The 72,089-nt window shown below is 37.7% G+C and overlaps 2 protein-coding genes and 2 pseudogenes across 8 annotated transcripts; all 4 read right to left on the bottom strand.

The window, feature by feature from the left end:
- Nucleotides 1–8,698: 8,698 nt before the first annotated feature.
- LOC132278896 (protein MOR1-like) lies at nt 8,699–11,249 on the bottom strand. Of its 5 annotated transcripts, none has more exons than XR_009471161.1 (7): nt 11,147–11,214; nt 10,936–11,040; nt 10,362–10,511; nt 9,467–10,249; nt 9,161–9,235; nt 8,935–9,073; nt 8,699–8,747 (listed from the first exon to the last, which is right to left on the bottom strand). XR_009471161.1 is itself a non-coding variant. In XM_059780799.1 (6 exons), the coding sequence occupies exons 1-4, from the start codon at nt 11,204–11,206 to the stop codon at nt 9,909–9,911; spliced, it is 333 nt and encodes a 110-aa protein (XP_059636782.1). In that variant the 5' UTR covers nt 11,207–11,249; the 3' UTR covers nt 8,935–9,073; nt 9,161–9,235; nt 9,467–9,908. The 5 variants fall into 5 exon arrangements, 2 of the variants coding, with proteins under 2 accessions (XP_059636782.1, XP_059636781.1); XR_009471162.1 differs by lacking the exon at nt 8,699–8,747 and adding an exon at nt 8,785–8,894 and having other exon boundaries at nt 8,982–9,073; XR_009471163.1 differs by lacking the exon at nt 8,699–8,747 and having other exon boundaries at nt 9,467–9,546; nt 9,624–10,249.
- Nucleotides 11,250–14,240: 2,991 nt separating this feature from the next.
- On the bottom strand, nt 14,241–24,482 carry LOC132278893 (ABC transporter B family member 11-like; annotated as a pseudogene).
- LOC132278897 (dynamin-related protein 5A-like) lies at nt 24,346–24,922 on the bottom strand (annotated as a pseudogene).
- A 1,231-nt stretch (nt 24,923–26,153) lies between these two features.
- LOC132278895 (dynamin-related protein 5A-like) lies at nt 26,154–30,578 on the bottom strand. Of its 3 annotated transcripts, none has more exons than XM_059780797.1 (5): nt 29,725–30,574; nt 27,889–28,240; nt 27,381–27,507; nt 26,968–27,163; nt 26,154–26,331 (listed from the first exon to the last, which is right to left on the bottom strand). In XM_059780797.1, exons 3-5 carry the CDS (start codon nt 27,486–27,488, stop codon nt 26,276–26,278), a joined length of 360 nt encoding a protein of 119 aa, XP_059636780.1. In that variant the 5' UTR covers nt 27,489–27,507; nt 27,889–28,240; nt 29,725–30,574; the 3' UTR covers nt 26,154–26,275. The 3 variants fall into 3 exon arrangements, 2 of the variants coding, with proteins under 2 accessions (XP_059636780.1, XP_059636779.1); XM_059780796.1 differs by having other exon boundaries at nt 27,381–27,512; nt 29,725–30,573; XR_009471160.1 differs by having other exon boundaries at nt 26,968–27,512; nt 29,725–30,578.
- Between the last annotated feature and the right edge of the window lie 41,511 nt (nt 30,579–72,089).

Here is a 72,089-nt window from a genome sequence, read left to right as displayed (position 1 = left end):
CTTGTGGTATATGTAGATGAGATTGTGATCACAGGTGATGATTCAGAAGGTATTGTTAAATTGAAGTTGTTTCTACAAAATCAGTTCCACACTAAAGACTTGGGTCAACTCAGATATTTCTTGGGTATTGAAGTTGCTAGACCCACGGAAGGTATAAGTTTATCTCAAAGAAAATATGTGTTGGATTTATTAGAAGAAACAAGTATGTTGGGTGGTCGTCCTATTGATGCTCCTATGGATCCAAATACAAAACTCTTGTCAGATGAGGGTGATCTATTTGATGATTCTGACATATATCGATGGCTTGTTGGGAAATTAATTTATCTATCACTCGAACGAATATCTCATATGCAGTTAGTGTTGTAAGTCAGTTCATGGGATCTCCTAGGATTCCACATTGGAATGCAGTTCTTCGGATTATCCGATACCTCAAGCAAGCTCTAGGTTTTGGATTGCTATATAAACCAAATGGACATCTTAGGGTAGAAGGTTTCACAAATACTGACTGAGCTGGTTCTCCCTCAGATAGGAGATCTACTACAAGCTACTACACATTGTTGGTGGAAATCTTGTTACATGGAAAAGTAAAAAAGCAAACAGTGGTAGCACGGTCTAGCGCTGAAGCAGAGTAAAGGGCGATGGCCCATACCTCTAGTGAGTTAACGTGGAAACAACACTTTCTTGAGGAACTTGGGTTAATAGTCAAGACTCCTATTCCATTGTTCTGTTACAACCAAGCAACTGTTCACATTGCATCCAATCCGGTATTTCATGAAAGAACCAAGCATATTGAAGTTGATTGTCACTTCAATCGAGATAAAATATTGAACGGGAACATTTCTACTCCATTTGTGAAGTCTGAAGATCAATTAGCTGATATGTTTACTAAGGCTCTTGGTCATAATCGGTTAAAAGCGATTTGTTCCAAGCTGGGATTATATGATATATATTCTCCAGCTTGAGGGGGAATGTTAGAATATTTATATGTAAATATATATTTATGTTGAGGTCAGATTGTATTTAGATATACGGTTTGTGGCCATTATGCAAATAGGCCTTTCTTGTATTGTATTTTTACCCTTTTATGTTTAGGGTTGAATGTATAAAGAAAATATACAGAGGTTGCGCCTCTTTCCATCTGCTCTCTCTCTTATTACTATGTAAACTTCACAATACTAAAATCCCTCCTAAGAAAAATCTGGGTTAACTCACAAAAGAAAATGGAACCGGATGCATTCTTGAAGTACTTCACCTTTTATGCTATGTTTGGTTGGAGGGATGGATGAGAGGAGGGATGGATTGAGGAGGGATGGATGAGAGGAGGGAAGGGAAGAGAGGGAGGAAGCAAGGAGGGATGCTTCATCCCTCCTTTCTTCATATTTTTCTATCCGCCCAATTTTGGGGGGAAGGGAGGAGAATGAATAACTACAAACAATATGCAATTTCCAATTTTAACCTTTTCAAAAAAATTCAAATGGATATCTACTTTTTATTATTTTATACAGTGAGGATATATTGGTAAAAAATTATAAAAAATCTCTTTCCCTTCCTTCCAACCAAAAAAAAAAAAGTATCACCCCATCCATCCTTTCTACTATCCATTCTATTCAACCAAACAAAAAATGGAGGAGACACCTTCCGTTCCCTAGGGATTCCTCATCCATCCATCCCTCTATCTCTTCCATCCATTTTTCCATCCCTCCAACCAAACGAAGCATTAAGGAAAGAAAACATCAGTTTGGCATCTTCTAGGGAGGTTAGGCTAAAAACTGCCAGCTACCATACTTCAAGTTGGTTAGCAGCTTCGGGTCAAATATGACATACAACAATGCACAGCATTAGAAATTGAAGCAGTTCAGGGATACAAAGAAGAACCTTCTCAATAAAGCAGTGGAAAAAAATGACAGCTTACGATTCAGTAATGGTGTATCACTCATTCCTCAGCGTATCAAAAAGTTCATGAAGAAATTCCAGCACCTGGTTTTAGAGGGGAAAAAGAAACAAATTTTAATCACGATCAACAAATTTTCTTAACTGCCACCTCAAATAAGCAAAATTGAATATATCAATAAGAAAATAGTTCACCTTCAATAGGCATGATGTGTTAGATTTGTAGAATTGCAAACCAAGCCATCTTAGAAGAAACACCTAGAACTTCAATTAGTTCCTTTCTAAAGAATGGAAGTGCCGGGGAAGCCAACATAAACTACAGTTATATAACCAATCACAAATTCTGTGCATTTTGAAACCAACACAATGTTTCTGGTCCGCAAACGCTTAAAATTTCACCAAGGCAAGTTTTTGCACCCTTGCAAACTTCCGCTGATTTATCCAATAGTGGAACCAACAAACCATAAAATTTCCAAAAAATAAAAAAATGAATATTGCTTTCAATTTATTTTGCAAACAAATTCTAGTATTGCTCTAGTATATACATCATAGCAGGGGCAACTGGTTTTAGCAAATGTGAAGCATCAGAAAAATCACTTGATCCAGTAAGTGGCCTCAATACCCAATGAAAAAGATCCTTATGATCTTTCACAGCAAGTATTGCATCTGTTATAGCAGCAGCAACACGAGTAACCTAAAATGGACAAAGAATTGCAATAATATTAGACAAGCATGAATATATTGCACAACAATACAATCACAATTACTGCAATCCCTTTTAAGAAAAAGGTCGGTCAACTAACATAAGAAAATGGAACTAGATGCATTCTTAAAGAAAATACTTGTCTTTTAAAGAAAGAACTGATCGGTTTGACATCTTCTAGGAAGGTTAGGATAACAACTGCCAGCTACCACACTTCAAATTGGTTAGTAGGTTCGGGTCAAACATGACCAACCACAATGCAGCATTAGAAACTGCACAGGTTATGGGACTAACTGAAGCAGTTCAGGGCTACAAAAAGAACCTTCTCAATCAAGCAGCATTAGAAACTGCACAGCTGATGGGACTAATTGAAAAAATTCAGGTCTAAAAAAAAAAAAAAAAACACCTTATCAATGTGGAAAAAATTGACAGCCTCCGATTCAGTAATGGTGTATCCCACATTCCTCAACATATCAAAAAGATCAGGAAGGAATTCCAGCACCTGTTTTTGAAGGGGAAAAAATACTAAATTTAATCCCAACCAACAAATTTTCTTATAAGCCACCTGATATAAGCAAAACTGAAATATATAGATAAGAAAATACTTCACCTTCACAAGGCATGATGAGTTAGATGCGCAGAATCGCACACCAAACCATCTTAGAAGAACATCTATTACTTCAATTAGTTCCTTTCCAATGGATAAAAGTGCCTGGAAAGCCAACGGAAAGTAAAATTATACAACCAATCACATATTCTGAAAAACAAAAGCCCCGTTAAAAATCAGGTCACAAGTTCAGACTTGAAATGTAACCTTCATATTTGCTCTAAATGTGATCGAGATACTAAATAATTAGCGAACCCAAATCTAAGATACGTTTTTCAAACATCTTTCCTTGATGAATCACGGCAATCATATAGGCATTCCTCATTGTGCTCAATCGATGGGCTACAATAACTGTTGTCCTGTTGACCATAACCCTATCCGTTGCTTCTTGCACAATCCTCTCAGATTCAGCATCAAGAGCACTCGTTGATTCATTTAGAAGTAGAATTTGGGGGTCCTTCAGAATTGCTCTGGTTAGGGCAACTCGTTGCTTCCATCCACCAAACAGCTGAATTCCATGCTCACCCACCATGGTGCGGTGTACCTAAATTAAAATTTTAAAATTCAAAGGCAAATTAAAATTCATATTTTCAAGAAAGTGAAGAAAGAGGAATGCTGAAAGAGTGACTAAATGGACAAGCAAGAACCTGAGGTAGTTTATCATAGAATTTGGCAGAATTTACTAGCTCAGATGCAGCTCTAATATCCTCAATTGTTGTCACTCTTGTGGGCTGCGAGTATGCTCCATCAGGATCCTAGAGTAGTTCCAAATATTATGCTTTCCTTCTGACCACAACTCACTTCTTCTGAGGAGTAACCCAAAATATAATAAATTGACATTAGCTAAATTTTAAAGCACATCCAATTGGAATGAAAGTTATAGAAGAAATGAGAAACCACAAAGCAAATGCAGTTATATTATCACACCATTAATAATTGCAGATACGGTTCCTGCTATCAGAACCGGAACCTCTGGTTTGTAGAGATAGGCAAGGAGGCGCAGTGGAACTTCTAGACTCTGTTCTAGCAGTTTTGATAGGCGGTCACAGGGTTTTCTTAATGCAATTTTAGGAACACTCGGTCCGCTGATGCTCGTAGACCACATGAGACAGAGACGAGTTGCAAACTCACTGGAACTGAGTGACACTTTCATCGATTGATTTGATTTCAAGGGTTGATCGATGGAGCCTTGCTATGGCTTCTAGCGACGTACCTACAAATGCCCCAAATTGCTTTTTTTTTGCAATTTTATGTCCTCATACACCCTACATGATCTCTCATATGATCAAATAAATAAATAAAGACACAAATAAACAAAATTATAACGAAATATATTTTTGTCATTTTTCAATATTGTGATGATATGCAAAGACACATATATAAATCTAAACATGCCAAGGTTTTCGAAGTGTTAATAAATCATCAATCAAATTAAACATTATATGGACCCACAAATTTTTATTCTATTATCTTTATAAACATAAAAATTCTCATAATTAGGTTCAAAGATCTCTAGTCCATTTATAAATCAATAGTAGTTAACTTAGTCCATTATATGTGCATTAGAAATAAACTCAACACATATATAATCAGTTTCAAATTTGTGTTCAAAAACAAAAATAAATTTCACACAAAAGATTCAAAGATTTCAAAAGCATGTGAATTTTCGCTCTTTTCTTTTTCTTTTTGAAACCACTCTTGTTTTTTTCTTTTGTGTTTTTATGACGGCTTTCACTCTAATGAGTAGCCAGCTATTTTCCCTTATTCCCATTTTTTTCGAGTCAAGGAAGCTGTCGGTCTGATCTCACTAGGTAGCCTTTTTCATAAGAAACTTTTTGCAGCCATCTCATTGGAGATTTTTCATTTCTTTTTAACTGCAAAACACGCAATTTTTTTTTTTTTCTTTTTGCTTTGCACCTCACATTTTTTTTTCAAAAGTCATCATCTTATATTACCTTAAGATGTTACTCATTATTTGAGTTTAAGTTCACAACTTTGAAGAAAGATCATATAAATGTGAGTTAGTGTGTGTGAATAATTTCACAAGTTTCTTACTATAAAGAAATAAATAAACCAAAACTTTTACTATAAATTATTCAATATTCTATGTTTAATCAGAATCAATTTCAAAATTGTGTTTCGAAACTTTAATCTCTTTAATTGACTCTTGATTGAACAATTCAAAGTTTATGGCATGTATTTCTAGACACGAATACATAAATAAATTAAACAAATATACATGATAAGTATGCATAAATTATCATACTAGGGAACTGCCAAAAAACCAACCCACCAACCTACTGATACTAAAAGAAAAAGAAAAGAAGAACTGCCAAAAACCAACCCACCAGCCTACTGACACTGTTAGAAAAAGAAAAAAGAAGAGTAGGAAGAAGAAGAATGCCTCTAGCCAAATTTCTCAGTATGAGAGCCAATCCAAGTAATATACAACCAGAAATACTACAATCCCTCCTAAGACAAAGCTGGGTTAACTCACAAAATAAAATGGAACCGGATGCATTCTTGAAATACTTCACCTTTTAAGGAAAGAAAAGATCAGTTTGGCATCTTATAGGGAGGTTAGGCTAAAAACTGTCAGCTACCATACTTCAAGTTGGTTAGCAGCTTGGGTCAACTATGACATACAACAATGCACAGCATTAGAAATTGAAGCAGTTCAGGGATATAAAGAAGAACCTTCTCAATAAAGCAGTGGGAAAAAATGGCAGCCTCCAATTCAGTAATGGTGCATCCTCATTCCTCAGCGTATCAAAAAGGTCATGAAGAAATTCCAGCCCCTGGTTTTAGAGGGGAAAAAGAAACAAATTTTAATCACAATCAACAAATTTTCTTAACAGCCACCTGAAATAAGCAAAATTGAAATATATCAATAAGAAAATACTTCACCTTCAATAGGCATGATGTGTTAGATTTGTAGAATCGCAAACCAAGCCATCTTAGAACTTCAATTAGTTCCTTTCCAAAGAATGGAAGTGCCGGGAAAGCCAACATAAACTACAATTATATGGCCAATCACATATTCTGAGCATTTTGAAGCCAACACACTGTTTCTGGTCCGCAAACTCCTAAAATTTCACCAATGCAAGCTTTTGCACCCTTGCAAACTTCTGTTGATTTATCCTATAGGGGAACCAATAAACCATAAAATTTCCATAAAATCAAAAAATGAATATTGCTTTCAATTTATTTTGCAAAAATATTGTAGTATTGCTATAGCATATACCGTCATGGCAGAGGCAGCTGGTTTTAGCAAATGTGAAGCATCGGAAAAATCACTTAATCTAAAATGGACAACATTAACCTAAAATGGACATAGAATTGTCATAATATTAGACAAGCATGACTATAATGCACAATAAGAAAGATCCTTAAGCTCTTCCACAGCGCATCTGTTAAAGCAGCAGCAGCAACAACATTAACCTAAAATGGACATAGAATTGTCATAATATTAGACAAGCATGACTATAATGCACAAAATACAACCACATTTACCACAATTCCTTTTAAGAAAAAGGTCAGACAACTAACATAAGAAAATGGAACTAGATGCATTCTTAAAGAAACTACTTCACCTTTTAAAGAAAGAACTGATCGGTTTGACATCTTCTAGGAAGGTTAGGATAACAACTGCCAGCTACCATACTTCAAATTGGTTAGCAGGTTTGGGTCAAACATGACCAACCACAATGCAGCATTAGAAACGGCACAGGTGACAGGACTAATTGAAGCAGTTCAGGACTAATTGAAACTGCACAGGTGACAGGACTAATTGAAGCAGTTCAGGGCTACAAAAAAGAACCTTCTCAATCAAGCACGGGAAAAAAATGGCAGCCTCCGATTCACTAATGGTGTACCCCTCATTCCACAGCGTATCAAAAAGTTCAGGAAGGAATTTCAGCACCTGTATTTGAAGGGAGGGAGGGAGAGGGGGGGGGGGGGGGGGGGGGGGGGGGGGGGGGGGGTAACTAAATTTAATCACAACCAACAAATTTTCCTACCAGCCACCTGAAATAAGCAAAACTGAAATATATCAATAAGAAAATACTTCACCTTCAATGGGCACGGTGACTTAGATTCGCTGAATCGCAAACCAAACAATCTTAGAAGAACATCTAGAACTTCAATTAGTTCCTTTCCAATGGATAAAAGTGACTGGAGAGCCAACACAAACTAAAATTATATAACCAATCACATATTCTGAGCAAGTCCAAGTAACCACAAATGTGACAGCGAAAGCACCTTCTGCAGCATCTCAATACCATCAACTTGCTTCTTGAAGTCTGTGCTAAGAAGCCTCCTGTGCAGATCTTCTCTGAAATACTTCAAAAGACCATTCTGTAGCATAAACAATTGTTCTGTCAAATTCAAAAGGAAATGATAGAAAAGCAAAAAATATTCATGAACACAAACCTCGAGTTCTTGAATTTGCTCTGACCGTGGCTCTTAGAATTTAGACCTTCGGATAACCATTCTGTCTGTAATATCCGGCACATCAGTCGTAGTGACGGTTGCAGCCGTTTAAGAGCAGTAGCCAAGGCAGGTCCACGTATATCTTTCAAATTTTTGGTCACCTAGAAAAATGATAATTATAATAAAAAATCTCAAGAGTTCTGTCAGTTTTAAGAAACCAAAAGGATCATCAAAGAATTTTGAAGCCAACGCACTGTTTCTAGTCCGCAAACCCTTAAAATTTCACCAATGCATGCTTTTGCTGCCATGCAAACTTCTGCTAATTTATCCTACATGGGAACCAACAAACCATAAAATTTCCATAAAATCAAAAAATGAATATTGCTTTAAATTTATTTTGCTAAAAAATTCTAGCATTGCTCTAGTATATACCGTCATAGCAGAGGCAGCTTGTTAATCCAGTAAGTTGCCTCGATACCCAATAAAACAGATCCTTACGTTCTTTCACAGCAAGTATTGCATCTGTCAAAGCAGCAGCAACATAAGACACCTAAAATGGACATTGAATTGTCATTATATTAGACAAGCATGACTATAATGCACAAAAATACAACCACAATTACTACAATCCCTTTTAAGAAAAAGGTCGGTCAACTAAAATAAGAAAATGGAACTAGATGCAACTACTTCGCTTTATAAAGAAAGAACTGATAAGTTTGGCATCTTCTAGGAAATTTAGTCTTAAAACTGCGGGCTACCATACTTCAAGTTGGTTAGCAGGTTTTGGTAAAACATGACCAACCACAATGCAGCATTAGAAAACTGCAAAGGTGACAGGACTAATAGAAGCAGTTCAGGGCCACAAAAAAAACTTCTCAATCAAGCAGCATTAGAAACTACAAAGGTAATGGGACTCATTGAGGCAGTTCAGGGCTACAAAACAAACCTTCGCAATCAAGCACAGGAAATAAATGGCAGTCTCCGATTCAATAATGGTGTATCCCTCATTCCTCAACGTAGGTTGATGTGTGTGTGTGTGTGTGTGTGGGGGGGGGGGGGGGGGGGGGGGGGGGGGGGGTGGTTTAATCACAACCAACAAATTTTCCTACCAGCCACCTGAAACAAGCAAAACTAAAATATATCAATAAGAAAATACTTCACCTTCAATAGGCACAATGAGTTAGATTCGCAGAATCGCAAACCATACAATCTTAGAAGAACATCTAGAGCTTCAATTATTTCCTTTTCAATGGATAAAAGCGCCTGGTAAGCCAACAGAAATTAAAATTATACAACCAATCACCTATTCTGAGCAAGTCCAAGTAACCAAAAATGTGACAGCGAAAGCACCTTCTGCAGCATCTCAATACCATTAACTATTTGAAGTTTTTGCCAAGAAGCCTCCTGTGCAGATCTTCTCTGAAATACTTCATAAGACCATTCTGTAGCATAGAGAATCATTCTGTCAAATTCAATAAGAAATGATAAAAGAGTAAAAAATCATTCATGAACCATAAATAAACACAAACCTCAAGAACTTGAATTTCCTCTGACCATGGCTCTTAGAATTTAGACCTTTGGATAACCATTCTGTCTGTATCATCCTGCACATAGGACGATTCAAGTGACAGTGCACTAAAAAAAACACAATTGGAACTTGATGTTATATTACTATCCAATATACCCTGTTTGAACCTTAACATTTAACAAAGGCAGAGACTGGATTGTCATATATTGAAAAGATATAATTGACTCAGGCATGAACCATTGCTTCCGTAACTCCCTACCCAAACAATTAAAGAATCAGAATCATTGTTAAACTATAAGCGGCAAACCTTTCAAGCAGGTAAAAGCATACTGAAGACCTCGTCTTCAGTTGATCTGAAATGGCACCGCTTTGACACCGGTTTCGTGCCTGCCAAAAACCCTCCGATGGTAAAGTCAGTCACCAGGAAAATAAACAGAAGCATAAGGCAATTATTTTTATCGTACCTGATTGGTTGCTATGGACCTACTTTATAGCTACCGTGGAAAATTAGTTTGTTGCAAATTTAAGGAGACTTCCCAGGAAATTGAATTTCAATTTCACTTTATCGTGTAACTCTTTTGAATTATAACTGTTTGATTGCTTCCGATTGGCCCTCGGCTTTTCCTTTGTTGCTGACTGTTGTACCTTTTCCCCTATCACATGCCATGGTACACGATCTCCAAGATCGTTGATACTAGACTTCCTAACCTTTGAGCCAATTTTAGATGTTGGTATTGTTTTTTGATGATTCAAACGTTTTCCTGGAAGCAAACAAGTTAGATTAGCTAAGTAACACAGCCAACAAAACCAATATAACATCTAAGCAAATTTTATGAAGAATCGCCTTGAAAAGCCCTATATGGCTTCAGCCGTTCGAGAACAATAGCCAAGGCAGGTCCATGTATATCTTTCAAATTTTTTGTCACCAAGAAAAATGATAATTATAATAATCTCAAGAGTTCTATAAATTTCAACAAACCAAAGGTAACACCAAAGAATTTTGAAGCCAACGCAGTGTTTCTGGTCCGCAAACTCTTAAAATTTCACCAATGCATGCTTTTGCTACCTTGCAAACTTCCGCTGATTTATCCTATATGGGGACCAACAAACCATAAAATTTACATAAAATAAAAAATAAAAAAAAATGAATATTTCTTTCAATTTATTTTGCAAACAAATTCTAGTATTGCTCTAGTATATACCGTCATAGCAGAGGCAACTGGTTTTAGCAAATGTGAAGCATCAGAAAAATCACTTGATCCAGTAAGTGGCCTTGATAACCAATGAAAAAGATCCTTATGATCTTTCACAGCAAGTATTGCATCTGTTAAACCAGCAGCAACACAAGAAACCTAAAATGGACATAGAATTGTCAAAATATTAGACAAGCTTGAATATAATACACAACAATACAACCACAATTACTGCAATCCCTTTTAAGAAAAAGGTCGGTCAACTAACATAAGAAAATGGAACTAGATGCATTCTTAAAGAAAATACTTAGGCTTTTAAAGAAAGAACTGATCAGTTTGACATCTTCTAGGAAGGTTAGGCTAAAAACTGCCAGCTACATAACTTCAAGTTGGTTAGCAGGTTTGGGTCAAACATGAACAACAACAATGCAGCATTAGAAACTGCACAGGTGATGGGACTAATTGAAGCAGTTCAGGGCTACAAAAAGAACCTTCTCAATCAAGCAGCATTAGAAACTGCACAGATGATGGGAGTACTTGAAAAAATTAAGAGCTAAAAAAAAAAAAAAAAAAAAAAAAACACCTTATCAATCAAGCATGGGGAAAAAATTGACAGCCTCTGATTCAGTAATGGTGTATCCCTCATTCCTCAATGTATCAAAAAGTTCATGAAGGAATTCCAGCACCTCTTTTTGAAGGGGAAAAAATACTAAATTTAATCACAACCAACAAATTTTCTTACCAGCCACCTGATATAAGCAAAACTGAAATATATAGATAAGAAAATACTTCACCTTCACTAGGCATGATGAGTTGATCGCAGAATCGCACACCAAACCATCTTCGAAGAACATCTAGAACTTCAATTAGTTACTTTCCAACGGATAAAAGTGCCTTGAAAGCCAACGGAAAGTAAAATTATACAACCAATCACATATTCTGAAAAACTAAAAGCCCACTAAAAATCAGGTCACAAGTTCAGACTTGAAATGTAACCTTTATATTTGCTCTATATGTGATCAAGTTACAAAATAATTAGCGCACCCAAATCTAAGATACCTTTTTCAAACATCTTTCCTTGTTGAATCACGGCAATCATACAGGCATTCCTCATTGTGCTCGATTGATGGGCTACAATAACTGTTGTCCCGTTGACCATAACCCCATCCATTGCTTCTTGCACAATCCTCTCTGATTCAGCATCAAGAGCACTCGTTGCTTCATTTAGACGTAGAATTTGGGGATCCTTCAGAATTGCTCTGGCTAGGGTAACTCGTTGCTTCCATCCACCAAACAGCTGTATTCCATGCTCAACCACCATGGTGCGGTGTAACTAAATTAAAATTTCAAAATTCAAAGGCAAATTAAAATTCATATTTTCATGAAAAGTGAAGAAAGAGGAATGCTGAAAGAGTGACTAAATGAACAAGCAAGAACCTGATGTAGTTTATCAATGAATTTAGCAGAATTTACTAGCTCAGCTGCAGCTCTAATATCCTCAATTGTTGTCCCATCCTTCCAATACACAATATTATCCTCAATGCTGGATGCAAACAACATGGGTTCTTGGCTGACGAGACCAATTATCTCCCTAATCCATTAAGCTGGAACACATATAGATTAATTTGATCAATAAGTACTTCACCAGTTTGTGGATGATAAAATCTCCAAATCAGACTTTGCACTGTTGACTTACCTCTTCCACTCTGTCCAACCAAAGCTACAGTTGTGCAACTAGGGATGGAAAGAGAGAATGCACTGAATATTCGATCATCGGCTCAGACTGAATAACAAAAACGGACATCACTTAAATCTATATCTCCAGGCACTCTGCTCCATATTTCTCCTTTGGATTGTCTCAGGTCGAAGGTTCTTCTTCATTTCCAGGAGTCTTGCCTTATCTGTCTTCCTCAAATGTTCCGGTTGCAGCATAAGTAGAAGCAGGGAGTTCGGTTGCCTGTTTAGATATTTGTGAAGTTCTCTGTCTGGATCTGGTTGATAACATAATCAACCTCTCAAAAACTCCGCTCAGAGTGGACTAATGTCATCCAATACTTTTCCCTTCATGTCATATGCATCTATCTCTACCGTCTTATTTATAGTCTCAAACATCTGTAATGGAGCAACTTGACCTGCAGCAAATGCACTCATGCAAGGAAAATCGGAGATGCCAGCCGTAAACACCTGAAATATCCACATTGCAGCTAAAAGTTTTAAATATATGATTTGCTACAAGACTGACAAGCTCAAGCAGAAGGTACTGAAAAAACTATAACTTCTTTAGAAGCTACACAACAAAATTGGGAAAAAACCAGAACTTCATTTTAGCTCATCTTATTCTTTTACATCCCATCCCGATTCTTAACTTTGCACATCTTACAACTCTACTAACTTTTTGTCCTTTCCATTTCAGCTCTTCGGAGTAACATGAAACATAGATAAATTGAAAAAGATAAACATTCAAGCAAATAACAGCAGTAAGAGCAACCGAAACCTCAATGTTTCATTTGATTTACCTTCCTAAACAAAACTTCTATAACATATAAAAGCACCCAGCCAAGCCAAACTCTCCCTTGTGAGACACAGTGGGAGGTGATTGTTGTTTCCTCCTCCAGATGATTCCCAACTTGTGGAATGCAGGAATGAAATTTGTTGACTTGATTATCTACCAGATTCCATAGTAATTTATGACTTGTCTTGGTCACTTCTAGAAATCATATGAGCTGAGAGTACGCTCCATCAGGATCCTTGAGTAGTTCCAAATATTATGCTTCCCTTCTGAGCACAACTCACTTCTTCTTCTGAGTAACCCAAAACATACATAAATTGGCATTAGCTAAATTTTAAAGCACATACAATTGGACTGAAAGTTGTAAAAGAAATGAGAAACCACAAAGCTAATGCAGTTATGTTATCCCACCATTAATAATTGCAGATACGGCTCCTGCTATCAGTACCGGAACCTCTGGCTTGTAGACATAGGCAAGGAGGCGCAGTGGAACTTCTAGACCCTGTTCTGACAGTTTTGATAGGTAGCCATGGGGTTCTTAATGCAGTTTCAGGAACACTCGGTCCAGCTGATGCTGGTAGACCAAATGAGACAGAAACGAGTTGCAAACTCAATGGAACTGAGAGACACTTGCATCGATTGATTTGATTTCAAGGGTCGATCGATGGAGCCTTGCTATGGCTTCGAGCGACGTACCTAAAAATGCCCTAAATTGCTTCTTTTGCAATTTTAAGTCCTCGTACACCCTACATGATCTCTCATATGATCAAATAAATAAATAAAGACACAAATAAACAAAATTATAAAGAAATATATTTTTGTCATTTTTCAATTTTGTGATGATATGCAACGACACATATATAAATATATAAGTCTAAACATGCCAAGGTTTTCGAAGTGTCAATAAATCATCAATCAAATTGAACATTATTTGGACCCACAAATTTTTATTCTATTATCTTTATAAACATAAAAATTCTCATAATTAGGTTCAAAGATTTCTAGTCCATTTATAAACCAATAGTAATCAACTTAGTCCATTTAATATGTGCATTAGAAATAAACTCAACACAAATATAATCAGTTTCAAATTTGTGTTCAAAAACAAAAATAAATTTCACACAAAAGATTCAAAGATTTCAAAAGCATGTGAATTTTCGCTCTTTTCTTTTTCTCTTTGAAACCTCTCTAGTTTTTTTCTTTTGTGTTTCTATGACGGCTTTCACTCTAATGAGTAGCCAGCTATTTTCCCTTATTCCCATTTTTTCGAGACAAGGAAGCTTTCGGTCTGATCTCACTAGGTAGCCTTTTTCATAAGAAACTTTTTGCAGCCATCTCATTGGAGATTTTTCGTTTCTTTTCAACTGCAAAACCTCTCATTTGTTTCTTTGTGTTTCTATGACGGCTTTCACTCTAATGAGTAGCCAGCTATTTTCCCTTATTCCCATTTTTTTAGAGTCAAGGAAGCTTTCGGTCTGATCTCACTAGGTAGCCTTTTTCATAAGAAACTTTTTGCAGCCATCTCGTTGGAGATTTTTCGATTCTTTTCAACTGCAAAAACACGCTTTTTTTTTTTCTTTTTGCTTTGCACCTCACTTTTTTTTTTCAAATGCCATCATCTTATATTACCTTAAGATGTTACTCATTATTTGAGTCTAAGTTCGCAACTTTGAAGAAAGATCATATAAATGTGAGTTAGTGTGTGTGTGAATAATTTCACAAGTTTCTTACTATAAAGAAACAAATAAACCGAAACTTTTACTAGAAATTATTCAAACTTCTATGTTTAATCAGAATCAATTTCAAAATTGTGTTTCCAAACTTTTATCTTTTCAATTGACTCTTGATTGAACAATTCAACGTTTATGGCATTGATTTCTAGACACATATACATAAATAAATTAAACAAATATACATGATAAGTATGCATAAATTATCAGACTAGGGAACAAGTATTTTCACTCCCCTTGAGGCTTCTCCTCCTCCTCCTTTCCCATGAAATCAAACAACCCACGATCCACGACCACATCACCCCTAATGGTACAGTATTCATTCTCAAGCCCCATCTCTTATATTTGCACTCTCATATCACAAAACCCAAAAACAAAAATTGTTCCCAATCAACAAAATGCTAAGCTACCTTTAATTCATTTTCACAATCTTTCCTGCCATGTTCAAGCGAACCACAGCACTGTCAGAACTAAAATTGATTAGAACGAAGAAAATACTACCTATATTCGCTAAGCAAAAAAATATGAGCAAGTATAGAAAGGAAAACCACTTGAATTAATATTATCTACCACCCAAAAAGAAAGTTCCATATCACATTGAAGCACCCAACCATGTTCTGCTTTCCTAAAACTCGAAGCAACAACCTAAGAGGAATACAAAACAAAAGAAATTACACACCAATTTTAGCTGAGGGCAGAAAAACTGAAATTAAGAAAGAAAGAGAATCAGAGATAGAGGGTACACCCTCACACATTTTAAGCCTTTAAGTTTTTGAGTGTAAGAGAGACAGAAAGAGAAAGAAATTACCTGATAGGATTATGACGAGATTGTCGCACAGTGGGTAGAGTTTCACCACAGCACAACGCATAATATTATATGCCTTCAGTGCCTCATTTTTTACTCTTTTTTTTCACATCTAACCCAATCTCCCTCTTTTTTTTTCCCTTTTCAATCCTTTTTTTTTTTTTTCACATGTAACTCACTCTCCCTCTTTTATCACAACTTCTCCCTCTCTTTTTTTTTTTTCCTTTTCATACAGTCTATTTTCTTTCTTCTCACATTTTTTTTCCCTACTTCTATCTTTTTTTCTCATACAAATCTGACATCCTCTTTTCTTTTCTTTTTTCTTTCTTTTTTTTTTTTTTTTTTTTTTTTTGTACATCTCATCTCACTTCTTTTTCAAGCATCTCTCACTCTCCATCTAAAAGATAGCCTGAAACACAAAGGAAATTCAATTAAACAATTATACAAGCACATAAAATTACTACGAATATTACCACCCTTTAGTTTAACCAAAAATAAATACATGCCAAAAAATAATTCCAACCTAAAATGGACATAGAATTGTCATAATATCGGACAAGCATTAATATAATGCACAAAAAGTACAATGAAATAGAATAAATGAACAGATAGTAACCGTTTTGTCAAGATGTACAGCAGCAAGCCAAGACTCTAAAGTAGTCAAAGAAGATTCTGTCAAATTCTTTTTTATTGTCACCCAGGCATTTCAAAACGTCTGATAGAATGCCCTGCAGCAAACCACTTAACATATTAATGTCAGATATATAAGAAAAACAGAGTAAAAAGAGGTAAATGCAGGTTGAAAGCCAACAAACCTTGCTTGACTTATCAATTGATCACCATTGCAGATGCGGCAGCACCTACAGCAGCCATACTTGCCATAACTAATTTTTTATTGATGTTGAATAGGCGTCTTCTAAGAGATCTGAATAAATCCACTGCCAATCAACAGAAAAACAACAGATAGACAACATTACAAACAAAATAAGAAGTACAATAAGGATGATGCTTGTTTGGTCATAGTTAAAACTTAAAATGTATAGCTAGTTCTAATCATGCAAAATAATTGTATACCAGTTCCGGTTGGCTGAATGCGCTTACTGGCCTCTTCCAAGATTTTGTTAACAGCTTCAATAGATTCCAAATGAATCTGATATACAAGGAAAGAAGAAGTTCAAGGTGGTCAGTTAACAAGAATTAAAACTGTACCCACACAAACACACAATACTATATTTCAAGCGAAGCTCATGTATGCTAATGGCCAGACCTTCCAATCATGACTTCTATGCCTTTTAAAAGGGCAGGTGTGATCTTCCCACTGATATCCTCATGTGGCAGGATATCAAGGCACCACTAAATGAAGAGGATGTGAAATCCGATGTCTTAACAGTTTTCTTGGGAGCTGCAGATAAACCATACAAAATACAAACACCACACAAAAAACAGACAACTTATAAGAAACAATCAGAAATGGAATGGTAAATGCAAATGCAATTCTACCTCAAATGGATTTTTTTATATATTCTGCATCACGAGGAGGTTTGACATCTGATAGAAACCCTTTGATGTCTGCAAAAGGAGTATATCTTACTACCCATAAATCACAGCTCAAAAGCATCCAAAACTTTGATGCAGAAATTACTGGACCAACAAGCTTAATAAAAATATATATATATAATATAATAGTGGAACTTAAAAGGTTTTTCTTTTTTTTTTTTTTTTTTTTTTGATCAGTAACTTAAAAGGTATTTATTTAATGAACTGATGATAAACCACAAATCTGAGACATAAGAAACCAAATGACTTGAATAGAATATAAGGCCTACCTCAAATAACATGTTGAAGAGTAACTTATCCAAATCTTCCACGCCAGGGGCTTCTAAGCAAAGATCACAAACTAGAGGGATTAGGAGTGAGAGTGGCAGAATGGGACTTGGCAATATTGAAGACATAACAAAATTTATAAAGCCGTGAGCATGTGGAAAATAATAACAAATTAGGGCCTCACCTTACGGAAGAATAATGACCCACCTCAATAGGACCCCATATGTCAATTCCATCATCTATGGGCTTATCAAATCTAACACTGATTTTCAATGAGGATTTCCTTCAAAAGATAATAAGACCTTCCCTCCAATCTCAAAAGTTGGTCCCCTAAAAATTGACATAGATATGCAGACAGAAACTGAGACACTTACCATAGCAAAATTTAAATTGTCACAAGAGAGAGAGGTACAATAGATACACATACAACATTCCACACAAGTAATGCTTGCCACATACATGTAGACAAAAAAAAAAAAATTACATAGCCAATCGTTATGAAAACGCCAATACAAAGAATAGAAAAAAATAGACATGTTTTACAGGCCACAGGCTCATACCAAGTAAAAAAAAAAAATTCCTAAATGTGTTGGTTTCATTAAAATTCAAATAATAAGTACAAGAGAAAAAGGAGGTACAACCTCCTTCAAACAAAAGAAAGGAAGATAGAAAATGCGCTGACAAAGAATGCAACACATCCCAAAAAATATCCAGCACAACAGAACATACCAAGTAAACATTTCCCACGGTAGAAGATTATTCCATATATATGATTTCACCTTAATGAAATTACATTGACATTTAGAAGTGTTAACCTTAGTCAGTGACTGATGAATGAACACAGAGATTAGCCAATGAATCTATGAATCAAATTTGAAAGCTCCAAGAGCAAAGGCAACAGAAAGTTTCGAAACTAATACAGACCACGTGATTTAACTTATTAGATGAAAAACAAAGGAAAGAAACTTAAAGCATACCCTAAAAGGAAATGCAAAAACAATACCACTAAATAAATAACCAGCATATAGGGATGAAGCGCTGAGAGATTAAAATACAAGTCATCCCCAAATTAAAAGAAATGATAACATAAAAGGTAGTCTTGACAGCACAATACTATAAAATTATACTTTGAAGTAGACAATGTTGAATATAAGCTGCCAGAAGCAGAAGCAGTGAATCTCACTTTGTCACCCACCAATTACAAAGTTTATCTTTTTCGAGAAAGGAGTTCCATAGTTTATTTAGAAAGAAAAACATAATTTTGAGCTCATGTAGAAGAAAGAAAAAAAAAAAAACAATTTAACGTTGAAGGGCACCAGAAATTGAACCATGAAAACCATGCTCACATGTAACCAGAAAGGGCATACCTGATTTGAAGGAACTCTTAAACATGTCCAAGGCAGACATAATAGTCTAGGCCAAAAGAAGAAGGAACATTTGAAGAGCTAAGTGTATCTGCTTCAGAAACTGTAGGAGAAGTGGTCTTAGTTAAGTCGGTGGCCCCAAAACCTTGCTTGGTTTTATTGCAGGGTTTTTCTGTATTAAATCCCCCGTTCGGTAGTTCTGCTTCATTTTGTGCTCCAGCATTGATGTATTCGAGTCCTTCACCAAAAAGAACATGGGGCCCAATTCATCCAACCACTAGGGCTCTACAAATGTTCCACAATGCTTGTATTCCTTTATCGTCAAGATCAACCCATGACCAACCACATAATCTGGGGTGTCACCAAAACCATACAGAGCACTGCTTGGGTGCAAGTGGCAAGGCATCCCATTCCGCAAATTAACAAACACCCCCAACACCTTTAAGCCTTGCTGAATTGTGAAATTATTCAGAACAGATAAACTTCCTCACAATATCCCAAACAAGTCCACAGGATTTGAGTGGGATTTCAGTGTTTTCAGAATATTGAGTAACTAGGATCTCACCCTTCTTGTTTTCCGAAACCCTTTTACATGTAAAAAGTGATTATTGCACCAATCACCCCGGTATTGATTAGGTTCCATTGCTGGTAAACATTTAGTACTGTGAGGTGGTCAGATTCTGAAACAAAGAATTTTTCCCATGCAACATCACTATCGTCCGCCATGTCCATAGGTCTAAAGAACATTGATGCACTGAAAGCATTGATACAATTGTCAGAAACTCATCTATGCATCATAGTTGTTCTCCTGTCAAGAGCACCTAAGTAAGTGGCGGATCCATCCCTACAAATATCAGGTAGGCTTCCCATACATAATATTATCCTCACCCCTGGAAGCGAACAACACGGGTTCCTGACTGACGAGACCAATTCTCTCCCAAATCCATTTAAGCTGGAACACTTTTAGATTAATTCCATCAGTAAGTACACCAGATTGTGGATCATAAAATCTATAGATCAGACAGATCACTGTTGACTTCACGCTTCCACTATGTCCAATCAAAGCTGCAGTTGTGCCACTAGGGATGGAAAGAGAGAGTGCACTGAATATTTGCTCATCTGGTATGGCTAGATAACTAAAATGGACATATCTTCGCTCTGCCTCCAGACTTATGTCATCCAATATTTTTCCCTTCATGTCATATGCATCTATCTCTGGCTTCCTATATATAGTCTCAACCATCTGGAATGTAGCAGCTTGACCAGCACCAAATAAACTCATGAAGTGAGATCCTGCCCTGAAGACCTGAAATATCACATTGCAGGAAAAGGTTGTAATTTGTAAATATATGAATTGCTTCCAATCTGACAAACTCAAGCATAAGGTGAAAACATTCTCCTTCATGTGGTACTAAAACACTATAAATTCATTAGAAGCTACAAAAAAAGGTAAAAAAACAAAAACTATAACTTCATTTTAGCTCTTTTTTTTCTTTTACATCTCATAGGAATTTTAATTTTCACATCATACAATTCGCTCATAACCTAAGTCACATAGAGCGGCTGTGGGAGCGTGAGAGCGTCACCCATTTAGAAGAATTATGTGACTTAGCTCATAAAATTTTTTTCCCTCCCTTTTCGAGCTATTCAGAGTAACGTGAAACATCGACAAATTCAAAAAGATAAATATTCAAGCATATACAAGTAGTAAGAAAAACTGAACTGGATACAAAAATATGCATCCCAATGTGGCTAATCATAAAATATTAAAAAAAAAATAAGCAAAAGAAAATAGTTTCATTATTTCATATGATTTACATTCGAAAACAGAACTTCCATAACATATAGAAGCGCCCAGCCAACCCAGTCTCTGCCTTGTGAGAAAAGGAACAGACAATCTAAAGAAAAATACAAAGCAGATACAACCAAAATAGAAATAAAAAGTAAAACCAACTATACATTCATTTGAGATAAGGGCATTAAAATTCCAATTGGAATGGAAGTTGTAAAAGAAATGAGAAACCAAACCAGCTAATCCAGTAACGTAATCACACCATTAATTATTGCAGATAGGGCTACTGCTATCAGAACCAGAACCTCTGGTTTGTTGAGATAGGCAAGGCGGCAGGGGACCTTCTTGACACTTTCCTGACAGTTTTTATAGGTGTTTCAGGAACACTTGTTCCTGCTGGTGCTAGTGGACCAAATGGGACAGAGAACGAACAGTTGTTGTTTGCTGATCCAGATGATCCCCAAACTTGTGGAACACAGAAAAGACATTCGCTGACTTGACTGTCAACCAGATTCCGTATTAATTTCTGACTTTGTCTTGCAATTTCACCTTGTAGTTGTGAATCTTTGTTCACTTCTAGCAATCGTATTAGCTGAGAGTGATCCTTGATTAGTTCCAAATGTGAGCCTGTTCAATTAACAAATATGACACTAATTGACATACATGTCCCCCTGATCTATGAGAACTATGTTGAAAAACAATAAAAAAAGAAGTTGAGATTTAGGAACAAAATGAAGAAATTTTTTAAAAATTGTAATTACCAGGAAAATTTCATTAGAACGTATTTACAATTTTTTTTTTCTTTAAAAGAAATTACCTTTAGGAAAGCAATGTATACTATAGTAGAAAGAAGCACATTTTCCATTGTAACTAATAGGAACTTGGATTTAATTGGGAATTTTCTCAAAACATGGAAATATCTATGAAGAAGAAAACTACAAGCCAATTAAAAATCATATCACCAGTTAAGGAATGAGAAATAACCTTTAGATTTTCTGTATATTGATATAATTACATGTCAATTAGCAAAGCACAATCTAAGAAACCTTTTTCAACCACCTTGATGAATCACGGCAATCATATCAGCATTCCTCACTGTGCTCAAACAATGGGCAACAATAACTGTTGTTTTGTTGACCATAATCCTATACAATGTTTCTTGCACAACCCTCTCGGATTCACCATCAAGTACACTTGGTGCTTCATCTAGAAGTAGAATTCGCGGGCTTTCATAATTGTTGGCAATGACAACTCGTTGCTCCTGTCAAACAGACAGTTGAATTCTGTGCTCACCCACCATTGTGAATAGTCCCTGAATTAAAATTTAAAATTCAAAGGCAAATTAAATAATCGCATTTTCATGGAAGTGAAGAGGAATACAGAAAGCGTAACAAAATGGAGGTAGCTTATCAACGAATTTGGCAGCATTTGCAAGCTCAGCTGCAGCTCTAACCCCCTCAATTATTGCCCCGTCCTTCCATACACAATATTATCCTCAATCCTGGATGCGAACAATGCTAGTTCTTGGCTGAGAAACCAATTTTCTCCAAACTCCATTTAAGCTGGAACACTTTTAGATTAATTCAATCAATAAGTACTTCACCAGTTTGTGGATCATAAAATCTATAAATAAGACGGATCACTGTTGACTTCACGCTTCCACGACGTCCAACCAAAGCTGCAGTTGTGCCACTAGGGATGGAAAGAAAGAATGAACTGAATATTTGCTCATCTGGTATGGCTGGATAACTAAAATGGACATATCTTCACTCTGCGTCCACACTAATGTCATCCAATATTTTTCCCTTCATGTCATATGCATCTATCTCTGGCTTACTATATATAGTCTCAAACATTTGGAATGCAACAGCTTGACCGGCACCAAATGTACTCATGAAGTGAGATGCCAGCCCTGAAGACCTGAAATTTCCACATTGCAACAAAAGGTTGTAAATATCTGATTTGCTTCCAATATGATAAACACAAGCATAAGGTGAAAGTGTTCTCCTTCACGTGGCACTAAAACACTAAAACTTCATTCGAAGCTACACAAAACCTAAAAAAACAAAAACTATAACTTCATTTTAGCTCTTCTTTTTTTTCTTTTACATTTCATCCGAATTTTAATTTTTCAAATCTTACAATTCTCTCATATCTTTTTTCTCCTACCCTTTTCGAGCTCTTCCGAGTAACATGAAACATAGACAAATTGAAAAATATAAATATTCAAGCATACAACAGTAGTAAGAAAAACTGAACTGAATTCACAAATATGCATCCCAATGTGGCTAATCATAAAGATTTTAAAAAAAAAAGAAAAAAAAAAAAAAGTTTCATATGATTTACCTTCAAAAACAAAACTTCTATAACATATAGAAGCGCCCAGCCAACCCAATCTCTGCCTTGTGAGAAATGGAAGCGACAATCTAAAGAAAAATACAAAGCAGATGCAACCAAATAGAAATAAAAAGTAAAGCCAATTAGACATTCATTTGAGATAAGGGCATTAAAAATCCTGTAAAAGAAATGAGAAATAATACCAGCTAATCCAGTAACATTATCACACCATTAATAATTGCAGAAACGGCTCATGCTATCAGAACCAGAACCTCTGGTTTGTTGAGAAAGGCAAGGCGGCAGGAACTTGTCGACACTTTTTTGACAGTTTTTATAGGTGCCACTGGATTCTGTTAATCCAGTGTCAGGAACACGCGCTCCTGGTGGTGGTAGTGGACCAAATGGGACAGAGAGTGAGCGGTGGTTGTTGTTTACTGATCCAGATGATCCCCAAACTTGTGGAACGCAGGAAAGACTTTCGTTGACTTGACTGTCAACCAGATTCCGTATTAATTTGTGACTTTTTCTTGCTCAACTGCACCTTGTAGTTGTGAATCTTTGTTCACTTCTAGCAATCGTATGAGCTGAGAGTGATTCTTACACAGTTCCAAATGTGAGCCTGTTCAATTAACAAATATGACACCAACTGACATACATTTCTCTCTGATCTATGAGAACTAAGTTGAAAAACAGTAAAACAAGAAGTTGCGATTTAGGAACAAAATGAGGAAATTTTAAAAAATTTGTAATTACCTAGAAAATTCATTGGAATGTATTTACAATTTTTTTAATAAAATTACTTGTGGGAAAGCAATGTATATTATAGTAGAAAGAAGCACACCTTCCATTGTAACTAAAAAGAACTGGGATTTTATTGGGAATTTTCTCAAAACATAGAAATATCACACAGTATGAATAAGAAAACTACAAGCCAGTTAAAAATCATATCACTAGTTATGACATGAGTAGTAACTTTTAGATTTTCTGCATATGTTACATAATAATTAGCAAAGCACAATCTAAGATATCTTTTTCTACCAATTTTCCTTGATGAATCATGGCAATCATACGGGAATTCCTCACCGTGCTCAAACGATGGGCAACAATAACTGTTGTTCTGTTGACCATAATCCTATTAATGAGCAAGCATAAATTCATATTTAATTGGTCTGTTGATGTGTTATTAAAATGATAGAGGTCAAACATTTTAAAACAAAAAAGAAGGTTGCCTGTAGCATTTTAATAAATGTACAGTAATATAGATTGGTCAGACAAACCAAACCAAAACCATCAAGCTCTAAAAAGCCCAAAACGGTAGGGGAATGATGAGTAAAATTTATGAGAAAATTGGAATAGCATGCCATCTGCACCTTATATTCTGGAAAGAGACAGAAGTGAACAGAACATGTTCTTCCTTGGGAAAATGCCATTAGTAATCAACGATGCTGTACAAAAGCCACTAAGGTGGATTCTACAATAATTATTACTATCTTACAATGTATTCTGCATTCAGGTTTTAATTGAGGATATGCATACTCGTAAAAGGGATTACTATTGCCCCAAGCAATCCGCCCTAGATATGCATATTCATGTGAAGGCAAATAAGTTTGAGAGAAAAAAAATCTTAAAAGCTTACCAAGGGGTTAAGGAGCCGAGCTCAAGGTTCAAGACAAAATTTGCTAAACAAGAATTTCACATATCCCAGCAAAATGTTGTGCGGCTGATGAACAAATCTCTGATTATGCCGTGCCTGATCTTGAACCATTTCCTCCACTTGCAAATAGAAAACCAACACCATTTTGGTCTCTCAAAAGATCTGGATTTCTGCTATTGCCTAACATTCTTGTGTGCTGTTTTCTTGCTCCAATCTCAAGGCAGTCTCCAAGTTCCTTCTTAACCACATCACATGGCTGATAAGGTGATGGGGTCTAAGCACAATCATATGGCTTTCACGCAGAGCATCTCTGGCTTTGGCACCTTTTCCTGGAGTGGCCTGCTGTGCATTCTTTTCTGGAGGTATATTCCCTTGGTCTCTCTTAGTTTCATCACGCAAAGCTGGCCCCCTATCAGATAGCTCGAGATATGAAGCAGCAGCGGATTCCTGGTTAAATCTGTAAAAAGAGTTTGCACCTGAGCTGAATGTCACGGGCCTAGAGATTTGGCGCAGCGGCACGGCCCGTGCGGCACCAAGGCGTTGCTTCAGCTCGCGCAAGCGCCCTGGTCAGCCACCACGACCTGCCCTCCCAAGGATACATGCTGACTGGTTTCGGCCTGCCATGGCCTCGTCAGGGGAACGGCTCCAGCTCCCGACCAGTTTGTGCAGGGATGGCCAACTCCCTTCTTCATAGTCAAGTCCAAGACTAGCGACAAGCACCTCGAACTGAACCGAGTCGACCTGCCTGAACTCTGAAGAGGTACCATCCTGTGGTCCTGCACGCCCCTTCCCTGGAACCATTCCCAGTCAATGAATGTTCTTAGCCAACCAGCATGCGTATCTTCTATGCTCATGGCGTCGTTAGGAATCGGATCGTGACATTCTCCCCCACCCAAATCCTGCGACGCCCTCGTCGCAGTGCGGCGCTGACTCCGCTGCGTCCAACATTCCAAAGTCTCTCTCCTCCAGGTGGTATGCTCGCCTACCCACCATCGCTTCCTTGTACAACCCCTGGCTGCACTTGCCCAATGATAGGGTTTCGGGCTAAAGGGACGCCCACTTCTTCGGGACGCAACCCCACGTTATGCCGCCTCCGCGACACCCCGAGCAAACAAGCGCCCTCCGGCTGACTTGATACCCGCCCTTCACAACGGTTTGCACGCCTCTTGAACTTGCAAGAACTTTGGTGCGCGCGGCCCTCCGGCCATCCGATGCGCGCGGCCCTCCGGCTTAAAGGACGCATCTTCATGGGGAGATGGAGGCTCTCCTCCAACAGCATTGATTGCCCACCGACGCTCTAGTGCACCGTCTTCATTCTCAAGACCCTCGGATCGACAAGGGGGCACACCTTTGTGCTTTTCCCCAAGTCCTGCTCTGATACCATTTGTCACGGGCCTAGAGATTTGGCGCAGCGGCACGGCCCGTGCGGCACCAAGGCGTTGCTTCAGCTCGCGCAAGCGCCCTGGTCAGCCACCACGACCTGCACTCCCAAGGATACATGCTGACTGGTTTCGGCCTGCCATGGCCTCGTCAGAGGAACGGCTCCAGCTCCCGACCAGTTTGTGCAGGGATGGCCAACTCCCTTCTTCATAGTCAAGTCCAAGACTAGCGACAAGCACCTCGAACTGAACCGAGTCGACCTGCCTGAACTCTGAAGAGGTACCATCCTGTGGTCCTGCACGCCCCTTCCCTGGAACCATTCCCAGTCAATGAATGTTCTTAGCCAACCAGCATGCGTATCTTCTATGCTCATGGCGTCGTTAGGAATCGGATCGTGACATGAAGCTCCCCTTTTAAGTCAATATCATAGCACTCCAGAGACTATAGGCTTGTAACTGAATCAAGATGGTGCCAAACTAGCTGCTTGCAGTGTTTCGCAATTTCCTCTATATAGAACAGTTAAGAGTGTCATAAAGCAGCATGGAAACCCACATACCCATCAATATCTCCATTATTTCTTCCATCTGCAGGAAAAATATATATATTTAATATTTATTGAAAGCAAATATTTTAACTAGTTTTGAGTAAAAAGGTGCAATTTGCTGAATACAACCAAAAAACAAAAGAAAGAAAACATTAAAAAAGATAAATTTTATAGGGGATGTTTTTTCTTCTTTGTATTGCTTTGCTCATGTCTCGATTCTCCATAACAAATATATATTATTACTATAAATCTATCTTAGGATCTTGAGACATGGAGACCATAAGAAAGAAAAGCACCAGTTAAAGTTTTTGCTTCACTACAACATGCAACACCGTGACAATATAAGACTTACTACAACTCAAAAAGCTTTTATAGAAAATATTGTTAAACTGGCAGTAACTGATACTCATGAAGGAGCAATTGTCATTAAAAATATAAGTGACTAAGAATTACTTAATTTAGTTGAAAATTGATGAACGTTATTCTGTTAGCAAAAAAATTTATGACAAGGGAACTAACAGTAAAAAACATTTTCTGTTAGTAATATTATTTCTATATCCAGCGAATACCATGATAAAGGAAAATCTTATGTAGTCTAATGTTATTATTTAAGACTTTCTAATCCAAGGGGAAGCATACTGTCAATTAAGAGTAAAAGCATACAAGGAATACTTACAGTCTGAGCCGCAGTGGTGATTTCTCTCAACAGCTAGATCAAAGAGGTTCCCCGACATAAAATCTAGCCGATCACATAAAGTGTCAAGAAGGGGAGCAAGCCATGGCCGTGCAACAGCATCTGCAATCTCTGCAGCTGCTTCAGAAACTCCTCTCCCTCCACCTCGACCAGCATGGGCAAGTAACATATTTGCCATCTGTCACAATTTATCAAAATAAAAAAATGCCCTGATCTCCAGTTTCTTGCATTCAAATCGGATTCCACTTGATTGTATTCAATTGGCAGAACCAAATCAAAATAAGGCGGATAAACGGAACTTCATGATTGCTTTTACAAAAAATCTTTATACTAGAGGACATCCCATAGAGTATGTGGCGCAGCGAAAATAAAAGCATCACACTTTCAAAAAGCACCTTCCTCATAGAGTCGAAGGTGGCATTGGGAGGTTTGATATTTGTTGTAACACCAGGCCAGCTTCCAATCCCACTCTCCGACTGCTCCTCTTCTGTTGTCTTCCCCATTGTTCAGGGGAAGGATCTGCTGCTCTGTCAATCAATGTTCCCTTCAGTAATCAGAAAAAGTAATAGCCCAAAAAAAAAAAAAAAAAAATTATCCAGTGCACCCTAATAATGTACGATGCTGTGAAGGATAGACTGGTCTCACCTCTTCATTAATCAGAAAAAGCAAAGACAAAACATTTGGCATTATTTGCAAAGTGGCTATCGCTAGACTCGAATATGTGTTCTTAGACTTGCTTTCTAGAGCAACCATGTGTTTTATTGATTTACACTCTCAAAATGACATGTTTTACAAGAGAGTTTGGAATTCAACAACTCAATATTACCTATCCCCTTAAACAGCAAAGTTAGGTATATTTATGAGGCTCATAATTAAATTAGTAAATTGTCTACTATTACCCACCACATGGTTGCAGATGGAAGCAGCATGCAGCATTGCAGATCTTCAAAGATATGCAACATCAGAATTGGCCACTATTTTAAAGTCCATTCTGGCTAGTTCAACAGTGACTTTGTTGCAATGTTGTTCAAGCAAACCAGAGTTGCTGTTGCAGCTTCTTTATATCGCTTCTGAAGCTCAAACTCCAAATAATCTCTGAGACAGCCAAAACCAAGGTGAGACCTGAACATTTCTTCATCAAATCCCACCTTCACACCCTTACGTAGGTGACGTAATATTTCAGTGTCCACTTGAGATATTGGCCTGCAGAATTCATCATTTGAAATTGTGCTCCTGTCCTTTGGTCACTAAACTCCTGCACCATACAGAAATATTCAAATTCAATATGTTCACTAGGACCAATTTCATTGTGCCAGACGATGGAAACAAAAATTCTTTCATTATGCCATTAACTACAAAAATTTATTCCAGTTGTTCAGAAAACATACCAAAGCAACCCAGAACAATTTATTTCCGTATTGTTGGAGTAGCAACGACATCTTTATTAGTATATATGTGATATCCTAAGATTTTATTAGGCCTTTTAATTGTGTTTAGTGACTCTTAATCGTGCTTAGTGATTCTTAATCGAACTTAGTAACTCTTAATCAAGCTTATTGACTCTTAATCGTGTTTAGGTAGTTAATTGATTTTATTGGGGCATTAGTGTGATTAACTTTTTAGTGATGGACAGTTTTGGCATCCAAGTGGCAGCTTCCTAGGACCTCATCACACCTGTTTATACAACCCATAGGACACATTTTGTTCCCAGAGGTTACACCTGTTGCTGCCTTCTCTTCTATTACATGCACACTTGAACCAAGACAAAGAAAAGAAAACAGTAGAGAGGGAGCAAGAGAGCTCCAGCAGTGAGGGTTTAGTAAGAGAAAGAAGAAGGAAAGGAAGGAGAGGAATAGGGGCTGAATTGTAGAATTCATCACCATCTCATCTCCATCTTCATGTTGACATTCATGGGTAGAGTTCTCTATAGCTTGAGTTGCGTGGAGTGGTTTTATTCCTAAATTCCTTGGTTAAGCCATGACACAATCTGTTTTTAATTGTTACATATGTTTTGGCCAAACTGATATTGATCTATATTGAAATCATCTTGATCCTCCGCTTTGTTCTTGAGCTTTTTGTCTGAGTGTTTTTCAACATCTATCTTCTATATTTATATATGCTTTTACATATTCTCTGTAAAGCTTATTCTCATGTATGTTAAACCTCTAGGAAACTCTTGATATGGTTTTTCCTACTGGGCTGATAGCTCACCCTAACATTTTTAGGTACCAAGGAGCAAGTGGAGGGATTCGGGAATTGAAAATTAATTGTCAAGTCAGTTTGGAACAAGTGCAGGCTTTCCTCTGATGGTGTTGTGTGGCATAAGAACGTGTGAAGGTATTGCAGGCCTAGAGCCTCTATGACTACTGTTCTTGTTCTTCAGTCTGCAATTCCTAATTATGGGAATCTGCAGAAAAGTGGGCTATGTCTCACATCTATTTGACACCTTTGTTATGGGAATTTGGATGCAGTGCTATGGGAGTGTATTCAGCTACTGGGGGTTCAATTGCAGGATTTGATTCCATCTTCCCATGAATTGTGTCTACAGTTATTTATGTTCTTCTTTGTGATGTTCTTGCCTAGCCTTTTATTTGATTTGGTGCTGTATTGGAAATGGGTATAGGCATTTATTTTTCATTGAAAACTTGGTAAAGAAATCAGATGCAGAAGCAGATGCAGTATATAGCCTACACATAAGTGATATCTAATTACAGCCTAAAGAGGGGAAGAAACCCTTACATTTCTAGGGCCGCCTGTTCTTCATCCGGTGCTCACCACCTACCGCCGGCCACAAACCCAGAGCTCCGTTTGATTGATCGATCTGCCTGACTTCTCCATCATCTGCGGCAGCGGTGGTATTGGGTCTCACCGTGTTAGAGAGAGAATGAGAAAAAGAAAGAGAGGAGAGAGAATAGATGAGAGAGAAAGAGACGGAAGTGGTTTGTGGATACAGGTCTTGGTTGGTCTGGTGATGAAGGGAAAGAATTGGTAGAAATAAAGAAGAGAAGAAGAGAGAACTTGAAATTTGAAATTTCTGCCGTTAGCAGCAGAACTTGGAATTTGAAATTTCTGCCGTTAGCAGCAAAACCCATACATACAAGTTAGCAGTTGCAGAGAGAGAGAGAGAGATGGGCAAGCTTGAGAGTTGAGAGACAGCGGCTGAAGCATGCGAACGGCGAACCCGAACTGGAACAGCGGGCGAGGGAAACTGAAAGATATGGGTTTTGATTTTTTGAACAATCTGAAATGATATGCCGATATGGGATTTGATATAGGTAATTGGTTTTGAACTTTTGATTCTTGCAGACAGATAGATAAACTGAAATATATGGGTTTTGAACTTCTGATTCTTGTAGATTTTGTAGTTTGCAGTTGCAGAGAGAGAGAGAGAGGGCAAGTTCAGAGTTTAGAACGAGAACAGAGATAGATGGAGCCGATTGGGGAGGGCTGAAATTATTTGCCCTAGATTTTTTTTTTTTTTTTTTCTGGTGGCCCATCATCCATGGGCCTATAAATTTTGAGGCCCCATAAATAATTGTTTCTGCATTCTTCTATTTTGTGAGAAGTTTATATATAATTTATCACTGAAATAATTATTTCTGCATTCTATTTGTGAGAAGTATAATTGTTCTTACATTCTATTTGTGAGAAGTTTATATAATTTATCACTGAAATATTTGTTTCATATTTTTTATGCATTTGTCATATAAATATTATGCAGTTCTCTAGTCCATCATTTTTGTTCATCTTTTATCAGTAACTTTTAATTTAACTCATTTGTATTAAAATAGTAACATTTCTTTTGCCTATCTAGCATACAATTTTTTTTACCTATCTAGCATATAAGTTATAGGTATAACATGAATTCAAAAGAACACTAATATTTTTATCAAATTATTATTTATTTTTATATTACATTGTTAAATCTAAAAATTTATCTTTTAAAAGATAAAAGATAAAAGGGTATAATAGTAAATTTATTTAAATAGTTTCATTTTTTTCAGAACATAATTATTATCAAAATAGAGTTTTAAGTTTAAAAAACTTGTTATGTGTGAGCTGTGAGTGCTGTAACTGATATACATCTGTTTAATTGTTATGTTCATATGAGCAATCATATATTACATGACTCAGAGAATCATGAACAAGGTTGTGTTGCTATGAAATTACCCTTAAGTCCATATAACAAAGCCTGCTGCAGAAAACTGAAGTATAAGCTGTTTTTGAACTATAAAAAACATCTTGCTACATACTATGAAGTGACACATTGAGCAAGTGTTATCTGATGAATTGAAGCTGGGAGAACAAGATTCAATAAGGACCAGTCACGAATTTACTGAAGTACCTCTCAAACCAGAATGTTACAGCGGCAAAAATAAAACTGCTGTGAGCAATTGTTTTGATGTTGTTTGAGCTGCTTAGTTGAGGCCTTACGTGTGTGTATCTTGTCCCTGCTTTAGACCAAGTGTAATTCATTATATTCTAGCTATGAAAGCCTTCTGTTGCTAAGAATTCCAATTACTATAAGGCTGTGTTTGACATAGGCTGAGAACCAATGTTAAAACCCTGAAGTTGTTATTGTGAACCTCTTTTGTTGTTATCTTGCTGATTTATTATGTACAATCATCAAAGTAGGTGTATTTGGCATAATGGAGACTGGAGGAGTATTGTTTGGGTGATACTAGAGGCTGAATTACCAACTTACCCTTGAGAGGTTTAGTTTTGGGGTTTTGTAGAAATCAAGGCTGCAGTGTTATTTCTTTGTTATAACTTGCTTATCCAACTATGTTTATCTCTCAAGCAAGTGTATCTTATCTATAAAAGTATGTGGAAGTGAAGGATGAGCCCAGTTGAAGCTACATTACAGATATACCATTTAAAGCTGCAAAGCTAAGGTTTATTGGGTTTTTGTGTCTAACTGAGATTATAATTATATTCCTTGCTGTTTGATTTGATCTTATCCACTGAGCAAGTGTAGTTTATCTATTGAAAAATGAGGATGCAGAGTTTGGGGTGTTCTTGAGGCCACATTACGGTTTTACCCTTAAGAGGCTAAAACTAGGGTTTTGAAGACTACAAGGCCATTGTGTATTATTATCTCTATAACTTGTTGGTTTCACTGAGTTTATCTCTTAAGCAAGTGTATTTTAGCTATTAAGAGCAGTGGAAGACAATTGCAGGTCATTATTGAGACTGATTGTGAATTGACACTTTTGCCCTTGAAGTTTAGGGTTTTAGCCTTTTATTCTCTAACATTGTTCTACCTTGCTTTTCTAATTGAAAACTCTATTTAAGCAAGTGTTATTGACTGAGCCAAGGCCGTGGGAACCTAGCTTGAGCATTAAGTAAAGCTGCATTGTGTTTTGACAGTTCTATCCCTTGATTGCAAAGAAGTGAAGACTAGGGTTTCACATTGTTCTACTTGAGGCTGTGTATTGCATTCCAATATTGTTGTTGCAGCTGAAGTAGTGATCGGTTGGTCAATCATACATCAACCTTCGCAATAGCACGAATCATTGTAAAATAGGGCTATTGGTCGGGTAAGTCGAACCACTGGGACTGCGCTAGTCTAAGGCAACCTAAGTGTTTAGAGTCATTCTTAGGATGATGAAGGGGTGTTCATAGAGGTTGTGTTTGTTGTCACTTAACTACAAATTCAGAATGCATACACAATAAATTGAAGGAGATTAAAAGAGAAGATTTAGAGAAGGAAGTCTAGGGAAGTGAATCCACTCCAAACCTCTACACAAGCTAATTATATGATTGATTTGGGGAATTAATGTAGAAATGACCTTGATGAATAGCAATTCATGACTACTATATCATCTTCAAGAAATTCAATTAATTAAAATGTAAGAACAACCTATCAAAGCTCCACATGCTTAAATTACCTAAACTATGGTGCAATTCTCAACATGCTCACTAAGCTAGAGATTGTCAAACAAATAACCAATTGATGAGAGCACATGATAACAAGTCACAAGGTTAATTCATCAAAAGAAATTCTTAAGCAATGAATTAACAAGCTACTCAAAATCATGCCATTAAAACCATTCCATAGTTTTAGCTCCATTGTCACTATGAAACTACAAGCCATACAACCATGAGATTAAATCATCTAAGACAAGAGTATTTAATGCAACATGATCTTTAGAACATTAAAACATCCATTACATTATGTAACATGCTCTAGATTATGGAACTAGTCAAATACACATTTCATTCCCCAAAATAAATCAAAAACTAGACATGCTTACAAGGAGGAGTTTCATCACCTCCCTAGATGGAGGTTTAGTTATCCATGGATACAAAAATGGAAGAGGAAGAAGAAGACTCCATCTCCATTTTCAAGCTCCTACTGTAGCACTCAAGAACACCCTTTTCCTTGCTCTCTTCTCTCTCCTCTATCTTGCTAAAGATCAAAGATAGCAAATGTGTGGCCTTTGGTAGCTTTTTATTCTCCAACACACCCTCTCTCTCTCCTCCAAGGAACACCTCCAACCACTTCATAAAGAGGGAAGATGGCATTGAGGAAACCAATGTGCAAGTGGCTGAAATTGAGCCATTTCCGAGTGCAATCTGCCTGATTTTCGAGCACTCGAAAAGTGGTCTCGAGCACTCTAAATTAGTGCAATGTGCAATATGCTCTTCTTACTCAGCGCTGACCCACTTTGGTAAAACTGCTATAACTTTGTGCCCCGAACTCCGAATGATGATCTGTTTGAAGATTTGGAGAGCTTATTCAGTGCTTTAAAAACTTCATGTTTTGATGAAGACCCAATTCTCAAGTCTGGTTGGTCGAAAATGGGGAGAAAGGCAGTACTTTAGTGCTGCCAGGCAGTTCTGCGCACCTCTGTTACGAAGATCATAACTCTCTGCTCCGAACTCCGAATGATGAACCACTTAAAGATTTGGAAAGCTGATTCAGAGATCTAAATCTTTCATGTTATGATGGAAGTCTAGTTCTTGAGTTTGCTAGGTCGAAAATGGCGACAAAAGTCAGGATCACTGCTGCCAGAAATTCAGAAATGGCATCCTTTTTGTTCAAAATTCCACAAGGCATCATTTTTGCTTCCTTTTTCCACTTTAACTTGAAAATGCATAAAAACATGCAAATGGAGTTAATCTACATAAAATAATTAATAACTGGACTTTGTTAATGTAATTTAGGGCGCTTGAATATACAATATTCGGCGCTTATCACACCCCCAAACTTACATTTTGCTAGTCCCTTAGCAAAACTACAATGAAAAATATAATGAAAAGACAACCATGGGCATGCTACTACAAAAATATCATCCATGGTAAAATGAGATAGATACATAGCTCAAATACAACTTGAAACAGACAAAAACTGGAGATGAGGTCATTGGGAAAACTACCTTGCATATATGAAGCATTGATACAAAAAATGGGAAAAACCATTTCAACATGCATGCATCAACATCATAGTCCATATAAATAATTCAATTGTCATCTCTTAAATGGAAATAACTCAAACTCCAGTGAAAGTGAATTGGATTCTCAACATGCGGCTTTTACTTTCTTTTCCAATTCCAAGGCACAAGTTTTCAAATCAATGAATTCCCTTTTACATGAAGTCCCTAAGGCATGATTTTATTTTCAAGACAACTTTTGTTGCTTGTTAACAATTTATTTCAACTCATAAGCGAAACATAGAATGGTTGTGCAATGCTAAAGTCCCTTAAGCTTTCTAACCAACCTATGTAGCAAGCGTTAGGCCAACAACTCCCAAACCAGACGGCTTTAGGGTGTTAAGTGTAGAGACACTCCAAAGGACTTAATAGCTCAAGTTGGAAAGGCTACGAACTCTAGCTAACCATGTTTATTACAATTTTTTTTGAATGACCGTGCAATGTTTAAGTTCTTTAAGCTTTCTAACCAACCCTTGTAGCAAGCGTTAGGCCAACAACTCCCAAACCAGACGGCTTTAGGGTGTTAAGTATAGAGACACTCCAAAGGGCTTAATAGCTCGAGTTGAAAAGGCTACGAACGTCAACTGGTCATTTTTCATTTTTTTTTTTTTTATATATTTTTTTTTAATTTTTTTTTTAATTTTTTTTTTTTTAACTTAAATCATGCCAAAGATATTCATCTATCAGGTTCATCAAATCAGATTAACTAGGCCAAGGTCAAGGTTGATCAAGCTGCATGCCTCACAGTTAAGTTTCCAATGTGCATCTGTGCATTGTGAAGCTTATAAGAGTGTAAATCCAGCAAGAATCTAATTGAAACATTTATACAGACTAATTTGAATCTACATGATCATTTCAACTCAAATTTTTCTTTATTTTCAAAAATTTCAATTGCTTCTATACACAAGGTATTAAACATATGTTTCATCTCCGACAAGTGTCAAGTTATACTATCATTGCTTAGCAAAAATTATGAAACCAAAAATATGCCAAGAATGCTTTGATGCACCCCCAAACGTAAACTACACAGTGTCCTCAATGTGGGACATGGATGCAAGTTAGAGACAAAAATGACAAAGAGTATAAAAGGAACAACAATACCCAGGGGGAGGAAACGGCATTTTGAGACAAAAACCCCCAAACTTGAATTGGACTGCGCAACCTGGAGAGCAACATGAAGAACAAAAAGAAACAACCACAAATAGCATTAATATCACAAGCATAAATACAGAAAAAGAATGTAGCGAAAGTTAACAGAACAGAAAGAATTTGCATTGCAAAAAGAGTTTACATGATGACAAAAAGAGTTGTACAGGGATCATGTCGACTAGAGCAACCTATACATAGCAAATTTTTACAGTTCAAAAGGAAAACAAAAGATACAAGAGAAATAGTTACATATGAAACAAAAAGATAAGGTCCACACTCGCAACAAGCTACTGTCCAGAAGGTAAACGGGCGAGGATGGAATGGAGGAGAGATTGAGTCTTACGCCGTTCAGCGGAAGCCAAACGACGGTCCTCAGCAGCGACACGGCGGTCTTCAGCAGCAAGACGACGATCTTCTTCAGCACGTGAAGAAGTCTCACACAGAGTCTGAGTGCACGCGGACAAAGAATTCTCAAAACGATCTAGTCGCTCATGAATACCGGCAATGGAAGCCCGGATGAAAGCCTGGTCCTGGTGAGAGTCGACCGGAGGCTCTACCCTTGCAGCGGCTGTGGTGGTGGAAACAGCCTCAGAAGGAGGAGGAGGTGGAGCGTGGATGAACAGGGGGGCAGGAGGCGGAGGGGAACTAGAATGGCTCAGAACATTGATCCACCGGCGCTGGGTAAAAATTTTAATTTTTTCGCCTTTTGGTTCATGGGGAGGAACAACGAAACCCTTGTGCTGAAGGAGCCGAGTGACGAAAAACGGCAAAGGCAATTTCCGATTTTCAACTCGCGGAACCCGTGCATTATGAGCATCATGCCAAAACTTCATAAATGTGGTCCAAATGAGCTCTGGGATGGAGAACCATTGGCCTTGGTCCATGGCATATAAGGCTTGCAGAAGGAGGCCCTGACGCTCGGTGCTATGCACCAAAGGGCAGACATTGTGCTTGAAGACAGTGTCAATGAACCAAAGTCGTTCCGGAAGATTGGTTTTGCGGATAAAAGACCGGGCCTAGTAGGATCGTCAATAGTGCAAATGGCAGCGGCAATCTGCTCCACAGTTAATGTATCCGGCTCCTCATATAAAGGGAGATTTTCACGATTGACAATGTCATCGGGGCACTCAATGGGGCAACCAAAAACCTGAATGATGTCAGTCATAGTGAAAGCATAGGTGGTGCCATCAATGGAGGTAGTGAGAGAAATGGGTGGCTTTTTAGGGCATTGGAGATTCTGGTAGAAGAGGCGCACTACACGGGGGTAGGCAACCCTGGCAAGGGGTGCGCAAATATGCTGCAGACGTCGGTTAGCCAATTCAGCTACAGCCCACGAAGTTGTGGGTAGAATGTCAAAGGCATCCGTGAGCGGAAATGAGAGTTCGTAGTTGAGTTATTTGCGATCCCAAGGATCACGTGGTCGCTCACGAGTGACAGCACGGGCACCCGAAGAGGGTCGAGGAGGGCGAGAAGGACCGGCACGAGACATTTAGAGAGGTGGACTTGGTTGAGGAATTTCAGCGAACACCTAGCGTGCACCACAAAAAGGAGAAGGTGAAAATGAGTGGGGTGGAGGATGAAACCCAAAAATTTTTGGCCCTGCAATTGTAATAACAACTCCCAAACAATCACAAATTTCCATTGCATGCAAGCCCATCCTCCATTGATACCAAAAATGTGAAAGAGAAAGAGAAGGAAGAAACTTACCCCACAATGGAGAACCAAAGGCCCTTTGTGCATGGGAGAAGTGGTGGGGATGGGTGGGAGGTGGGTGAGGGTGCTTGGGTTAGAGGAGAGTGGGGAAAAAGGTGGAGGAGGTGAAGTTGGGTGTGCATGGGGTGGTGAGGTTTGAGGGTGGTTTGGTTGTGGAGTTGGTGCGAGAGAGAGGAAGGTTTAAGGTCGAGGGAATGATGGTTTGGGAAGGGGGTGGGTTGATGAGAGAGAGACCGAGAGGGAGTGAGAAGTTGGTGAAGCTTGAGGAAGGGTGTTGGGGTGTTGCAGCAGGTTGGGTTGATGGTGGAGGAGAGGGAGTTGGCAGCCGAGGAGGGGAGGTGAGGTTGAGTGAGATTGGTGTGGCTGTGGTTTTAAAAGGGAGGGAGAGAGAGGCTTGGTTCGAGCACTCGAAGGGTGCCTTCGAGTGCTCGAAATGGGGGCAGTGGCCTCGGCTGGTTTGGCTGAGAGAGCCCGGGCAATGGCGAGCACTCGAAGCTTGGGTTCGAGTGCTCTGGAAATCGGCAGAGAGGGGTGGGTTTGGGTTGGGGTGGTGGGTTTGTTGTGGAGATGGTTGGCATGGTGTGGGGTGCATGGTTGTGACATGCATGGCTGCAGGGTGGCTGAGAGTGGAAGTGGGGTTTTGGTTTTGGAGGTGGTGTGGGTTGGGGTTAAGAGGAGGTTCGAGCATGGGAGGGTGGAAGTGGGTATGAGGGTTGGATGCCGAGATAGAGAGAGGTTTGGAGAAGTTGAGGAGGTTGGTTGCTGGAGGAAGAAAGGTGGTGGATGCATGCATGGGGCTTGCATGCATGCATGCACCTCCATGGTGGCTGAGAGGTGAGGTGGCCTAAGGGGGTGAGGTTGGGAGGTTGGTTAGTTGGTTTGTGGGTGGCTGGCATGCATGCATGCATGGTTGATGGGGTTGAGGGTGAGTTGAGGTTGATGCATGCAGGAAGTTGATTGTGGGGATGGTGTATGGTTTGTGATATTGAAGAGAGAGGTAGAGTGAGTGTGGTGGGTTTGTGGAAGTGCCGAGAGGGTGGTGAGCTTGGGGGTGGGAGAAAGAAGAAGATGGTTTGGGGAAGTGGATGAGAGTGGAGGGTGGTTGGTTGGTTTGGAATGGTGGGGTGGTGTGGGTTGTTTATGTTGGGAAGTTGGCTTGTGTTGGGGTTGGATAGTTGTTGGTTTGTTAGTGAGAGAGAAAGAAGGGAAGATGGTTGCTGGGTTAGAGGTTGGGGTGTGGGTTGCCGTGAGGGATGAGGAAGAGATGGGTTGAGGATGATGCCGAGAGGTATGCATGAAGAGAGTTCATGCATGGTTTGGGGATGAGTGGGAGGTTGATTTGCAGGGGCATGCATGGGAGTTGAGGTGTGAGGTGGCATGGTGTGATGCTGAGAGGGGTGTTAGAGGTGTGGAGGTGAGTAGGTTCATGGTGTGCCGAGGAGTGGTAGTTGGGAGTACTCAGCAGCTTTGGGTTTCAGCTTCGAGCACTCGAAATCCAGTCTTCGAGTGCTCGAAATCATGGCAGTAGCTGCGAGATGCTGGGCTGAAAATTTGGAGCAATCTAAATGGGAAGCTAGAGTGCTCTAAACGAAGGCAGTAGGCTCATGTTGTTGGGCTGAAATTGGATGGTAGCAGCGAGCACTTGAAATGAGAGATAGAGTGCTCAGAAATGAGGCAGTGAGCTCATTAGGCAACATGGAGATGGAAATTGCAATGTGAGCAACATTATGAGAAGAGGTTAGTTGACAGGGGGCATCATTATTCAACATAAGGCAACATGGAAAATGAATGTGGCAATGTCAGGCCATGCAAGCAAGATGAAGGAATGCATGCAACCCACAATGGCTCGGATATGAAAGAAGGCATGCAATATAGAAATGTATGGAATGCATGCATTTTTTTTTTTTTTTTTTTTTTTTTTCAAACTTTGCAATTTCTAATGCATGGAAAAATTGCCAACTTTCAGAACATCACACAATGCATGAATGAAATTTCTGGAGAAAATTTTAAACTTGCAAATTCATTCCATTCCAATGCATGGGAAATTTTGAAAGTTTTGTTTTGAAACCTTGCAATTTTTCAACTTTTTAAACATCTCAAAGGCATGAAGAATTTTGAGAAAATTTTCAAACTTTTTAGTAAAAATGAGAAAATATGCACATGAGTCGCATTTGAAAAATCTAATGAAATTGCTAGAAAGCGATGGAGACTTCCGGGAATGAAAATTAGAGTTGAGAAGGTCTAAGAAAAATCAGATTTTTGGCTTTTCTAAACCGTTTCCCAGAAAATTTTGCAAGGCACGAGCAATTTCAAAGAGAAGGAAGCTTGGAACATCGAAAGAATTTATTCCCTTGCTTTGCTAAATTTAATGTCGATAGCTAGACCAAGCTAGAGCAGGCACTAATCCTCATAAATTGGATCCGTCAAGAGGACTTCCTCAACTTTTCGGGTTAGAATTGTGCCGTCAATGCAAGGCTTAAGCCTTTGGCCATTTACCTTGAAGAATGATCCACTTGCAGGATCATGAAGTTCGATTGCTCCATGAGGAAAGACGGTAGTGACAATGTATGGACCATCCCATCTTGACCGGAGTTTACCGGGAAAGAGTTTCAAGCGGGAATTGAAAAGCCAGACCTTTTGTCCCGGGGCAAAAGACTTTTTGACGATATGTTTGTCATGAAAAGCTTTAGTCTTTACCTTGTAAATTTTTGCGCTTTCATACGCGTCATTACGCAATTCCTCAAGTTCATTTAATTGCAACGCACGATTAGAGCCGGCTTGTTTGAGATCAAAATTGAACCTTTTTATGGCCCAATAAGCACGATGCTCTAATTCTACCGGGAGATGACATGCTTTGCCAAAGACAAGTCGATATGGTGACATGCCAATGGGTGTCTTATAAGCTATCCGGTAAGCCCAAAGCGCATCGTTTAGCCTTACGGACCAATCTTTGCGGTCCGGTCTAACCGTTTTTTCCAAAATGTGCTTAATCTCCCGATTAGAAATCTCTACTTGACCACTCGTTTGAGGGTGGTAAGGTGTAGCAACCTTATGAATGACGGAATACCTAGCAAGGACGGATTTTAGATAACGATTTCGGAAATGAGATCCGCCATCACTAATGATTGCTCGGGGCGTACCAAAACGACTAAAGATGTGAGACTGAATGAAATGGATCACAACTTTATGATCATTGGTTTTGGTAGCCTCGGCTTCAACCCATTTAGACACATAATCCACCGCTACAAGGATATACTCATAGCCATAAGAAGATGGAAATGGTCCCATGAAGTCAATCCCCCACACATCAAAATTTTCAACAATTAAAATGTTGGTGAGGGGCATCATGTCTCTTCGGGACATGGATCCAAGTTTTTGACATCGTTCACACGATTTGCAAAAATTGTATGCATCCCGGAATAAGGTAGGCCAAAAGAATCCGCTTTGAAGGACTTTGTTAGCGGTCTTTTTGGCACTGAAATGGCCTCCACAAGCAAGAGTATGGCAAAAATTTAAAATACTTGTGGCCTCGGTTTCAGGAATACATCGCCGGATGATTTGGTCCGGGCAATACTTGAATAGTTCCGGATCTTCCCAAAAGAAATGCTTGACTTGGGAGAAAAACCGGTCCCTTTCTTGTTTGGACCAATGAGCTGGAATTTTGCCAACCGCAAGATAATTGACAATATCCGCAAACCATGGAAGAGTAGAATGTGAAACTTGAAGAAGTTGCTCATCCGGAAAGGAATCACGGATGGCTGCAAATTCTGAAGATTTCTCAATAAGTAAGCGAGAGAGATGATCGGCGACAACATTGTCGGTCCCTTTTTTGTCCCGGATGTCAATGTCAAACTCTTGAAGTAAGAAGATCCATCGAATTAAGCGGGGTTTTGTCTCTTTTTTCGCTAACAAATGCCTAAGAGCGGCATGATCTGAAAAGACGATGACCTTGGAGCCAAGAAGATAAGAGCGAAATTTATCCAAGGCGTACACCACAGCTAGCAATTCTTTTTCAGTGGTGGTGTAGTTCAATTGGGCATCGCAGAGAGTTTTGCTAGCATAACAAATGACATGCGGAAGTTTATCCACACGTTGGCCCAAAACCGCCCCTAATGCATAGTCGGATGCATCACACATGATCTCAAAAGGAAGAGACCAATTAGGGGGTTTCATGATTGGGGCGGAGGAGAGGAGAATGCGAAGTTTGATGAAAGCTTCCATGCAAGCGTCATCAAAATTGAACGGAACATCCTTGGCTAAGAGATTACACAAGGGCCGTGAGATTTTGCTAAAATCTTTGATGAAGCGACGATAGAATCCGGCATGGCTAAGAAAAGAACGGATTTGACGGACGGAATTCGGAGGAGGAAGATTATAGATTAACTCAACTTTTGCCTTGTCGACCTCGATTCCCCGCTTAGAAATGACATGTCCTAAACCAATGCCTTCTTGGACCATGAAGTGGCTTTTCTCCCAACTTAGAATGAGATTCGTCTCTTTGCATCTTTGGAGCACAAGAGATAAATTTTTGAGACACGAGTCAAAGGAGGAGCCAAATACGGAAAAATCGTCCATGAAAACTTCCAAGAACCTTTCAACCATATCGGAGAATATGGACATCATGCACCTTTGGAACGTTGCCGGTGCATTGCATAGACCAAAAGGCATGCGTCGATAGGCAAAAGTACCAAAAGGACATGTGAATGTTGTTTTCTCTTGATCTTGGGGGGCGATTGCCACTTGGTTATAGCCGGAATAACCATCAAGAAAACAATAGAAGCTTTGGCCGGCTAACCTTTCTAGGATTTGATCAATAAATGGGAGTAGGAAATGATCCTTCCTAGTTGATGAATTGAGTTTACGATAGTCAATGCACACACGCCACCCGGTGGTGGTTCGTTGTGGCACGAGCTCACCCGCTGAATTTTCAACAACGGTGAGCCCGGATTTCTTGAGGACAACTTGTGTGGGGCTCACCCACTTACTATCAGAGATAGGATAGATGATTCCCGCATCTAGCAATTTGATCACCTCTTTCATGACCACTTCCTTCATATTTGGATTTAACCGGCACTGGACCTCTCTAGTAGGCTTTGCGTCATCCTCCATATGAATGCGGTGCATACAAATGGAGGGGTCAATTCCTTTCAAATCTGCCACTGTCCAACCAATAGCTTCTTTATGCTCTTGGAGCACCGCTAAAAGGTTGGTCTCTTGGTCTTTTCGAAGGTCCGAGGCAATAATGACCGGAAGGGTTTGCTTTGGACCAATGAACACATACTTGAGATGGGCCGGGAGCGGCTTAAGCTTAAGTTGTGGCGGAGATAACAATGATGGGACCGGAGGAGTGGTGGAAAGTTGGGGAAGTGGTTCTTTTGGAATTTTCCAAGGAGGTACATCCATGATAGCATTAATATCAAGCAAGGAATTGACTTCTTGAATGGCTTGATCAACATCAAAGTTTGAGAAGTCAAAATGGGACATGCAAGTTTCAAGGGGATCTTTGCTTAGGATGAAGGGGAGAGATTCTTCGACCACTTCATCGATGACATCCACAAGAAAACAATCATCCTCATTGGAGGGATGTTGAGTTGCATGAAAGATGTGGAGTTTAACTTGCATGTTTCCAAAAGCAATGTCCATCACCCCGGTTCGGCAATTAATTGATGCATTAGCCGTGGCTAAAAATGGCCTACCAAGGATCACGGGAATGTGCTTTTTTGGGTCATGGACCGGTTCCGTATCAAGAACCACAAAATCTACCGGGAAGTAGAATTTGTCCACTTTGATGATAACGTCCTCGAGAATACCTCGTGGATGCTTGACCGATCTATCGGCAAGTTGCAAAACTACGGAAGTCGGCTTAAGATCTCCCAAACCAAGTTGTAGGTAGACCGAGTATGGAATTAAATTCACACTAGCTCCTAAGTCAAGGAGGGCCCTCTCGATTTTGCTGTCACCAATGACGCACGAGATTGTGGGGGCACCCGGATCCTTATACTTCGGGGGAGTGCTGTGCTGAATGATAGCACTAACATTTTCAGTTAACCTCACTTTTTTTGGCAAATGATTTTTAGAAGTGCGCTTTTGAGTGCACAAATCTTTGAGAAATTTTGCATAGGGAGGGATTTGCTTGATAGCATCCAAGAGGGGCAAGTTAATCTTCACTTGCTTGAAAACTTCCCACATGTCTTGAATTTTACAATTCTTGTTCCCAAAATGTGTCGACTCTTGAAGACGTTGAGGAAACGGAGCTTTTGGCTCATAAGTAGTTTCCACATTTGGGGAGACATGTGTGGGATTTCCGTGAATGGTATTTGGACAAGAATTTGGATTAGAAGAGCTTGAATTTGGATTTTTCAAAGGAGAAACTTCCTCACTTTTGTCTTCATCGACCTTGTTGTCAACCACTCTACCACTCCGAAGGGTGGTGATAGCTTGAACTTGTTCATGAGTCGGCCCACTCGGAGGAGGGGTTTCGTCAATCACATGCATTCCTCTAGGATTTTCAAAAGGTTGAGAGGGAAGCTTGCCCTTGTCCTTTTGAAGCAATTGATTCACCGAGTTAGCTATTTGGCCCACTTGATTTTTGAGATTAGCTATGGATTGAGTATGAGAGTGAACCATTTGGAGAGTAGGCTGCAAGGATGTCAAGAGTTGCTTGTTGGCATCCATTATTTGCTTATTTAATGATTCCATCATTTGCTTGTTTGCAGCTACTATCTTGTCAGTTGGACACACAGGAGGTTGATTGGAGACATTTGGATTGTAAGGAGGACGGTAGCTTGAAGAGGCTTGGAAAGGTCTACCTTGATATTGAGAAGAGGGCTGATTTTGCCGCCCTTGGTTTTGGAATTGGGAATTCTGTGGGACTTGTTGCCGCCACGAGAAATTCGGATGATCTCGCCAACCCGGATTGTAGGTGTTGGAATATGGATTGTTCCCGGGCCGCGAGAACATGGCATTAGCTTGCTCTTGGTTGGGACTAGGAAATTGCTCCGGTGTGGGGCAATCTTCCGAGAGATGGAATGGACTAGTACATGAAGCACAAACTGAACTTGCCGAATTTTGAGACAATGAAGGAGGAAGATGTGGTGCCATCAATTGGTAGAATTTATGAGCGATGGCATCCACTTGAGATGATTCCTCCCTTATTGACCTTGGTTGACAAGGGTTGGTGTTATTTGGAGTGGTTGCGGTCGGAGCCCTACGAGAATTGTGTTGAAGTGAATTTTCACTCAAATTCTCAAGTAAGGTCCAAGCCTCATCCGCATTCTTGGACATGAACATCCCACCACAAGAAGAATCAACCATGAATCTATGGGTTTCGTTCAAGCCAGCATAGAAAGCTTGCACTAATTGCCATTTTGGGATCAAATGATGAGGACATTTTCGAAGAAGATCTTGTAGCCTTTCCCAAGTCTCGTGGAGTTGTTCTCCATCAACTTGAGAAAAGCTTAGAATGGAACGCCTCATTTGGTTGGTTTTACTCACCGGATAGTACTTCTTAAGAAATTCTTGTTGCAATTGAGCCCAAGAAGTAATAGAGTTGGGAGCGAGGGAGTTCAACCAATATTTTGCCCTATCCTTTAGGGAGAATGGGAAAAGATGGAGATGAAGTGCATTGTCCAGAAAACCTCTCAACCGGATGGTCGAACAGATTTCAAGGAACTCATCAAGATGCTTATATGGATCTTCATTATCAAAGCCATGAAATGATGGAAGCATTTGAATGGTACTAGACTTGATCTCATATTGAGCTGCATCGATGTTTGGCATCACTATACAAGAAGGAGAAGCATAGGTGGTAGGAATGAAATGATCTCTAAGAGTCATTGGTTCTACATTAGGAATTTCAGCCCTTTCATTCCCCGGATTTCCTACGTTATCCCCCATTATATTGAATTCAGTTTCAAGGTCCCTTGTAAGAGTGGGTTCCCTAAAGTTCCGTCTAAGAGTTCTTTCAAGTGAATTTATATCAATAGGCGAGTCAAGTGTGGGAAGAGAGAGTGACCTACGGCCAAACATCAACAATTCACAACAACATCATCACAACAAATCTTTATCATCAACTCCACATACGATGTTCCCTTTCTCCTCAATTATCAAGACAGAAAATAAATGGCCACGACAAGGACCGATGCTTGGAATTGAAAATACACAATTGAAAAAGCCTCGACAAGGGCTTGCAATTTATCTACTTCTAAGCTTAACACATGCACGATATTCACAATTTGAAACTAGAAGTCACGAGACTTACCTGGGGTCCTCTAGACTTACAATTTGCTAGCTATCCCACGGCGAGCTTCGAGTCCCTAGAATCTTACAACACGAAGATGATCAAAACACACAAGGAATATTCACAAGACACAATATGCACAATCAAACTAAATTTAACCCTAGAACTTTGGTCGCTAAACCGTTTGCAGTCCCCGGCAACGGCGCCAAAAATTGATCGGTTGGTCAATCATACATCAACCTTCGCAATAGCACGAATCATTGTAAAATAGGGCTATTGGTCGGGTAAGTCAAACCACTGGGACTGCGCTAGTCTAAGGCAACCTAAGTGTTTAGAGTCATTCTTAGGATGATGAAGGGGTGTTCATAGAGGTTTTGTTTGTTGTCACTTAACTACAAATTCAGAATGCATACACAATAAATTGAAGGAGATTAAAAGAGAAGATTTAGAGAAGGAAGTCTAGGGAAGTGAATCCACTCCAAACCTCTACACAAGCTAATTATATGATTGATTTGGGGAATTAATGTAGAAATGACCTTGATGAATAGCAATTCATGACTACTATATCATCTTCAAGAAATTCAATTAATTAAAATGTAAGAACAACCTATCAAAGCTCCACATGCTTAAATTACCTAAACTATGGTGCAATCCTCAACATGCTCACTAAGTTAGAGATTGTCAAACAAGTAACCAATTGATGAGAGCACATGATAACAAGTCACAAGGTTAATTCATCAAAAGAAATTCTTAAGCATTGAATTAACAAGCTACTCAAAATCATGCCATTAAAACCATTCCATAGTCTTAGCTCCATTGTCACTATGAAACTACAAGCCATACAACCATGAGATTAAATCATCTAAGACAAGAGTATTTAATGCAACATGATCTTTAGAACATTAAAACATCCATTACATTATGTAACATGCTCTAGATTATGGAACTAGTCAAATACACATTTCATTCCCCAAAATAAATCAAAAACTAGACATGCTTACAAGGAGGAGTTTCATCACCTCCCTAGATGGAGGTTTAGTTATCCATGGATACAAAAATGGAAGAGGAAGAAGAAGACACCATCTCCATTTTCGAGCTCCTACTATAGCACTCAAGAACACCCTTCTCCTTGCTCTCTTCTCTCTCCTCTATCTTGCTAAAGATCAAAGATAGCAAATGTGTTGCCTTTGGTAGCTTTTTATTCTCCAACACACCCTCTCTCTCTCCTCCAAGGAACACCTCCAACCACTTCATAAAGAGGGAAGATGGCATTGAGGAAACCAATGTGCAAGTGGCTGAAATTGAGCCATTTCCGAGTGCAATCTGCCTGATTTTCGAACACTCGAAAAGTGGTCTCGAGCACTCTAAATTAGTGCAATGTGCAACATGCTCTTCTTGCTCAGCGCTGACCCACTTTGGTAAAACTGCTATAACTTTGTGCCCCGAACTCCGAATGATGATCTGTTTTAAGATTTGGAGAGCGGATTCAGTGATTTAAAAACTTCATGTTTTGATGAAGACCCAATTCTCAAGTCTGGTTGGTCGAAAATGGGGAGAAAGGCAGTACTTCAGTGCTGCCAGGCAGTTCTGCGCACCTCTGTTACGAAGATCATAACTCTCTGCTCCGAACTCCGAATGATGAACCACTTGAAGATTTGGAAAGCAGATTCAGAGATCTAAATCTTTCATGTTATGATGGAAGTCTAGTTCTTGAGTTTGCTAGGTCGAAAATGGTCACAAAAGTCAGGATCACTGCTGCCAGAAATTCAGAAATGGCATCCTTTTTGTTCAAAATTCCACAAGGCATCATTTTTGCTTTCTTTTTGCACTTTAACCTGAAAATGCATAAAAACATGCAAATGGAGTTAATCTACATAAAATAATTGATAACTGGACTTTGTTAATGTAATTTAGGGCGCTTGAATATATAATATTCGGCGCTTATCAAGTAGTATGTTCATGGTGTATTGACACCTCCATTATATTGTTGAGAGAGCTGTGACAGCTTATTAAGTCCAAGCAAGGGTGCTTAGGATAGGGGGAGTGCATGAGTGCACATTGTTGAAGTTTGTGGGTGTAGAGGGAGTGAAAGTCAGTGTCCTAGCTAGGACAAGGTGTGTGAAAAGTGGAGCAGCTGAGTGAGTAACTACTTGCATACAACAAGTGTTAATGAGGAGCTAGTGTGTGTGCATTGGTTGTGGTAGCTAGTGTCTATTCTGGTACAAAGGTGTGTGCTGATAGTGACACAGCTGAGTGTGTAACAAGATACATACAACTAGTGGAGCTTTTATTGGCCGAGGCCAAGAACCAAGGTTTTTCCCTATTGAGAGGGTTTCCTTGTATACCTCGTGTTTTGTGCCTTTGATTAACTTCATTGATTATATCTCTTATGTTCATCATGCATGCACTCAAGTGAAAAAGAAAAGATTGACCTGGGACCAATTCAACCCCCCTTTCTTGGTCCAACAATTGGTATTAGTGCCTTGGTCTGCTTAACCAAAGCATTCACAAGCCTGCATATAAGTTCTTGGAACAAGATGGAAGGTCAGTGTGTTGATGATGCACTATGGTTTGATGGAACTTGTTATGAGGACTAGAAGATCAAAATGGAAGCCTATCTTATGTCACAATCTTATGATGTGTGGTATTCTACCACCAAGGGAGTAACTGTGCTAAATGAAGAAGCTATGTCAAATGATGCAAAGGGAAGATATGTCATTCTCAGTAGTCTTAATAATCAAGATCTCATCATGGTTAAGGGTTGCAAATCTTCCAAGGATATGTGGGACACTATTGGGGCATTCTATGGTTTCAATGAAGATTTTGAAGTTTCTTAGACAGATAATGTTGAAGGAAGCATTTCTATCAACCTATATAACAAGGCTTCAGCCCAAAGAGATGAGGTTAAGCGAAGGTCTGGTATTGAATCTTTTAATACTAACCTTTCAATCCTGTCTTCTTTTTCACTTATTATTCTCAGCATGTTGAAATGTATGACAAATGAAAGTGAAGCTGAAAAGTCCTCTGAAAATAAAGTTAATTGCACTCCAAAGAAGGGTTCAAGATTTCTAAGGCTTAAGAAAAATGTTTTCCATTACACTTCTATCAGAACTGAAAATGTTTTTACCAAGAAGATTCATCAGGTTCAGTCAAAACTGCCAAGGGTGAAGAGGGTAATACAATTTCAATGCTTCCCATTGCTTTTAAGTGATTCAATACAAGTTTTTTATTATCCAGGATCAGTCACATTCGGTCACTATCTCTTATGTCTGAATCAAGTGTCGGGAATGACACAAGCTCTATTATGAGATCCTTAAGGTTTACTGATGTCTTAATAAAGAAATATTCTAATAAGTGTCTTTCTCAGAAGTCTAATGAAGAAAATCTCATGAATGCAACATCTTCTAAACCACCACCTCTTAGAGACAAGGTTTTCCATGATCATGGCTCTATTATTATTTTTTAGCTTCAAATTTCTTCAAGGCCACCTCCTCTCAGAGATAAATTATCGTATGATCATTAAGTTTCTGTTCACTGCATTTTGCTGATTCTAATGCTTGATATTCAAGCTGAAGGTAATTTTCCTATCTCAGACCTGCCAGTGTGCACCAAAATGTGGTCTCTGATCTGAAAATTAAGCTAATCTCTTTATAATCACTTTACATTGTGTTCTCTCACTATCTAAGCATTAATGTATCACTGAGTAGAAGCTACATTTAGTGATAGTGATCACTGTTTTTGAGCATACATTGTTATTCTCTTTATTGTGCTCCTTGAATACTTCTTCAAGTTGGGTATACATCCATTATATACTTGGGGAAACTATGTTCAAGTCTATGCTGTGATAAAATCTCAGATTTACCCCCTAAACAATAATTCTGCAGAGTGTTTGTGTGAAAACTGGTATTATCTTAAAATACTCATCTTACCCTAATTCTACTATGTTCTATAAATACTTCTTATCACCTGAGCATGAGTGTTTCACTAGTTCAGTGATGTTTCTATTGGACCAATATTCTAAAGTTTACAGAAGTGGTACATACTTGTAGAGATTTCAATTTATGGTATCATTCAAGTTACTCAATGTAATGACCCCGTCATTTCCTTCCTTTTCTTTTTCCTCAGAATTTCACGGATGAATTTTTTTCGTTGAAATTTCTTGTCTGAGTTCAGTTTCTCGTCGCTTAGTGTCGTCTCGAGTGCTCAGAAATGGTTTCTGAGTCTCTTTCCTTTGGATTGACAACTTCTTTTAAGGACCGAGTCATTTCTACATTTTTCATTTTTTGACATTATTCACTTTTTGTTTTTTTCCTGTTTGTCACTTTGTTGGCACAACCTCGCTTTTCGTGTTCGATTTTGCTTCCATTTTTGCATGCACTCATGATACATGATTTCTTAGAAATGTGTATTTCTATTTTCTTAGAAAAGCATGCTAAGTGTTTACTTTTCTTGTAAAGGGTATGGATGCATAACTTTTTTTGTAATAGTCTTAACTTGTGAGGTTTTAGTGTAATTATGTAAAATAATTATTTTTCGTCTTAGGGACCATTTTGCAATTTTCAAAAAGTGTGACAAATGTCACATTCTCATTGGTCCACTTGTTGGCATTTTTGTGGGGACACTTTGATGCCTTGGATGATGACATGTGGAGGGTGGAGATTGAACCACTTGTTGACCTAGGATGGGTGCACTTGTTGGCTTGGGTGGTTGACAAGTATAGGCGTAGGATTAAGCCCACAATGGATACTTGGATGAGTGACAAGTGTATGCTCCAAATTAAGTCTTGCAATTATTTTTGGGCTACTTTGGGATTATAGTTTTAAGAGGGATTTTTGTACAATTGACTAAGACTTGTGTGTGTTGACCATGGTGCAAGATCAAATAGTGAGTGGAGGATTTCTAATTCATCCACTCACACTTCATTTCATTGTTTCATTTCCTCCCTTACCAAAAACCCTAGCCACCATTAGAGGAGCTTGATGTTTAAGCTTTGACCTTGATTTTTGAGGCCCTTCCACTCACCTTTGACCATGAAGCTTGGAACATTTTTTGTTCCCCTCATCCTCCTCTACATAACCTTTGAAGGGTTTGCCATTTTGTGTTAATTTGCCTTGGATTCAAGGGGAACAATCCTCTTGTGAGATAAAGGGTGTTATAGTTTATTTTCCAAGTCATTTTGATTGTTTTTGTAATGGAATACAAGTGATATGTATGTTTTAATGTTAATTTGAGAAATTAATGATTGTTGTAACTTGCATATAATTAACTTTTGACTTGGTATGTGGCATGGCCTTCACTTGATCCTTGTTATATAATTAATTAGAGCCATTTGAATGAGTTTTCAAATCTAAAGATTTAAATGAATTTAATTTGATTTAAATTCTATTTAATTGTACATTGCTTGTTTTCCATTTTTGACTTGATATATGGCATAGCCATGACTTAGTTCTTGTCATATATTTATTTGGGATCAATTGAACAACTTTGATAAATTAGAAATTTAATTAATTTAAATTAATTAAAATCTACATGATGATGTCTTGCTCATTTTGCTCTTTTGATTTGATATATGCAATGAGTATGATATGTTGTTTAACATATATTAATTTGAGGTTATTTGGGATAGATTTGAAATCTAGAGACTTTCCATGATTAGGTTGAAAATCTCTTAAAATGTAATATTCTAATTACCTTGTGAGCATGTTACTAACTTGATGTATAATTAGTACTTGTGGCCTCTTAAAATGGTAATTGGACTTAATATGATATAAAGTATCATTGATTTGCAAAACTTGTTTAAATGTATCTTGTGTAGGTATATAGCTTGTTAGAATATTATAATTGTTTACCTTGGAAGCTAGTTACTAAATTGAAACTTATTTAGTGCTTGTGGCTTAGGATGGTAATGTGGCTCAATTGTTGTAAAATATTCTTATTTTATGTATAAATTGCATATTGAGGACATGACTTATCATATGCTATTTAGACTTGAATTCTAGGATATGAATTGTGTGGATTCAACCTTACTTGTGCATGGAATATGGTAACCTGCATTCGATTTTGTATAAGTTTTGAACTTATTGATTTTGGAAAGCTTGTGAGGATATAAATTATGTGATGGCTAGGGTTTGGCTCTAGTACGGAGACAAGAGTCTTCTAAGTCATAAGTGCGCACTAGGTAGTACCTTGTGGGTCGTACTTACCCGAAAATACTTGTTTGGTCTAGCGACCACATGTCCTAGTCTTTCCACTATTTGTTTTCACATTTAATTTCAAGTTGTTAATCATGGATTACTTGTAGCTTGAGAATTAATGCTTACTCAGATATTTGAATCCTATTCAGTATACTTGAACTTGTACACTTGCTCCATGAGTTTAAATTTCATTTAGTATACTTGTGCTATGTATACTTGTTACATGTGCAATCCTTTTAGTTTAGTATACTTGTGTTTGTATACTTGATTTACGAGTTTTCCATATTAAATGTATGCTTGAGTAAATATGCTTGGACATTGTATAACTTGTTTTAATATAGTTTAGTATACTTGAAAATATATGCTTAAATGTCATATAACATGTTTTGACATTGTTTAGTATATTTGAGCATGTATACTTGTATGCCGTAGTTCATTGCAATTGCATGAGTAGCTTAGGATGCTCCCTGAGTCTCACCTTGACATAGACGTTAGGTGGCATGACCCTTTTGAATTGTTTCAAGTTAATGTAAAAATCTCTAAAGAAATCGAGTATATGCATGCTCATTCTCTACGAGTAAACTTGTTTACTCACCCTGAAGTTATTGGGGGATTTGTTCAGGTACGAAGACTTGGTTCGTGATGTTCATCATTGCTTGGATGATTGTAGACTTGAAGGTTTTAATTCTTGTAAAGGTTGGTTTGAAATGCCACTTGTAGTCTTTTAGGTCAAAATGTATATATTTGATTTCATTTATGTAATGTGTACATAAGTACACTCTATGCAATATATTTGACTTGTATGTAATGAGGCCAAGGGCTAAAGACACTTTATGTGATATGTATGCAAATTTTTAACTTCATTATTGCTTATGGAAGTTAGGAGATTTCATGCATTGACATATACCATGAGGCCGTAGGCCATTGTAGTACGTCTACTTTATCATATTACATATGCTTGCATGTTCACTTTGGCACACAATACCCTTCTTGATGAAACAAAAACTTAAGGTTGCATTTTTTTGAGTTTTTACACTATTCTGTTCCAGGGGCATTTCGGGTATTTTGTAATGTGTTTTTTCATTTTTACCCATGTTATCAGATAGAAAACTCGATTTCGGAGGGGGTTTCTTCTTTGTGTTTTTCCAGAAAATATCATCTTGGCCCTCAAAAATCCATTTTTTTCGAAAAAATCCTTACTGCCAGGTTTTTACTGAATTTTAATACAAGCGTACTTGGTACTATTCATCAACTTTTTCTTAAAAAGCGTGACGATCGATCTGAAACTTCCGTGGGTCTTATGGGTGTATTTTCATATTACATTTTCAATTTAGGCAATTTAAAAACCTTCCGAAGCCCCATTTCCTTTTCTAGGGCAGTAGCTAGGACTGATTTTTACCCTCTTGACCTGATTTTCTTGGGGGCATTTTGGGTATTTTATAATGTATTTTTTTTTGTTTCCGTACATGGGGCTGGGTAGAAAACTTTATTTTAGGGGGGGTTTCTTCTTTGAGTTTTTCCGAAAAAGTCCGTTTAGATACCCGTTTTTACTTTCAGTTGCAGTAGTAGTGGGTTGGCAGCACTGTAGCAGTTGTGACCCTTGTCGGGCTGCCGCGACATTGTTTTTGTTTTTGACTTTTCTCCCATGTCCAGACTCCAAATCGAGTAAATTTTTTTTGAACTTGACTAATTTTTCGTCGTCTATTCAACGGTGTACTCGGTTATGCCCGGATATTTCTAAATAATTACCAGTTTACCCTTTTTGCTTTATATGTCCGTTTTTCTTTGTTTTGCCGTTTCTCTTTCGTTCGGACTCCGAATCAAGCAATTCTTGAGTCCATCATGATTAGTTTTTCATTGTCTTTCCAGCGGTGTGCTCGATAGCACTCGAATCCATATTTTTTTTATAAAATAACTATTTTGCCCCTAGTGGCTTATTTGTCATATTTCTGATCTTTTGCTTTTGTGTCAGTTCTCATTGAGTTTCACGACCTCGTGGAAGGTCATCAAGTGTCTTAGAGGCGTGTTGTGTCTTGGGAGACCGTTATTTTATTTTTTGCTTCCACATCTAGATTCGTTATCGGGTCAATTTTCGGTTCATCACAGGATGCACTGACTTGAAAAACCAGGGCCGTCACACTCAAAGTTTAATCCTCTTTTGAACATGTAGTCAGTTGGTGTCAGATCAATGGTATAGTGTTCTGTGACAATGTTATTGTGAAATCTCTTGTAAACCATTAAAGAACCTGTTTTGAAGCTTCTCTCAGAATTTCATAATAAAGACCAAGTCTGAGCTTATATTTATTCATGATTTTGCAGAATCTAAGTTAAGGATTGTTTTAAATTAGAATTTTTATTTTCAAATGATGTGCATTGATTGCTGGTGTTCTAAGCTTAAGAGGTTTACTGAATCATTTTCATGGAAGTCTTATTCAACTCTTAATTCAATAGAAATTAACGTATCTTCCTTGAAGCCATTAAGTTCATTGAATTTAATAGATTGAATGATTTCAGCAGATAATAGTATACTCCACTAATTTATTCATCCTAAGCCTCTATATTTGTGAAATCAAGGCTGTAGTGTTATTTCTTTGTTATACTTTGCTTATCTAACTGTGTTTATCTCTCAAGCAAGTGTATCTTATCTATAAAAGTATGTGGAAGTGAAGGATGAGGCCCAGTTGAAGCTACATTACAGATATACCCTTTGACGCTACAAAGCTAAGGTTTATTAGGTTTTTGTGTCTAACTGAGATTATAATTCTAGACCTTACTATTTGATTTGATCTTATCCACTGAGCAAGTGTAGTTTATCTATTGAAAAATAAGGATGCAGAGTTTGGGGTGTTCTTGAGGCCACATTACAGTTATACCCTTAAGAGGCTAAAACTAAGGTTTTGAAGACTACAAGGCCATTGTGTATTATTATCTCTATACCTTGCTGGTTTCACTGAGTTTCTTAAGCAAGTGTATTGTAGCTATTAAAAGTAGTGGAAGACAATTGCAGGTCGTTATTGAGATTGCATTGTGAAGTGACAATTTTACCCTTGAAATTTATAGTTTTGGCCTTTTATGCTCTAATATTGTTCTACCTTGTTTTTCTAATTGAAAACTCTATTTAAGCAAGTGTTATTGATTGAGGCAAGGCCTTAGGAACCTAGCTTGAGCATCAAGTAAAACTGCATTGTGTTTTGACAGTTGTATCCCTTGATTGCAAATAAGTGAAGACTAAGGTTTCACATTGTTCTACTTGAGGCTGTATATTGCATTCCTATATTGTTATTGCAGTTGAAGTAGTATATTCATAGCATATTGACACCTCCATTATATTGTTGAGAGAGCCGCAAGAGCTTATTGAGTCCAAGCAAGTGTGCTTAGGATAGGGGGAGTGCATGCGTGCACATTGTTGAAGCTTGTGGGTGTAGAGGGAGTGAAAGTCAGTGTCCTAGCTAGTACAAGGTGTGTGGAAAGTGGGGTACCTGAGTGAGTAACTACTTGCATACATCAAGTGTTGATGAGGAGCTAGTGTGTGTGTATTGGTTGTGATAACTAATGTCTATTCTGGTACAAGGGTGTGTGCTGAGAGTGAGACAGTTGAGTGTGTAATAAGATACATACAACTAGTGGAGCTTTTGTTGGCCGAGGCCAAAAACCAAGGTTTTTTCCTATTGTGAGGTTTCCTTGTATACCTAGTGTTTTGAGCCTTTGATTGGCTCCATTGATTATATCTCTTATGTTCATCATATGTGCACTCAAGTGAAAAAGAAAAGATTGACCTAGGTCCAATTCAAACCCCCCTTCTTGGTCCAATAGATCTGGGTATTTTCATTCAAAGATTCAATCTTTACTCATTTAAACACACTTCGTGACGTCAAGAGGAACTTGATTAAGTTAAACTCAAAACTCTCATTTTCATTAAAATATTCAATCTTTATGCATTTAAAAGGGTTAGTGACTTAAAAGTTACCTTGATTGAGATATTTTCATACAAAGATTCAATCTTTATTCATTAAAACACTCTTCGAAACTTCATAGGGAACTTGAATAAGTTTAACAAAAACACTCATTTTCTTTCAAAGATTCAATCTTATACATTAAAAAAGTCTAGTGACATAATAGGTACATTGATTGAGATATTTTCGTACAAAGATTCAATCTTTACTTATTAAAACACTCTTCGCGGCTTTATAAAGAACTCGAATAAGTATAACTTAAAACTCTCATTTTATTTCAAATATTCAATTTTTATACTTTAAAAAGGGTTAGTGACTTAAATGATACCTTGATTGAGGTATTTTCATACAATGATTATATTTTTACTTATTAAAACAGATTTTGCGACTTCATAGGGAACTCGAATAAGTTTAACTTAAAACCCACATTTTCTTTCAAAGATTTAATATTTATATATTAAAAAGGTCTAGTGACATAATAGGGACCTTAATTGAGGTATTATCATTCAAAGATTCAATCTTTACTCATTAAAACACTCATCGTGACGTCAAAGGGAACTCGAATAAGTTTAACTTAAAACTCTAATTTTTGTTCAAAGATTCAATCTTTATACATTAAAATGGTCTAGTGACATAATAGGTACCTTAATTGAACAATTTTCATTCAAAGATTCAATTTTTATTCACTAAAAAACTCGTTGTGACTTCAAAGAAAACTCGAATAAGTTAAACTAAAAATTCTCATTTTCTTTCAAAGATTCAATCTTTTTGCATTAAAAAGGTCTAGTGACTTAAAAGGTACCTAGATTGAGTTATTTTCATTCAAATATTTAATCTTTACTCTTTAAAACACTCTTCGTGACGTCAAAGGAAACTCGAATAAGTTTTACTCAAAACTCTCATTTTCTTTTAAAGATTCAATCTTTCTACATTGAAGGGTTAGTGACTTAAAAGGTACCATAACTGAGGATTTTTCATACAAAGATTCAATTTTTACCCATTAAAACACTCTTTGCGACTTCATAAAAAACTCGAATAAGTTTAATTCAAAACTCTCATTTTCTTTCAAAGATTGAATCTTTATACGTTAAAAAGGTCTAGTTATATAATATTTACCTTGATTGAGGTATTTTAATTCAAAGATTCAATCTTTACTAATTAAAACACTCTTCGTGACGTTAAAGAGAACTCGAATAAGTTTAACTCAAAACTCTCATTTTCTTTCAAAGATTCAATATTTATACATCAAAAAGGGTTAACAACTTAAAAAGATACCTTGATTGAGGTATTTTCATGCATAGATTCAATCTTTACACATTAAACACTATTCATAACTTTATAGGGAACTCAAATAAGTTTAACTAAAAATTCTTATTTTCTTTCAAAGATTCAATCTTTATACATTAAAATGGGCTAGTAACATAATAGGAACCATGATTGAGATATTTTCGTTCAAAGATTCAATCTTTACTCGTTAAAACACTCGACTTTATCGGAAACTCGAATAAGTTTAACTCAAAACTCTCATTTTCTTTCAAAGATTCAATCATTATACATTAAAAAGGTCCAGTGACATAATAGGTACCTTTATTGAGATATTTTCATTCATAGATTCAATCTTTATTCACTAAAAACTCGTTCTGACTCCAAAGAAAACTCGAATAAGTTTAGTTAAAAGCTCTCATTTTATTTCAAAGATTCAATCTTTTTACATTAAAAAGGTCTAGTGACTTAAAAGGTACCTTAGTTGAGTTATTTTCATTCAAAGATTCAATCTTTACTCATTAAAACACTTTTTGTAACATCAAAGGGAACTCGAATAAGTTTAACTCAAAACTCTTATTTTCTTTCAAAGATTCAATCTTTATACATTAAAAGGGTCTAGTGACATAATAGGTACCTTGATTGAGGTATTTTAATTCTAAGATTCAATCTTTAATCTAAAAAAACTCTTCGTAACTTCAAAGAAAACTTTAATAAGTTTAAATCAAAACTCTCATTTTCTTTCAAAAATTCAATCTTTATACATTAAAAAGGTCTAATGACATAATAGATACCTTGATTGAGGTATTTTTCATTCAAAGATTCAATCTTTACTCATAAAAACACTATTCGTGACGTTAAAGGGAACTCGAATAAGTTTTAATCAAAACTCTCATTTTCTTTCAAAGATTCAATCTTTACACTTTAAAATGGTTTAGTGACTGAAAAAGGTACCTTAATTGAGGTATTTTCATACAAAGATTCAATATTTACTGATTAAAACACTCTTCACGACTTTATAGGGAACTCGAATTAGTTTACCTCAAAATACTCATTTTCTTTCAAAGATTTAATCTTCATATGTTAAAAAGGTCTAGTGACATAATAGGTACCTTGATTGAGATATTTTCATTCAAAGATTCAATCTTTATTGTGGTACATATTATGTCATAAGACCTTAATTGAGTTTTTTAGTGAGTAAAGATTGAATCCTTGAATTAAAATACCTCAATTAAGGTACCTATTATGTCACAAGACCTTTTTAATGTAAAAAGATTGAATCTTTGAAAGAAAATGAGTATTTTTAGTTAAACGTATTTAAGTTCCCTAAGAAGACGCGAAGAGTGTTTTAATGAGTAATGATTGAATCTGTGAATGAAAATACCTCAATTAAGGTACCTATTATGTCACTAGACCTCTTTAATGTATAATGATTGAATTTTTGAAAGAAAATGAGAGTTTTGAATTAAACTTATTTGAGTTCCTTATGATGTCGCGAAGAGTGTTTTAATGAGTAGAGATTAAATCTTAGAACGAAAATACCTCAATCAAGATACCTATTATGTCACTAGACATTTTTAATATATAAAGACTGAAACTTTAAAAGAAAATGAGAGTTTTGAGTTAAACTTATTTAAGTTTCCTATGAAGTTGTGAAGAGTGTTTTAATGAGTAAAGATTGAATCTTTGAATAAACATACCTCAGTCAAGGTACCTATTATGTCACTAGACCTTTTAATGTATAAAGATTGAATCTTTGAAAGAAAATAAAAGTTTTGAGTTAAACTTATTCGAGTTTCCTTTGATGTTACGAAGAGTGTTTTAATGAGTATATGTTGAATCTTTGAATGAAAATACCTCAATCAAGGTATCTATTATGTCACTAGACTTTTTTAATTTATAAAGATTGAGTCTTTGAAAGAAAATTAGAATTTTGAGTTAAACTTATTTGAGTTCCCTATGACGTCGTAAAGAGTGTTTTAATGAGTAAAAATTGAATCTTTGTATGAAAATACCTTAATAAAGGTACCTTTTAAATCACTAACCTTTTTAATGTATAAAGTTTGAATCTTTGAAAGAAAATGAGAGTTTTGAGTTAAACTTTTCAAAGTTCCTTTTGACATCACAAAAAGTGTTTTAATGAGTAAAGATTGAAGCGTTGAATGAAGATACCTCAATCAAGGTACCTTTTAAGTCACTAGACATTTTTAATGTAAAAAGATTGAATCTTGAAAAGAAAATGCGAGTTTTTTTAAACTTATTCTAGTTCCCTGTGAAGTCGCGAAGAGTGTTCTAATGGGTAAGGATTGAATCTTTGAATGAAAATACCTAAATCATTGTACCTATTATGTCACTAGACCTTTCTAATATATAAATATTGAATCTTAGAAAGAAAGTAGGAGTTTTGTGTTAAGCTTATTCGAGTTTTCTTTGTCGTCACGATGAGTGTTTTAATGAGTATATATTGAATCTTTGAATGAAAATAACTCAATCAAGGTACCTATTATGTCACTAGACCTTTTCAATGTATAAAGATTGCATCTTTGAAAGAAAATGAGAGTTTTGAGTTAAACTTATTCGAGTCCCCTTTGAAGTAACGAAAAGTGTTTTAATGAGTATATATTGAATCTAGGTAATCACTAGACCTTTTTAATGTATAAAGGTTGAATCTTTGAAAGAAAATGAAAGTTTTGAATTAAACTTATTCTAATTCCTTATGAAGTCACGAAGAGTATTTTTGAATCTTAGAATGAAAATACCTCAAGCAAGGTAACCATCATATTACTAGACTAGTTTAATGTATAAAGATTGAATCTTTGAAGGAAAATGAGAGTTTTGTGTAATGACCCGATCATTTTCCTTCATTTCTTTTTCGGTAATTTTCTTTTTTCATCTTTTTCCCTGTTTTGTCCTTTTCTCGTTTTTCATTTTAACTTGCATAACCTCACTTTTTGCGCTCGGATTTGACTCATACAGCCATGATTTTTAATTTCCATGACATCTACATTTTTACTTTTGTAGAAAAGTATGTTAAATGTTTACTTTTCTTGTAAAGAGCATAGATGCATAACTTTTTGGTCATTTTCTTAACTTTTGTGGTTTTAGTGTAATTATGCAAAGTAATTATTTTTCGTCTTAGGGACCCTTTTTCAATTTAATTTGGAAGATATTTTTAAAAAGGACGTTTTTGCAATTTCCAGAAAATGTGACAAGTGTCACACTCTCATGGTGCCACTTGTTGATCTTGTAGTGGAACCACTTAGAAGCCTTGTTTAATGACACATGGAGGGTGGAGATTCACCCATTTGTTGGACTAGGATAGGAGCACTTGTTGGCATGGATGGTTAACAAGTGTAGTCTTGATATTAAATCTTGGAAGTTTACTTAGATTCATGACAAGTGTAGGTCTCACCTTTAGTCTTGCAAGTGTGTGTGTGTGAGGTAGTGCAAGAGCACCAAGTGAGTGCAGAATCCCACCACATTTAACTTAGGGCTTTCATTTAATTTTTATTCATTTCATCTCTTTCCTCTCAAACCTTAACTTGGCCATCATTGGAGCAAAGCTTGATTCAAGGTTTTAAGCTTCATTTTGGTGCCTTTCCATTCACCTAAGACCTTTAAGCTAGGAATACTTTAGTTTCCTCTCACTCTCCTCTATAAAACCCTTATTTGATTTTCCAACTTTGAGCTTGGTTGTCTTGGATTATAGAGATACAATTCTCTATTAAGGTAAGGGGTGTTCTAATTTATTATCTAAGTGAATTAATTGTTTTTGTAGTGATATTAATATTAAGTTGTACGCATGTCTATTATTGAAATGAGAAATTAATGATTAATTGTAACTTGTATATAACTCATTTTAGACTTGGTATGTGGCATGGCCATGACTTGATCTTTATTGTGTATTAATTTGGTATAATTTAAATGAGCTTTTAAATCTAGAGGATTAATTAATTTAAGTTGATTTAAATTCTAATTATTTGTACCACGCTTGTATTCCATTTTAAACTTGATATATGGCATGGCCATGAGTTACTCTTTTTTATATATTAAATTGGAATAATTTCGACAACTCTTGAAATCTAGAGAAATTACCTAGTTGGTCTACTTAATTTCTATCATATTGATTTAATGATTTAGTCATGTAATTCATGGAACTTATTGTGTTTTGTCATATATTATGACTTGTTGCTCTACTTATTGATTTTGGAAACTTGGGATATCATCAAGAACTCGACATGGCTAGGATTTGATTCTAGTATGGGAGATAAAGAGCTCCCTATACTATAGTGCGCACTAGGGGAAGGTACCCATGGGTTAATAGCCCTAAAGTGATTTCAAGAGTACGGTTTTAATCCGGGCGATATCTAAGTATCCACCTTAGTTTGATTTCACTCTTTAATTTCCAAACTTGATAACCTTGTGATATTGCATCTCATTGTGCTATGTTAAAAGTTCCAATGTCATTTTAATAGCATGGACTAAATTCTATTGAATTGCAAACTTTGTAATAAGTTAAACTTATGCATGCTCATTCCCTACGAGTAAATTTGTTTACTCACCCCAAAGTTACCGGGTGTTTTTCAGGTAACGAAGCTTTATTGTGGGATGCACAACACTCTTAGACTTGCTAGAATTCTTAGAGTATTTTTGGTGACATTGAATATGCACTTGTTAGCATATCATGATCCTTTTTGGTGTATTGTATAAAAACTTGTATTTATTGTCTAAGCTATGTAATGTGCACTTAAGTACACCTTTTGTTACTCTTAGGACGTATATGTAATGAGGCCAAGGGCCAAAGACACTTATATGACATGTATGCTAGTTTAACTTCATAGTTTGTTTATGAAATATATGGGATTTCAAGGGTTGAAGGGTCATTTTTTGCATATGACATGCCATGAGGCCATAGGCCATTGTAGCGCGTCTACTTTATCATTTTATGTATGCGTGCATGGTTACATTTCACAAAACTCTTAGGTTCCAAATTTTGAATTATTTTTGGATGATTTATGAGAATTTAAGCAAAATTCATGCATTAGGGTGTCATTTAAAGTTTCATTTTGATTTAGCATGTTTTAGATGCTTGCATGAGGCTAGGGAATGTTTTGAAGCTTGTCCGGATCAAATAGGAAGCATGTATAGCCTTAGAATTGAGCCAAGCACCTTCCCCATGGATTACAGCATCTTTTTCTGCTGCTACCAGGTCCATCGGTCGGCTGATAGCAGTCGTTTGCCAACTGATGAGTGTTCGTAATGAATTCCAGAGAGTTTGCATTCTTGAAATGGCGTTTCGGTCGGCTGGTACTGTTCATCAGCCAACTGATGATTGAGTTTCAACCGGCTAGTACTGTACATCAGCTGGCTAATCCTCCTTGGAGCTTGGTTTCCTTTTAGCTTCTTGGACAGATTTCTTGGGTCAACTTCAAAGGGTCATATCTCCTTCGTTTCTTATCCAAATCAGGTCATTCTTGAGCCTAAACTCAAGAGCTTAAAGTTAGATTTCCAATGATACCAAACACACTAAAAAATTCCAACCGTAGTTATACCAGTTTTAGTGAGATAGGGTCGTGGTATCTCTGAAACGGAGAATGCTGTTTTGTTCTTATTTTCATATCTTTTCCGTCCGAACTCCGAATCAAGATTCTTGAGTTTAACTTCATTAATTTTTCGTTGTGTTTCCAATGGTATACTTGGTAGCATCCATTTCTCTGTGAAATGACCATTTTACCCTTGGTCCATCTCTTGTAAGGTTTCAAAACCCTTGTTTTCTTCTTACTTCCGTTGAGTCTCAGGATTACTCGGGAAGTTACCTTTGTGTCTGAGGGATGATGTACATCTCTAGAGACCTTGGTTTTGTCTTTCGCTTCCGCATTTTGGATCCGTTAACGGATCATCTTTAGGTAATCACAGGATGTATTGTGTTCGGAAATCCAAGGCCGTCACAGGTGGTATCAGAGCTCTAGGTTCGAAAACCTTAGGACGATGGGTTTTTGGTGCATATCATGCTTTTGTTGGTGTACTTGATTTATTCACATGTCTTTGATAACATGTTTTGGCCTTATAACATGTTTACGTGTTTCTTGGTAACACACTTGGTATTATAACATGTCTTTATGCTTATATGCTTATGTGTTAAAAAGCATACTGGTTTGACATGTATGCTTATTTGCTTAAGTGCTTAGTTATTTAAAGATCTTTCTTCGATTGATTTAGCATGACCGTATATTGCATACCTTGTCTTGCTTCGTGTTTCATGCTTTTATAGCATGAGTTGCATTCGGTCATAATAGCTTATGTTATTATTGACCTCTTTCTTTACGTACATTTAGCATCATGGTTGTCACACGTGGAGAGTCTTCACGTCAGGGCGTTGAGGAGCAGGTGGATGACACTGAGTTTACAAGGGGTCCGGGAAGGCTTAGGATTCCAGTTCGTGGCATGGGTCCTAATCTACCACGAGCTCCGACTTATGAGGAGCAGATTGCACAAGGAGTGGCTCTAGGAATGTCAAAGTCTATTCAACAGATGTTTCGTCAGTATATCGCAGGGATGTAGATTCTGGTACCGGCACCAGTTGTTAATGAGGCATTGGACTACTTCATGAAGTTACAGTGGGTTAAGATCGACTAGTTTGCAGGGAATATGGATCCGCTTACTTCAGAGGCATGGCTAGATCTTATGGTACACAAGATTGATAGCATGACGGTACCTACAGACCGATTAATGATCTCCTTGACTACCTCTATGTTCATGGGAGATGCCGATATTTGGTGGAGGTCCATGACCAATATCCATGATGTGGAAGTGATGACTTGGGAGAAGTTCAGGACATTGTTCTCCAACCGCTTCTTTTTGAGGGCTATGAGGCAGGATATGAGAGTGCAGTTCACAGGTCTCTATCAGGATATGATGAGTGTCATTGAGTATGAGACACGCTTCATTTCTCTTTCCCGCTATGCACCGGAGATGGTAACTATCGATGAGCTTAGGGTAAGGAAATTTCGGGATGGGTTACATCTTGATATTAGGCCACGGATTTCAGTGTTGGACTTGAGGACCTACGGAGAGGGCTATGATGTTTGAGGTAGAAGACCAAGACCAGCACAGGATCAAGGGTTCCTATAAGCAGCCATGTGGAGAGGCTCCATTAGTATCCGTTGGGGGTCAATGGAAGAAGGCTAAGGCCGGGGACAGTTCACGCACTCAGGGATAGTCACAGTAGGCTCGATCTACATCGGCAATCCCAATATCTTCGGGGTCAGCCAGGGGAGTGATTTGTCACCATTGTCAGCAGTCGGGGTTATCAAGCCTCGTTGCCCACAGCTGCAGCCACAGACCAGTCAATCATAGGCTAATAAGCCTACAGCTTCGACAAAGGGGTTTCAGGGGACTTACAACTACTGCAAACAGCCCGGTCACATGAGGAAGGATTGCCCTCATCGACAGAGCAGGGTACAGAGTGGCGCAGGACCACAGGCCACACCGGCATAGTCGGTAGTTGCACAGTCAGGTTTCAGGGTACCTCAGGCACCACAGCCAGTGGCGCCGTCAGTTGGTTCTTATCCAGGTAGAGGTTCTATGCCTACTACTTCCGAACATCATTCGGGCCACCAAGACAGTTCTTAGCAGTTAGGGGCTCAAGGATGAGCTTACGCATTGCCACAAGTCGATACCTCTGCAGGGGCTTCTACAGTTCGAGGTATCTTTCCAGTTTTCAATTCTTGTGCTAGAGTTCTTGTTGACAAGGGTGCATCGCATTCATTCATATCTGTATCATTTGCATATTCTTTGGGTCTGGAGGTCATGCAGCGGGATGGTTTCCTTTGTGTTGACATACCAGTTGGTGGTCTAGTGTCTTTGGACCGTATTTGTCAGGGTTGTGCTATCGAGATAGCTGGGCAGACTTTAAAGTTTGATTTCGTCGTTTTTTACATGACGGGCTTTGACGTCATCCTCGGGATGGACTGGTTATCTTTCTTTTGTGCCACTATTGATTGTTTCTGCGGGCAAGTGTCTGTTTGCACTCCCACGAGAGATTGTTTTCACTTCATGGGAGATCGGAGCGATTTTCACTCGACGATGATTTTCAGTATTGGTGACTGGAGTCGCCACAGGTCCTTCTTAGCTAGCCTGTTGGCTGAGGAGGATAGCAACTTGGGCTATTTTTTTCGATAGTTGTAGATAAGTTTCTGGATGTCTTTCCAGAGGAGTTAATGGAGCTTCCTCTTCTTCAAGAAGTTGTCTTTGCCATCGACGTCATTCTCGGTACTGCGCCGATCTCTATCGTCCGTACCGCATGGCACCGGCAGAGTTTGATGAGTTGAAAGCTTAATTGGATGCTTTGAAAGCTAAAGGCTTTATTCGTCCTAGTGTTTCACCCTGGGGAGCACCAATTTTATTTTTGCAAAATGAAAGAAGGGTCTTTGAGACTTTACATCGATTATCGCAAACTAAATCTCATTACGATCAAAAATAGGTATCCTTTGCCTAGGATTGATGACTTGTTTGATTAGTTGAAGGGAGCCACTTGTTTTTCAAAGATTGATTTGAGATCGGGTTACTATCAGTTGAGGGTTAAGGATGAGGATATATCTAAGACTGCTTTCCGCACACGGTATGGCCATTATGAGTTTCTAGTGATGCCATTTGGTTTGACCAATGCTCCAGCAGCTTTTATGAACTTGATGAACCATGTATTCAGTGACCATCTTGATCAGTTCGTTGTGGTTTTTGTCGACGACATCCTCGTATACTCAGCTTTGGTAGAGGAACATAAGTATCATTTGAGGACAGTATTGCAGATCCTTAGGGATAATCAGTTGTACACCAAGTTCGAGAAATGTGAATTTTGGCTATTAGAAGTGAAGTTCCTTGGACATGTTGTGTCAGGGATGGAATTGCAGTGGATCCGTCAAAGATCGAATCGGTGATGGATTGGGAACATTCAAAGGCAATGTTTGAGATTCGGAGTTTCCTTGGCCTAGCTAGCTATTACCAGAGATTTGTTTGGGATTTCTCTCGTTTAGCTGTACCTATAACTTGACTTACCCGCAAGGGGGTCAAATTCATACGGAACGAGGCATATGAGTTTGCCTTTCAGGAGTTGAAGGTTAGGTTGACATCGGCTCCAATTTTGATCATTTCTGAATGTGGTTTGGGTTATATGATCTTTTGTGATGCTTCACGGGAAGGTTTAGGTTGTGTCTTGATGCAGACAGAGCGGGTGGTCGCTTATGGGTCTCGACTGTTGAAGACTCACGAGTTGAACTATCCGACACATGATTTAAAGTTAGCAACAGTTATCTTTATCCTAAAGGGGTGGAGACACTATTTGTACGAGGAAAAGTTTGAGGTTTTCTTCGACCACAAGAGTCTCAAGTATCTCTTCTCTTAGAAGGATTTGAACTTGAGACAGCACAAATTGGTTGAGTTCATGAAGGACTGTGAATTTGAGTTACAGTACCATCCGGGTAAGGCCAATATGGTGGCCAATGCATTGAGTAGGAAGTCACGGGGGACTCTTGCTAACATTTCCCTTCATAGATGGAAGATGCTAGAAGAGCTTGCAGATCTTGGTCTATAGTCTTATGAGGATGTTTCACCGGGTATTTTGTTTAGCCTTATGGCTCAATCGGCTCTTGTTAGCAAAGTTATTGAGGCACAGTTGGGGGATGGGGAGATGAAGGCCATCCATGTTCAAATTTCAGGCGGCGAGAATGTAGAGGGTTGAACCTTACATTCAGACGGTGGTCTCAGGTATAAGGGGATGATGTTTGTTCTCTTGTCTTGTCGTGAAGACGTTCTTCAAGATTTTCACCACTCCCGGCTCGTAGTTCATCCTGGCGGTATGAAAATGTATCACAATCTTTGGCGACAGTTTTGGTGGCAGGGCATGAAGCGGGATGTTTCACAGTTTATGGCTCGATGCCTTACTTGTCAGTAAGTGAAGGAAGAGCATCAACTACCGGTAGGATTGTTGCAACCATTACTAGTAGCTGAGTGGAAATGGGAGCATATCACTGTGGATTTCATGACGAGACTTCTGAGGTCTCAGGCAGGGAATGATGCCGTTTGGGTTGTAGTTGACAGGTTGACTAATACAGCTCACTTCTTGCCCATGGCAGTGACAGATAGTGCAGAGAGACTGAGTGGACTGTATGTGAGGCAGATTATTAGGCTTCATGGGGTTCCAGTATCCATTGTTTCGGATAGGGATCTGCGGTTCACGTCCTACTTTTGGCAGAGTTTTCAAGAGGCTCTTGACACGGGGCTTCATTTTAGTATGGCATTCCATCCTCAGACTGATGGTCAGTCGGAACGTACCATTCAGATATTGGAGGATATGTTACGGGCTTATATCTTGGTTTTCGGTGGTAGTTGGGAAGACTACTTGCCTTTGGTTGAGTTTGCCTACAATAATAGTTACCAGACCAGTATTGGCATGGCACCTTTTGAGGTGTTGTATGGCAGGCTTTATAGATCTCCAGTTTATTGGACCGAGGTAGGTGATACCGTTGTCTTGGGTCACGACATTGTCATTGAGACTGTAGAGAAAATCAAGTTAATTCGGCAGCGGTTGGCTACCTCATAGAGCAAACAGAAGAGTTACGCTGACAGGAGGAGGCGATCCTTATCTTTTGAGGAGACCATGTCTTTCTCATGATTTCTCCACGGAAGGGACTTCTAAGATTTTGATAGATGGGCAAGTTGTCTCCTAGGTTCATTGGATCGTTTGAGATTTTGGAACTCGTCAGTGAAGTTGTTTATCATATGGCGTTGCTGCCAGAACTGGATAGGATTCACAACGTCTTTCATGTTTCTATACTGAGGAAGTACGAGTCGGATCCATCACATGTTTTGCAATGGGCAGATGTTGTTGTTGATGAAAACGTGACCTACGAGGAAGGCCTAGTCCAGATTTTTGACTCACGGGAATAGGTCTTGCGAATCAAGACCATTCTAATGGTTAAGGTCTTGTGGAGACACCACAGCATCGAGAAGGCAACCTGAGAACTCGAGCAGGAAGTTTGCTCACGGTATCCCCATTTGTTCTCTCTTTCAGGTACGATTTGATTTCGAAGACGAAATCCCTTTAAGGAGGGTAGGTTGTAATGACTTGGTCATTTTCCTTCCTTTCTTTTTCGGTAATTTTTTTTTCCGTCTTTTTCCATGTTTTGGCCTTTTCTCATTTTTCATTTTAACTGGTATAACCTCACTTTTTGCGCTCGGATTTGACTCCAGTTTTGCATACATCCATGATTTTTAATTTCCATGATATCTACATTTTTACTTTTATACAAAAGTATGTTAAATGTTTACTTTTATTGTAAAGGACATGAATGTATAGCTTTTTGTAATTTTCTTAACTTTTGTGGTTTTAGTGTAATTATGCAAAGTAATTATTTTTCGTCTTAAGGACCCTTTTGTAATTTAATTTAGAAAATATTTTCAAAAAGGACTTTTTGCAATTTCTGAAAAATGTGACAAGTGTCACACTCTCATGGTGCCACTTGTTGATCTTGTAGTGGAACCACTTGGAAGCCTTGTTTGATGACAAATGGAGGGTGGAGATTCACCCATTTGTTGGCCTAGGATAGGAGCACTTGTTGGCATGGATGGTTGACAGATGTAGGCTTGATATTAAATCTTGGAAGTTTACTTAGATTCATGACAAGTGTAGGCCTCACCTTTGGTCTTGCAAGTGTGTGTGTGAGAGGTAGTGCAAGAACACCAAGTGAGTGGAGAATCTCACCACATTTAACTTAGGGTTTTCATTTAATTTTCATTCTTTTCATCTCTTTCCTCTCAAATCCTAACTTGGCCACCATTGGAGCAAAGCTTGATTCAAGGTTTTAAGCTTCATTTTGGTGCCCTTCCACTCACCTAAGACCTTTAAGCTTGGAATACTTTAGTTTCTTCTCATTTTCCTTTATAAAACCCTTGTTTGATTTTCCGTCTTTGAGCTTGGTTGCCTTGGATTATAGAGATACAATTCTTTATTAAGGTAGGGGGTGTTCTAGTTTATTATCTAAGTGAATTAATTGCTTTTGTAGTGATATTAAGTTGTATGCATGTCTTGTATTGAAATGAGAAATTAATGATTAATTGTAACTTATATATAACTCATTTTAGACTTGGTATGTGGCATGTCCATGACTTGATCTTTATTATGTATTAATTTGGTATAATTTAAATGAGCTTTTAAATCTAGAGGATTAATTAATTTAAGTTGATTTAAATTCTAATTATTTGTACTATGCTTGTATTCCATCTTAGACTTGATATATGGCATGGCCATGAGTTACTCTTTTTTATATATTAAATTGGAATCATTTGGATAACTCTTGAAATCTAGAGAAGTTACCTAGTTGGTTTACTTAATTTATATCATATTGATCTAATGATTTAGTCATGTAATTCATGGAACTTATTGTGTTTTGTCATATATTATGACTTGTTGCTCTACTTCTTGATTTTGGAAACTTGGGATATCATTAAGAACTTGACATGGCTAGCACTTGGTTCTAGTATGGGAGATAGAGAGCTCCCTATACTATAGTGCGCACTAGGGGAAGGTACACATGGGTTAATAGCCCTAAAGTGATCTCAAGAGTACGGTTTTAATCCGGGCGATATCTAAGTATCCACCTTAGTTTGATTTCACTCTTTAATTTCCAAACTTGATAACCTTATGATATTGCATCTCATTGTGCTATGTTAAAAGTTCCAATGTCATTTTAATAGCATGGACTAAATTATATTGAATTGCAAACTTTGTAATAAGTTAAACTTATGCATGCTCATTCCTTACGAGTAAACTTGTTTACTCACCCCAAAGTTACCGGTTGTTTTTCAGGTAAAGAAGCTTTATTGTAGGATGCACAACACTCTTAGGCTTGCTAGAATTCTTGGAGTATTTTTGGTGACATTGAATATGCACTTGTTAGCATATCATGATCCTTTTTGGTGTATTGTATAAAAACTTGTATTTATTGTCTAAGTTATGTAATGTGCACTTAAGTGCACCTTTTGTTACTCTTAGGATGTATATGTAATGAGGCCAAGGGCCAAAGACACTTATATGACATGTATGCTAGTTTAACTTCAGAGTTTGTTTATGAAATATATGGGATTTCAAGGGTTGAAGGGTCATTTTTTGCATATGACATGCCATGAGGCCGTAGGCCATTGTCGTATGTCTATTTTATCATTTTACATATGCGTGCATGGTTACATTTCACAAAACTCTTTGGTTCCAACTTTTGAACTATTTTTGGATGATTTATGAGAATTTAAGCAAAATTCATGCATTGCGGTATCATTTAAAGTTTCATTTTGATTTAGCATGTTTTAGATACTTGCAGGAGGCTACGGAATGTTTTGAAACTTGTCCAGATCAAATGGAAAGCATATATAGCCTTCGAAATGAGCCAAACACCTTCCCCATGGATTGCAGCAGCTTTTTCTGTTGCTACCAGGTCCATCGGTTGGCTGATAGCAGTCGCCAGCCGACTGATGAGTGTTCGCAATGAATTCTAGAGAGTTTGCATTCTTGAAAGGGCATTTCGGTTGGCTGGTACTGTTCATCAGCCGGCTGATGATTGAGTTTTAGCCGGCTGGTACTGTACATCAGCTGGCTGATCTGATGATTGAGTTTCAGCCGGCTGGTAATGTACATCAGCTGGCTGATCCTCCCTGGAGCTTGGTTTCCTTTCAGCTTCTTGGACAGATTTCTTGGGTCAACTTTAGAGGGTCATATCTCCTTCGTTTCTGATCCAAATCAGGTCATTCTTGAGCCTAAACTCAAGAGCTTGAAGTTAGATTTCCAATGATACCAACCACACTAAAAAATTTCAACTGTAGTTATACCAATTTTAATGATAATAGGGTCGCGGTATCTCTAAAATGGAGAATGTTGTTTTGTTCTTATTTTCATATCTTTTCTGTCCGGACTTCGAATCAAGATTCTTGAGTCTAACTCATTAATTTTCCAATGGTATGCTTGGTAGCATCCATTTCTCTGTGAAATGACCATTTTACCCTTGGTCCATCTCTTGTAAGGTTTCAAAACCCTTGTTTTCTTCTTGCTTCTGTTGAGTCTCGGGACTACTCAGGAAATCGCCATTGTGTCTTAGGGATGATGTACATTTCTAGAGACCTTGGTTTTGTCTTTCACTTCTGCATTTCGGATCCATTAACGGATCATCTTCGAGTAATCACAGGACGTACTGGGTTCGAAAATCCAGGGCCATCACATTTGAGTTAAACTTATTTGAGTTCCGTATGAAGTCACGAAGAGTGTTTTAATGAGTAAAAATTGAATCTTTGAATGAACATACCTCAATCAAAGTACCTATTATGTCACTAGACCTTTTAATGTATAAAGATTGAATCTTTGAAAGAATATGAGTGTTTTGAGTTAAACTTATTCGAGTTTTCTTTGACATCACAAAGGGTGTTTTAATGAGTTTATGTTGAATCTTTGAATGAAAATATCTCAATTATAGTGCCTATTATGTTGCTAGACCTTTTTAATGTATAAAGATTGAATCTTTGAAAGAAAATGGGAGTTTTGAGTTAAACTTACTCGAGTTTCCTTTGACGTCACGAAGAGTGTTTTAATGAGTATATATATTGAATCTTTGAATGAAAATACCTCAATCAAGGTACCAATTATGTCATCTGAATTTCTTAATGTATAAAGATTGCATTTTTGAAAGAAAATGAGAGTTTTGAGTTAAACTTATTCGAGTTCCCTTTGACATCACAAAGTGTGTTTTAATGAGTAAAGATTGAATCATTGAATGAAAATATCTCAATCAAGGTACATATTATGTCACTAGACTTTTTTAATGTATAAAGATTGAATCATTGAAAGAAAATAAGAGTCTTAAATTAAACTTATTCGAGTTCGTTATGAAGTCATAAAGAGTGTTTTAATGAGTAGAGATTCAATCTTAGAATGAAAATACCACAATCAAGGTACCTATTATATCAGTAGACCTTTTTAATATATAAAGATTGTATCTTTGAAAGAAAATATGAGTTTTGAGTTAAACTTTTTTGAGTTCCCTTTGATGTCATGAAGAGTGTTTTAATGAGTATATATTGAATTTTAAATGAAAATATTACAATAAAGGTACCTATTATG

This window comes from Cornus florida, unplaced genomic scaffold (assembly GCF_030987335.1).
Source record: "Cornus florida cultivar Cherokee Brave unplaced genomic scaffold, ASM3098733v1 CherokeeBrave_3.0.0_Hap2_Chr10, whole genome shotgun sequence".
Taxonomy (NCBI): Eukaryota; Viridiplantae; Streptophyta; class Magnoliopsida; order Cornales; family Cornaceae; genus Cornus; species Cornus florida.
This window is presented reverse-complemented; position numbering and strand designations above follow the sequence as displayed.

Coding starts and splice junctions, on each gene's coding strand:
- LOC132278895 (XM_059780797.1), bottom strand. CDS start 27,488: ATGGGGAAGACAACAGAAGAGGAGCAGTCGGAGAGTGGGATTGGAAGC. Junction 27,164..27,380: donor CCTTCGACTCTATGAGGAAG/GTGCTTTTTGAA, acceptor AAATTGTGACAG/ATGGCAAATATGTTACTTGC. Junction 26,332..26,967: donor TCACCACTGCGGCTCAGACT/GTAAGTATTCCT, acceptor TTTTTCCTGCAG/ATGGAAGAAATAATGGAGAT.
- LOC132278896 (XM_059780798.1), bottom strand. CDS start 10,998: ATGAGGGATACACCATTACTGAATCAGAGGCTGTCAATTTTTTCCCCA. Junction 10,512..10,935: donor CCCCATGCTTGATTGATAAG/GTGTTTTTTTTT, acceptor TGTCCATTTTAG/GTTTCTTGTGTTGCTGCTGG. Junction 10,250..10,361: donor CAGTTGCCTCTGCTATGACG/GTATATACTAGA, acceptor GTCCCCATATAG/GATAAATCAGCGGAAGTTTG.